This window comes from Cibotium barometz, chromosome 53, assembly GCF_041138505.1.
Source record: "Cibotium barometz isolate CiBa-2024 chromosome 53, ASM4113850v1, whole genome shotgun sequence".
NCBI lineage: Eukaryota > Viridiplantae > Streptophyta > Polypodiopsida > Cyatheales > Cibotiaceae > Cibotium > Cibotium barometz.
In genome coordinates, this window is record NC_141098.1 from 4,761,511 (window position 1) to 4,833,599 (window position 72,089).

At 40.0% G+C, this 72,089-nt stretch overlaps 3 protein-coding genes across 6 annotated transcripts; 2 read left to right on the forward strand and 1 right to left on the reverse strand.

The window, feature by feature from the left end:
- The first annotated feature begins 9,719 nt into the window (after window positions 1-9,719).
- On the forward strand, window positions 9,720-15,945 carry LOC147608213 (uncharacterized). Of its 4 annotated transcripts, none has more exons than XR_015264538.1 (7): window positions 9,720-10,517; window positions 10,678-10,812; window positions 13,112-13,646; window positions 13,731-14,403; window positions 14,548-15,086; window positions 15,311-15,384; window positions 15,560-15,945. XR_015264538.1 is itself a non-coding variant. In XM_086789515.1 (5 exons), exons 1-5 carry the CDS (start codon window positions 9,836-9,838, stop codon window positions 14,824-14,826), a joined length of 2,304 nt encoding a protein of 767 aa, XP_086645641.1. In that variant the 5' UTR covers window positions 9,745-9,835; the 3' UTR covers window positions 14,827-15,174. The 4 variants fall into 4 exon arrangements, 1 of the variants encoding a protein (XP_086645641.1); XR_015264539.1 differs by having other exon boundaries at window positions 9,745-10,517; window positions 15,235-15,384; XR_015264540.1 differs by having other exon boundaries at window positions 9,745-10,517; window positions 15,320-15,384.
- A 10,262-nt stretch (window positions 15,946-26,207) lies between these two features.
- Window positions 26,208-28,330, forward strand: LOC147608214 (B3 domain-containing protein At5g42700-like). Its single transcript, XM_086789516.1, has 7 exons — window positions 26,208-26,424; window positions 26,538-26,612; window positions 26,738-26,830; window positions 27,080-27,111; window positions 27,198-27,357; window positions 27,867-28,073; window positions 28,161-28,330. Exons 1-7 carry the CDS (start codon window positions 26,350-26,352, stop codon window positions 28,275-28,277), a joined length of 759 nt encoding a protein of 252 aa, XP_086645642.1. The 5' UTR covers window positions 26,208-26,349; the 3' UTR covers window positions 28,278-28,330.
- A 24,750-nt stretch (window positions 28,331-53,080) lies between these two features.
- Window positions 53,081-54,538, reverse strand: LOC147608215 (uncharacterized). The gene has a single exon (XM_086789342.1). The coding sequence runs from the start codon at window positions 54,242-54,244 to the stop codon at window positions 53,528-53,530; it is 717 nt and encodes a 238-aa protein (XP_086645468.1). The 5' UTR covers window positions 54,245-54,538; the 3' UTR covers window positions 53,081-53,527.
- Window positions 54,539-72,089: the final 17,551 nt, after the last annotated feature.

Below are 72,089 nucleotides of genomic sequence, written 5' to 3' on the forward strand. Positions count from 1 at the left end.
TCGAAAGGAGGAGTACACCACCTTTTACCCATTGTTCATACATGTGACGTGCAAATTTCATGACATGCATCACAAATTTCTCCCCATCTTATATCTCATGGCACACATAAACACATGCACTTGTAACTACCCTTGTTAATTCCAACCCTTCAGATACATCTCTAGATGGGGGGACCATGTTCCTAGCCCATAGTCCCCCCATCCATGGTATGGCCAATCACCTAGAGAACCCTCGACCTTGTAGGTATCTTCAAAGAGCTTCAATACATGTAACCTCTACTTGTTAACCCATTCCTAGGGTTAAAAAGAGCTACTACCATTATCTTATATGAAGGAGTCAAGGTAGATACACCAAAAGGTTATACATTCAAGATACGAAGCAATGGTGTCCAAATCTACAACTTGGGCGGGCGCCCGTAAATGGTCCTATGGAATATCTATGGCGATTTCTGCTTCAAGAGCGTGTGGTAGTAAGTTAGGATGAAGTCCCACGTGATGTACTTCATGGATATATCATGAGAGTAGCCACTGTAATAGCATTAGGCCTCTTATGAGCCTAAAGTGCCCAGTTGGCAACAATTTAAGTGAGTGTGAACACTTATGGCCATGTATATAAGTGAAAATCTCTCATAATACAAGGGGCTCTCCCATTGTGCAAGAGTCTTGCTCTTGATAATCCTCTTGCTAATCTCTCTCTCTAATGCATGCTAAGGAGTGTGTGCGAGTGAAGTGAGGTGAGAGAAGGGATGAGTACACGTAGTGCAACGCGGTGGTGTGACAATGCTCGCGGGAGGCGTGGTGGAATTGCTTGTCAAGGAGTTGTGGAGCTTGGAGACTTCAAGGGTTACGAGGTTGCCATTGGAAAGATCCTCACAACATTTGCGGTTCACCAGGTAATCTCTTGTTGGTTTCAAGGGGGGTTAGGGTGAGCCATAACACTACTTTGACTCCAATTCAACACTAACACAACCTCGCCCTAGCTAACGTATTCACAAAGAAGCCCAATCTCTAGATATCATGCTGTGAGATTGAGGTATAATATCATGTCTTGCCACAAAGGCCAGGCCTACCATCTACCCATGCAAATCATTCCTTGTTGTGGTGGTGGCACTCAATCCGCTCACAAGAAGCAGGATGCTTCTACCAACCACCTAAATTTAAAGGGCCCATGCCATTCCCACACCAAAAGGAGGCCTCACACGAACTTCTACATCACCTATACCTTCTTCTATGCTACCTTGATAAGCTACCTATCCCTAGGGCTACCCAAAGCTTATCACTAATATGCCCTGCATTCGGTTGTGGATTGGTCTTGAAGCATACCACTTAACCTTGCACGCCAACGTTATGGTCCATCCACACCATTTCACCATGGCAGCAACTTCACCAGCGACTTAGGTGATGCGAGGATGTGGTCACTTAAGTTAACATGGTTTCACTTGCCTAATCTACCATAAGGTGCTTTGCCATCTTACCTGGTGTGGAACGAACACTTATCTTTTGTAAGATGGCGCTCGAACATATAAAATGGACTTAACTTAGGTGATGCGAGGATGTGGTCACTTAAGTTAACATGGTTTCACTTGCCTAATCTACCATAAGGTGCTTTGCCATCTTACCTGGTGTGGAACGAGCACTTATCTTTTGTAAGATGGCGCTCGAACATATAAAATGGACTTAACTTTGAGCTTAATTTCAAATAAGGAGAGCCTATGGACTTCATGTACATACCCAATCATTCCGTTGGCAATAGAATACTTGTGAGCTCTTCTCTTCTCTTTTCTTGTGCTGGCTTGTATGCTATCGAATTCATGCATACCCAATCATTCTGTTGCAATAGAATACTTGTGAGCTCTTCTCTTCTCTTTTCTTGCTGGCTTGTATGCTATCGAATTCATGCATGTTGGATGCTCGCTTGAATAGGTTTTCTTATAGGATTCTCTCTTACATAAGCTTCTTCTTTTTCCCCTGTCTTTTATGAGAGAGAACCATCACAAAGAATAGACTCTGTTTGCCTCCATCTAGATAAAGAGAGCTCTCCCTTCGCCCTATTCGCAAGGAGCATTCCAGTTTGACAATAGAGTAAAAATGTGACGAACAAGCTAGCACACCCACATCAAGAAGTTATAACTATGGTTCTAAAGTAAGGCCCAAGAGCACATGATTTAGCAATCCTAAGGTAATCTCTTTACTTGAATAGTGTTCATGCCTAGGAGTTATGCCTTTTTTAGGGGATAGGCTCACCAGAAAAGTATGCTTTCATTCTCATCGAGCTTTCACCGGGATAGTGAATGGAGTAGGGATGGTGGTGGGTGACTTGTAGATGACTAGCCGGGTCCTCCACACTTCTCCCTCTTGTCTCCACCCAACTCTACCAAATCTTCGTCTTCATCGACTCCATAGCCTTAGTGCTCTCCATTCTCCCTTTGTCCTTTGTCACCATTGGTGCTCTCAACACTCTGAGCTCTTTGGCCATTGTCTCATCATTGTCGGGTGATGCCGTCCGGCTTCTCCAACCCCTCTAGCCACCGCCATCATTGTTAGCACCCTTTGTTATGGCTCACCCTAACCCCTCTTGAAACGCATCCAACAAGAGATTACCTGGTGAACCGTATAACTGTCGTGAGAGGATCTTTCCAATGGCCGAGCTCATAACCCTTGAGGTCTCCAAGCTCTACAACTCCTTGAGAAGTAATTCCACCGTGCCTCCCGCGAGTGTTGTCACACCGCCGCGTTGCACTACGTGTCTTGTCCCTCCTCTTACCTCACATCACTCACACACACTCACTAGCATGCATTAGGGAGAGAGATTAAGCAAGAGCAAGACTCAATTGCACAATGGGAGAGTATCTTGTATTATGAGAGAAATTTACTTATATACATGGCCATAGTGTTTACACTCACTTAAACTATGGGCGACCAGGCACTTTAGGCTCATAAGAGGCCTAATGCTATTACAATGACTACTCTCATAATATATCCATGAAGTACATCACTTGAGACTTCATCCTACATGCTACCACATGCTCTTGAAGCAAGATCTCCATAAATACTCCGTCACACCATTACGGGCGCCTATCCAAGTTGTAACTTTGGACACCATTGCTTCATATCTTGAATGTATGACCCTTTAGTGTATCTACCTTGACTCCTTGATGTAAGATAATGGTGGTAGCTCTTATTAACCCTAGGAATGGGTTAACACCCTCTAACTTCCCCACTCATCACCATCAATGCTCTCCAACTTCCCCAGCCATCATCAGTGCCTGCCCTCCGAGCTCTCCGACTACTGTTAGCTCCAGTGCTCTCCGACCCCTCTCACTGATGTCACTTGTCAATCCCTTTGACCACTACCGTGCCCGTAGTAACCTCTAGGTGTCCTTTGACTTCTCTGACTATCAACTCCACCAATGATTGTGTGCACTCACGATGTGCATGGACACCCTAGGCTGAGTGATACTCATGGCTCGCACCTCTCCCTTTCCCAAGGTGAGTAGAGATCTCTCTTGAGCATCATCTCCCCCTCCTTGATGGACTCTAGATTGGAAGATCTTTCTTGTAACTGATAATATGATGGGTGTGGATATTGAGGTAGCTTGTGACCTATAAGGAGTATGGTGAGCATATTGTGGAGGGGGCGAGAGTATTATGTGGTGTGTGCATCGTGTAAGAGTACCTCTCCTCTTTGAGATGTGAGGAAGATGGTATGTGCATAACACAAACTCATTGTCTATAATATCGTGTTGCTCATCTCTTATCTCTTCTTGCTATGAGGTGTTAGAGAGTAACGTGGTGTGAGTGTGAGCAAGGCTAATTTGAGAGGTTATGTAGTGCAAGGTAGTCGGCTAGCACAATAGCATGGCGGGTATACTTCCTAAAGAGAACTCCCAACTCCCTCCTCCATTCTCTTCTTCTTCCTCTGTCATATATCTATAGGTGAGTAGAGATCAAGCGACTTGACTAGAAAAGCCATCTACAAACATATATACATACATTATATATATATACACACACACACACACACACACACACACACACACACACACAAGCGGTGTGACCAGCAAAGCTATCTACAAACAATATACATACAATATGTATATATATATCAAGTGGTGTGACCAGCAAAACCATCTACAAATAATATACATACAATATGTGTGTGTGTGTGTGTATATATATACACACACACACACACACACACACACACACATATTGTATGTATATTGTTTGTAGATGGTTTTGCTGGTTATATATATATATACACACACACACACACACACACACACACACACACACATATTGTATGTATATTGTTTGTAGATGGTTTTGCTGGTCACACCACTTGATATATATATACATATTGTATGTATATTGTTTGTAGATAGCTTTGCTGGTCACACCGCTTGTGTGTGTGTGTGTGTGTGTGTGTGTATATATATATATATATATATATATAATGTATGTATATATGTTTGTAGATGGCATACAATATGTGTGTGTGTGTGTGTGTGTGTGTGTGTGTGTGTGTGTATATATATATATATATAACATGTGGTAGTAAGCTCCATGCTTGTGTGCTTTGATGAAGGGAGATTCAATGTCTAGAATTGCTTAGAGGAAGTTAGGGTGCAGTAATTTGAAGGTGTGGTCTCTTGAAATAGCTTCCATGGAGTCTCTCTAAATAGCTAGGGTGTGATAATTTAAAGGTGCAATCTCTCTAAATAGCTTCCATAGAGCATGCTTGACTCTAAGAGTCTCTTGTTGACATGGCCAATATATGATCATACTTTTACCAATAATAATAGAAGAGACCTTTGATGAAGGTGTAGCTTTAAGGCTATTCTGACCGAAACCATATGGGCGGTCCTAGATTTAAAAGTCCAAAAACTTCATCTCATCTATGGTGCGTTCCACACAAGCATATACTTTATTCAATAGTATGCTGACCCTTTGTATGCCATCTACAAACCATATGGGATCTTAATAGACCTTGTGTGGACATAAGGATGCTAATTGGCTTGGCTACCCAACCATGGCTACTCCTCATAATGGGAGTCGTACACATACAAGAGCTAGCTAGTGCTAGCATTGTTATCTTTAAGCACTATTGTCTTTAACACTCTGCCCCTCAAAGTTGATTGAAAGGTGAACTAACTATGTGGTTAGATGTTGAATTGATGTGTTGAAGCCTATAGAGTTCCTTATACAACATATACACTCTGCTTTCAAAGAACCACGAACCCTTGTGTCTACTCCATGTATACCTTTGTGTCCATTGATGTAAGCAGATTTGATGTCCATATACATACCACCCCTTGTGGATTGTGTCCATTGAGGCAAGCAAATTTGATATCCATATACATACCACCCTTGGTGGATGGCTACACCATGTATACCTTTGTGTCCATTGAGGCAAGCATATTTGATATCCATATACATACCACCCCTTGTGCATCATGGTCAATTTAGGTATGGGAACAAATGTCTCGGGAATTTGAATCCTTTGACATCTTCATGAATTTGAGTGGCATTTAGAAAAACCCTTATTTGTGAATATTGATACTTTAAATTCTCCCCAAGATGTTACACCTCCCCTTACGTAAATTTTAAAATGTTATAGCTACCCTTTTATGGACTATATATACAAATATACTTTGTTATAGCTACCCTTTTTTTATAGACTATATATACAATTGTACTTTCTCCATTAATAAACACCCAAAAATTTATGCTTTCTCCATTAAAAAATATGTTTGTGTACATATTTTGAAACCCCTTCTAATAAACTCACATATCATTCTACATAGTCCTAGTTGAGACCCCCAAATTTCACATGTGCATAACCTTTGGTGACTACTATGATGGCACTAGGATATCCCCATCATGGGACCTATTAGGTATCACAAGCCAAACATAAGTAGAGAACATATAGCATAAGGTAGAAAGTGAAGGTATGCATGTGAAGTGTCCTAGCCTAATTCTCTCTTCATGTATAAAAGTGGGTTTATCTACATTCGAATGGGCGTTGGGTTGAGTTCACTTCAAGCTATTAGCTTCTTGATCTCTCTTTTAAAAGCTCCATGTTCTTGACTCCACGCATTTCTATACTTCCATCTACACTATGCTACTCATAATTAATCTTCTTTTTATGGTGCTGTAGCCTCTTGGATTCAAGCTTCCATGGATACGGTTTTGCATCAAGCTTTCCCTCTTCTTGTTGCACTCTTCATTGAACTACTACACGTAAAAAAATGGATATTGGAAGCTAAGTGGGTCGTAAGCAAGTAGATTTTTTGCATTTTGAGCCACAAAAGCAATAGACATGATTCTTAGCTAGGCTTTGTGTGATTATAGTAGGAGAGAGAGAGTTGGGAAAAAAGAGAAGGGATTCTAATGGAGGAGAAGGAAGTATGGAGTGCTTGTGGAGTGTGAGGAAATAGTTGAATCAAGTACCCATTTTAATGGAGGAGAAGCTAATGGAGAAGGGATTCTAATGGAGGAGAAAGAAGTGTGGAATGCATGTAGAGAAGGCAGTGTGGAGTGCTCATTGTGGAGTGCTCATGGAGTGTGAGGAAATAGTAGAATCAAGATGTAACATACCTCCGAGTTTAACCAAGTTTTGATTAAAGATAATCTTAAGTTTTAGATGCTACAGATTTCAGTATAATGAATTCCAGTAGGTTTTCAGCAGTAAAAAGCTATGTTAAAATTAAGTAAAAATTCAAGTTTGAGCTTTCTATTAGTTAATATGCTCGAAGGCAACCTTTAAATGTGTACATGGACATTCAAACCGAAATTTGACAAAAAAGTAAAACGTTTCTTATTTTTGGAGCCGAGTTTCATATACAGCTGATTTTCTGTGTAAAATTGTAGACCACGCATGTTCTTGTAATTTTGGATACCCACATGACTAGTTTTTGATAACTGTGCGCGAAGTTATACCTGTTGCAGGTTGTTTGCAGCCCTAAAAGCATATTTGAGAGGTTGGCCAAATCTACAAAATAGCACTTTCACAACTTTTGGAGAGTAGACATGGATTCCAATCACTCAAGACATCATCAAATATATCGGGAAAGCATCCTCTTTTTATTATTTTGCTTTAAATTCTTTGAGACTAAATAAATAAATCGATAAGCATGTATATGAGAGAATCTGAGTCGAGGTATGGCACACTTAACGATGAGTAATTTTTTACTTTATTAACTATACATGATCACCTTAGTGTATGCGACTCTAGAATAAACACTTTTGGAGTTAAGAATTAAAAGATAGAATATTTGTCTAGGTTATGACTAGATTTTAGGTATAATCTTCATTAGGGGCTATTTTGCGAAGAGTTTATCTTTCCGTGTATTTAGAATTAGATGTTGACGTAAACGCGAAAGTTTTAGAGGACAAGAAACTCTACAAGAGTGCATGAGACTCTAGAAAGCCAAATCCCTTTTATTTTTGAGTTATTCGAGTGCAAAGTGGGACACTTGGCTATTTTTGATAGTTTTATACTGAAAACACAACTTTGGCCATTTTAAACACTCTCAAAAAGACCTTAGAACTCTTTTTTAGAGAACCATCACATAGATATGTTTTATAGAGTGTTAGAATTTCTAAAACTTTGTAGTTTTGACTTTCTCTAATTCCAAATAGATTGGAAGATATTACTCTCCCAAAGAGACCAGTTGTTAAGCTTTGCCTTAGAAATTGCTATCAAGATTGACTATCGTATCTATATAGACTGGATGGACTAACACATAAGTATAGTTAAGACTTAGCTATAGCGACTAGAGATAATCTCGCTGGTTAGAATGTGATAATTAATTATGTTAAAAATAAAGACTCATGTATGACTCGAAAGAATTAAAAGACTAAGAGAAGTTAAGAACTGTTTGCATTAAAAGCAAATATATTACATTGTGTAGTTTTTCATATAGGTGATTAAAAATTGATATCACAATTTTAGCTCATACTAACTATGTGTTTTTAATGTGATGTGCGTGTACCATACAACAAGAACACAATTAGAAAAGACAATTAGAATGATAGCTCTCTTCAGAAGGATGACCCTCTTAAGTATTCATCACGTTTGCATGCACATCAACATGTAACTTAATTTCCACATGTACTTATAAAATGATTCAAAGTATTCAAAAGATATATTAGTGCGTTGTGAACTTTTCATAATTGTATTTTATATGACTCTTAATACACTATGATTTGTGAATGTGAGAGTCATTTTGACTTTTGAGCTATGCTCCTTCTTAGTGGGCATTCACTATTTTTTTGGACCTCGAATATATTGTTATAAAAATTAGTCACCAAATGTTCTCAAATATTATGAATATAGAATACCAAACGCATCTCATCACATGCTTAATGGCTTGTCCTGGAACATCCTCCTAATGTTCTTTGTGAATTGACTTAAAATTTGACCCTATTATTAGAAATTTGAAATACACACAAAATACACATACGTAATAGTGGATTTGTTTTTTGTTGTTGCAAGACAATTGAGATTGAAATTACATGCCATCACTTTCCATGATGGGATTGGGTAGATTTGAGCCCAACACCTCCACTTAGTGAGATGAGGGCACTACTCTAGGGCTATAGTTTAAGAGGTTTTTTTCTTGAAGATTATGAAATGTCACTAATAATTTATTGGCACTACTTTCTTTAAAAATTCTTATCTTCGACTAGGCTTCATTGATGAGATTTTTGCGCCCATGAATAAGACCATGATGAAAAATTCTATGGAAAGAAAGTGTAACAACATTTCTATTATATTGTGTAGCCTATAGTTGAGCAAATGACAAAATCTCCTTTGTTGGAGCATGCAAAAATCCCCTACACATTCGACCTCTAAGAGCATCCCTTCCCTTGTGAAGAGAATTGGTCTCCAAGAATTTGGCGAGAGACGGAGACGGAGTCGCTTAACGTCGACTTAGAGGGTTATACACCCAATCGACTTAGAGAGAGAGAGAGAGAGAGAGAGAGAGAGAGAGAGAGAGAGAGAGAGATGGATGAAGAAGAAGCCCTTTTTAACGTCATAGGAACAATCCCAATAAACCAAATATGATCTATTCGATGGGAGTGAGATTCGAACATAAGATGTGTTAAATAACAACTCCATGAGCTAACCAATCTACCACACTTGGGTGATGGAAAGGTTAGCCCATTTTGTTTTATTTACCCATATATATATATATATATATATATATATATATATATATATATATATATATAGAGAGAGAGAGAGAGAGAGAGAGAGAGAGAGAGAGAGAGAGAGGTATTAACGTCGGTAGAATGCAACATGAAGGCATATATGACCAACGATGGGACTTGAACTCGGGTGTATCATGGCCTTTATAAGGGCCCTCGCACTAGCCAATCTGCCCCACTTGTGGGTGGCAGAAAGTTAGTGTGAGGGTCCTCTTTTATTACACACACACACACACACTCTGAGAGAGAGAGAGAGAGAGAGAGAGAGAGCATGCGCGATAGAACGAAAGATAGATGAAAAATGCTCCCTTTATGATGCGGCTTGAGCGAGAGGCCATGCGACGTTTGATATTTTCTTAGTTTAAGTAGTAAGGCTGCTTTAAAAAAAGGCTTCACTAATCAATGTTTTTTATTTTTCCATCAACATCGGTCCCTATCCCTATTGGAATTTTGAAAAATGAAATTAAAAAAAAGAAATTTGCATTTTTTGTTTTTTTTTTGTTTTTTTGAAGCAAGGTATAACAAACTTAAATCTACACTATTATTTGGGGTTCAATTCCATCTTCATCTTCATCTTCATCTTCAGAACTAACGAAACCTTCTCTACGCCATAGCCGCAATGGCCGGCCGAGGCGCCCCCTCCGCCCGCCCCATATGGGTGAAGCAGGCAGAAGAAGCCAAGGTGAAGGAAGAGGAAGAGAAGGCAGCCGCGGCCCGGGCGGCCTTCGATGCCACGTTCAAGGACGTAGACGCTGGGACAGGCGAAACCCTAGCAGAGGAGGACATGGACGATGGGGGCTCCGACAGCGAAAAGGACGAGACTGTGGAGCTGGCAAAAAAGCCGATCGGGCCGGTGGATCCAGGCAAATGCACAGCGGCGGGGACGGGCGTTGCGGGGGGCGCGGCGGGGGCAGCGGCGTCGTTTGTGATAGTGACGAAGGATGCACACGGGCGAAGGGTGCAGGAGGGCGGGGCTCATATTAGGGTAAAAGTGACGCCGGGGGGCGGAGTTGAGCAGGAGGCGGTGGTGAAGGACCACGGCGATGGCACATACACCGTTACCTATGCTGTGGCCAAACGCGGGGACTACATGGTCTTTGTGGAGTGTAACGGCCTGCCCATCAACAACAGCCCCTTCCCCGTCTTCTTCAGCGGAGGGACCGCTCCCATCCCCTTGTCCTCGTCCGGCACTCTCCTCACCGCCTCTCCTTTTGTTAATGGTATCGGCCAGAGCCCCTTCCCTGGCGTCATGCCTGGCATTTTCCCTGCAAATTATGGTGGACTGATACCAGGGGCAGCAGGTGCGTTTTTTTTGTTGTTACCAGATTAGGAATTCTATGGGTCTGATTGAGGGGTTTTGAATGTTAGAATTAGGTTTTTTTTTTTGGTTTTTTTTTTTGGCTTATGTTTTGCAGGTTTAAACACTTATCAGGCTCACCTCACAATTATATTACTTTGCAGGTGCCAATATGGTAGGATACAACCAGATGCCATTGCCCCCATCTGCCGCAGCAATGGCTGCCGCACAGACCATCATGGTTGCTCGGGCCTATGAGGCTGCACAAGCTCGGGCAGCAGCTGCTCAAGAGTCATCTGGTAACCCATCTGAATGGCATTTTATTGCTTGAAATTTGTGAAATCTTTTAAGAGGATTGGATGTGAGGTGAATGGAAATTGGTAGACGTGGGTATTGCCCAGTATGGTTTGTTGCAAGATGTCTCTCACTCACATTATACACCCCCCAGATAGAGGATTGACACCTTTTGGGAGATTGTTGCTATTATTACAGCATGGCAGATCAAGAGATCTAGATGCACGGAGGCGATTGAGGGTGTCCAGATTTTTGAGTTTCAGTGCATTAGTACTATATGGTGTGATATCATCCATACTCTCATGGCTACATGGGCTTGTATTCAAGGGTCCTCTTGTTCCGTGTAGGCAAAGTGCGTTGTATTTATGCGGGAGTGGGACCATGGCATTTTCTTTTCCTCTGGTCCCACAGTTCTTTCATGGCACCTTGATGCTCCTTAGTGGTTGAGATCACCTTACATATTGGGGTGATTGTATTCTGGCTTATAACCGTGATTGTTGTATGCTTTTCTCATACTTAATAGAAGTCTATTCCTTAAATTATTCAGCGGGTGGGTGCTTTTAACCCCTAGTACTTTTTGGTTTACATCACGGGTTTCTTTCACAAGCAGGCCGGGTTGGTCAACACATGAATTTTAGAAAGCAGCAAATGAGCTGGAAAGCTATAGCCTTTCAGTGAAAGGTTATTGATTCAAATTGTGACAAATGTGCGTGGGCACCTTGGCTATGTTGGACACAAGTTTCAACAAAAGGTGGGTGTGACCTGGATTCGAGGTGCGATGGTTACTTGTAGCAAGAAGTTATGCATACTCACATGACAGAAGTTTTGGAGTTTATTTAGGATATTAAAGACTTTTCAAAGCTACCCGATTCTTTTAGAAACCTTGAAGAAAGGCAAATGCCCTAAGCTATTAGCTAGGTATTGTGGTTAGAAAAATAGGCTACTAAAGTTACCTAAAAAATGGAATAGAAATTCTTGTCTGCATTCCTTTGAGGGGTAGCATATCATTCACCATGTGGGGCATGTACCCCCTTTTGAATCCATCCCTTGGCTTGTCAAAAGTGGTAAGCCTTGACCAGATTTTAATTTCTTATACAGTTTAGGCGTGATGGGATATGAAGCCTCAGCTAGGTAATCCACAATGCTGGTGATCTCTTCCCGAGACTGTTGGACTGCCAGTAGAAATTTGGAAAGCAAAGAAAGCAAGGTGCCAATGAAACTGTGTCAGCAGGATGTTGAGGGGGTGGATATTGTGATGCCACCCTCACAAAAGCCTACTTTAGATTTTGCATGTACTACAAACATACTGCACCAAGGCAGCAAAACAACCAGATGATTCGACGGTAGATATACCATCCAACCACAAATGCCATGGACAAAACTAATTGAAAGACAGTCATCACACACAAAACTTTACGGAGAGAGTACCTAGCACACACACACGAGGAGGTTCAGAAAATTGGCCTTTCATGGGATTCTACTCATGAAGACTAGTCTCTAGATTACTTGGGGTGAGGTTGGGAGTTGCCAGCGTTGCATTGCATAAATTGCTTTACCAGACTCGGCACTCCTCAAATCGATGGAGCCTGAAGAGACGAGCAATGTTCTACATGCAGAATGTTACCGGCTTTGGGAGACTCCCTCTAATGACCCACAAATAATCTTGGTCAAAACGGCTAAAGCTCACTGCCACACAGTTTGCATACAGCTAAATATTCATGGTGGCAAGAAGCTTCTCTACCCAGCCATGTTTCGACAACTAAGACCAAAAGAGATTCCTGGCTGCCTTCACAAGAGAAGTATATCTTTGTAATTCAAACACAGATCCTCATGTGTGAGATACAAGGCAAACTGTGCATACAAAAAAAACTTACAATGTCAAAAGGGAGCTTTAAAAATGATACAAAGTAAAGCCATGGAAGAGCAATGTTTGTGAGAAGGTTGAAAGCGCAAGCAGCCCATTGATTGCCTAATCTTTGCAGCCCAAAATCAAATAATGGCCTCTCTTTGCTCAAATTGCCTATGCTTGCAGCTACTGCTGCCTTCGGAGGCTGTCCAATGTCTTAGGGGGCCAAGACAAGCTTTATGTATGTGAAGCCACCACATACAAAAGAGAAAACTGGGAGGCTAATGTGTTCAGTTGTGCCTTATATTTCACATTATATATGTTGCAAAGTCTCTACAACATGTATGGGCAATGTTTCTGCTTGGTGTTTAGAGTATAAAGTATAAATCATGTACATGTGCTTTGTTTCTTATTGGATTTTTGGTTGCAGTACTGATGCCGGTTTTTTTAAACCTCAGCCTTAAAAGAGAGCGAGAAAGACATTGCTCTATCTGAAGAAAAGCAGAAGGAAATTCTTTCCAGAACACTTCAAGTTAGCAACCTTAGTCCATTGCTGAGTGCCGACCAGCTGAAAACACTTTTTGGCTACTGTGGGACAGTTTCTGAGTGCAAAATAAACGAATCTAAACAGCTGGCATATGTAGAGTATGCGAAGCCAGAAGAGGCCACGGCAGCCTTAGCTCTCAATAATATGGAAGTGGGAGGTAGGCCTATCAATGTTGAGATGGCGAAATCATTGCCCTTGAAGAAGCCTCCAGCTGGACCTGCGGCAAATGGTTTACCAGTCATGATGCAACAAGCTGTCGCTATGCAGCAGTACCAGTTTCAGCAGGCACTCTTAGTGCAGCAAGCTGTGGCCTCACAACAGGCGGCCTTACAAGCAGCAACTATCAAATCTGCTTCAGAGATGGCAGCAGCAAGAGCAGCAGAAATTAGTAAAAGTTTGAAAGGCAGTGGAAATGACCAAGAAGAAAAGGACACATTGGTCAAAAGGTTTGGGCCTACTCAATTTCGCAATGCTAGTTTGTACGGGTAATTATTGAAGGTGATTTTCTAAATGTTTTTGCCTGTCGGCAGGACTCCCTCACCACCACGCCGGTCAAGGTCTCATTCTCCTGTACGGTATCGTCGTCATCATCGTTTAAGGTCATTATCAAGGTCTCCTAATCGGTATCGTCGTGGTCATCGGTCAAGGTCACGTTCTAGAGACCGATATCGACATGTAAGCGATGGCAGAGACCGAGTCCGTTTTTACAGAAGTGGAGAGGATTTTTACCGCTCTCAAACTAGGTATTATAGGGAACGGGACCGAGAGATACATTATGAACCTAGAAGCTCTCGAAGAAGTAAGAGTCCGAGCAGAAAGAGGAGGAGGAGTGGCTCAAGATCACCAAGATCAAGAAAGGACCATAGTCATACACCACCGAGGCAGAGAGCTGAGGAACGATCTGAGAATGCTCGGTCGTCCCACACCAGATCTCGTGTCAAGGAGGGCCATAAAAATGAAACAGGTGATGGGGAGCGCGTAGAGAAGACCTCTTTTAGAAGGGACGAGAACATGTCACCTAGCTTGAGTAAAGATAAGAAGAATATCAATGAGCATTGGAGGCTCTCAAAGTCACCCTCTAAAGAGCTAAGTCCAGGACTTGGAGAGATCCCAGAATCTGAAGGAGGAAAAATGGCATTTGAGCATGTTTTTGAAGTAAAGCAGCATGGTAAGGCTTACAATGATGGCAATGAAACTGCAAAGGTAGGACTCTGGGCTACTGTTTTTGAGTGTTTTTGCTCACCTTTCTATAAATTCGGTGCGGATGAGAACATATTAGTGCAATTATGGGTTTTTTGATTGGCATGGCCTTTGAGAACTTACTGTTTCCTCTGTTCTTTTGTGCAGGCTTATGAAGGTGATGACCAAGGTGAAGATGATTCCAAGGAAAAGAGGCGCTTCAAGAAGAAGCATAGAAAAGATGAGGATTGTGAGAAAGGTGACAAAAGGAGGAAAGGGCACAAGCTTCGACGTGGTAGATCTCCATCAGATTTGGCAAATGGACTATCTTCAGTGGATGGTAAAAGCAGAGTTGATAGTGATGATGGTTCCGGGCCCAAAAAGAGTCACAAAAAGAAGAGCCGGCCCTCAAGATCTGTATCTTACAGTAACAGTGGAAGCGACTGAAAGGGAGTTGGCATTTTGAGCTGCATGATCATGAACTGCTTTAGGCCTCTTAAGATTTCTACTAATTCTGTATTCGTAGAGGTTAGTTTGAGAGACCCATTGCCTCATCCCAATTACGAAAGTTTTTTCGTTCCTGTGTCCCGTCGTATGCAGGTTGGAGTATCGAGGACAAGTGTGTAAGGATCTATTCTTTGTTTTGGAGTTGGACTTCCACTAAGAAGGTCTGCTTGCAGCAAACTTGTTCACGGTCAAAGCTTTAGGTAGTTGAGCTGACTACCATGACTTGTGCACTGTAACTGTTTAATGGTTCTTCAACACTATGCGAAAAGTGATTTGATTTGATCTGCATAATGTTAGCCTCTTAGAAAGGTTAATGCCTCCCTCTTTTGCTTCCTCTTTTGCTTTTAGAGGTGGAACTAGGAGGATTTTTAGTTTAACAATGAATGAATATGTGTTGTGGACTGGGACCATGGCTGGGAATAAGGGATGGTAGGAGTTGGGCATGGTCCCAGGACGTGCTAAGCAAGTGAGCACCATGGACTGCCTTTTGCCTCAATGGTAAGCTTCATGACTAGGAACTCATGTTCTTGTGTACGTCTATCATGACTAGGAACTTGTGTTCTTGTGTATGTCTATCATGTGGACTAAAAGAGCATGTATTTTCAGTGGTTGGATGTATGCGCTCATTAAGGAGCCATACAGTTTTATTTTTTTCCCACTGTCTTGATTGCAGAGTTCCCTTACAATTTGGCTACCCTGCACAACAATGTCATGAGTTGAAGGTTACGACCCTATGTGGTGCTTTATGGCAGCAAAAGAAACAGCTTATGTAAGTTGCTTTTTGACAAACCAAGATCTCTGTAGGTGAGAGTGAGGCTGTTCATTGCCATGGTTGTATGCAAAAGGTTGTCAAAGAGATTATTGACTGAAGAGTACGTGCAACAGGCTGTCCAATTTTCAAAACAAGCTAGTTAATTATTCATGACATATACCATGGCATGATGTTAACACAAATTTTAGCATGTTGCATAATGGGATTCTCATGCTGTTTTCAAACTATCTTGCAATGGTTTTGAAAGGCCCAAGGCCACAATGGAATGGTATTTTTTGAGCCTTGAATATTCATCTTCTTTATCAGTCTGTTTGCAGTCCCACCTTGTGCTTCTGGGCCAATGCCATAAGGATAGTTTACTCTTATTCAAGATAGGTAGGTTGGAAAAGTGCCAACAATGATATTTTAGAGTCTCAGGTGACCTGTCCGTTTATAAATGATGAGAAGTGGCCTCTTCAATTATTTCGCACAATAGCTATGGCCACTTTTCTTTCTCCATGACTTCACAAGATCCTGTTACACTTGGTTGCATGCATTTAGTGCATGGAATCATGTGCACATGGTAGCTTTGCACGTTTGAGCTCTACATTCTTGCTGCTCTTTGCCTTAGCTACTACTGCACTGCTTAGTAGGTCAAAAGAGTTTCTCAGTACACGACAGGTCGTCTCCAGATATATAAAGACTGCTAAGCTAGTACTTGCCTTGAAAAAAAATGCCTTTAAGTATCATCTCTTGAGTATTTGTTTCGTTTAAAGGCGTGTACAATCACGAGACAAAATAAAAAGCTCTCACAAGGTAGTCTCTAAAAGTTTCTTGTAGTCGCTCGGTGTTTTCAGTCATGTTTATTGCTGTGCGTTTTCTTTTCTGCAGTTTATTGCTCATCTTGTGCTGATAAGGCTTTTCCTATTGTTTCCTTGCTAATTGCTTCCTAGCAATTCCATCTTCTATGTGTGCACAAGGAGTACAACCTGTTGGATGGCCATGATCAATTTATGTGAGAAGACAGCTGCCAAGAGCTGACTGTAGAAGGTCACAACTCGAAAATTGGGGCATTTGGTGAGGGTGGTAAGGATGAGTAGATTTTTGATCCCTCCTATGATGCAAAATTACAAGTATGATGCACAACATGGTGGCAATGCAAGGATGTGGTCATGTTTCTTGCCCTTTTTTGTATGTGCAATTAGATTTAAGGACATATTACACCTTAGTATTATTATGCTGCTTGTCCTTGGCAATCTCCATCAATCCCCCATGATCCTCAAGATACTCTGCCCATGCCTCCTAAGAAGAAGTCGGTTTGAGCCTTAATGGGATCTAATTTCGGTGAGGGTAGTCCAAGGCGTAACAATGATTCTACCTTAGGATATAATCATGTTGCCGTCACATGTGTGTGGTCTTCCTTATCCCCCATGATCATCAAGGTACATGGTTCCCATGGGCAGTTGTGCAGCTTTAACCTATTTGGTGCATTCTCTAACGCTAGTTATAATAGCTGAAGGCTATACAAGCAGCACCGAGTTCAAGATCAATTTACTGTTTAGGCACATTAAGGTGGAAGCAAGCATGATGGATGCTTGCATGCGATGTGAACACTCTTCAGATAGTAATTAGGCTTGATATGGGCTTGTGAGGAAGTTGGTGACATGTCTTGGATGTGCATGTATTTCTTATCTAAGATCATTTTGTTCTTTCGTCGATAACTCTCTCTCTCTCTCTCTCTCTCTCTCTCTCTCTCTCTCTCGCTTTCGCTCTTGAAAAAGTCTGATTGCATTAGTTTTTGGTTTTGGAAGCTCTTTGCTTGATCTATGAGTTTCCAAACATTACACGATGTTATGATATGTATAGACATGCATTTATTCTTGTGTAGGTATTATCATTCCAAATATGGAGGGTGTATACCTGTTATCTATAGCTCTCACATGAACTCTATGTGATTTGTGATGTGGTAGATTGAAGCACTATGGTATTTGTGGGCAAATTGTGTTTTGGCATTCTTGTGATTGATGTGCAAATCATGTTCTAGTGTTCCCGTGATTGATGTGAAGAGATTTAAACAAAAACCGAAAGGCCTTCTATATATTTCAGTGTGGGATACTTGTATTACCGAGAACCAATTCCTGGTTCACAACAGGGAGTAAGAATCCTTCATTGGTTGTGAAAGTTCATTTATATTGACTGTTCTTGTCTTGAAATACTTCATTGTAGATCTTTACTTTATCTTAAACAAATCTGTATTGTTAATTTTTTTGGGTCATGTTGAAATTATTTTTTTGAGTAGTTTTTCAATTCTTTGATAAATTTGGATTCAGTTATTTACCATTATATGTGTCCACAGCTGTACCAATGAGAACTACATAGGCGAGGCCGTAGATATCTATTGTGTGGATTGTGGTGGTGCAGTGTACTTTCAAGATGATATTAATAAATTTAAATATTTCAGAACTTATTTGAACAACCAAGTTAAGCAATAAGAAATCATCTAAAAGAGATGCAATCTTTCGTTTTTGCATATAGGTGCAGTGTACTCTAAAGATGTTAATTAATAAATTATAAATATTTCAGAACTTATTTGAACAACCAACGATCTTTCGTTTTTTGAATATATTTACAATCTTTCGTTTTTGCATATATTTCATTGTTGCCCATTAACATGGGCAGCAATCAATATATGCAGTTAACCTTAGGGGAAGAGGTGTCCGAAGGTCGTCAAGAACGCAGTTAAAAAATGCAGCTTACTAGAGGGTGTGATGGCCATCATCTCTTGTAAAAAAAGAGATTTTGTACCACATGTTCTAAGATTACCCAAGATGAGTTACTAGACCAAATAGAAGTATATCTCATGAACGAAGATTTTACAAGGGCACCATTTACACACATATCATGTCTGGTTGCACATGCTAGCATTTATTTGTTGCACGTAAGTTTTATTTATTTAGAAGATGGAGCGTACGAGCTAACTACACAAAAGCCTCATCACTTAGATCATGCCGTGGAGGGACGCTTATGAAGTCGTCACCTTCACTCGCCACCCTCAAGAATTTTGCAGCTCTCTCCTCCAATGAGTTTATGTATGGTTCATTGGGATCCACGTCCGGTGGGTTTTTTCAACAAGTATCGAGTTTGTTTGATCACCCATCTGGTTGCTTGCAAGCCCATCGTGTTGCTCTTCTAGTAGTCACTCTTCTTCGTCAACGTCCCGATCTTTCTCTTCAGGATTTTGTAGGAAGTAGTGTTCTGATTTGCCTTCTATGTAGTGATCCCGAAAGAGGACTTCTCTAATGTCGGAGATGTCCGTGAACTCTTGATTCTTCAAGCATTTCCAAACGGCTCGAGCTTTGTCGGAATCCATACCATTATCGGCCTTGGGGATAATCCACTGGGCACTCGGAAAGTTCTTGCCACTTATCTTTTTCAGCAAGGTAACACCAAGTGTCACCGACCACTTGTTTAGAATGTAATTCTCCATGTACACAAAAGCCTACCCCTGGACATCTCTTGCAGAGACGTTATGAGCATGAAAGCGGAAGTGAGCCTTATGCAAATCCTTGAGGTAGCCGACCATGCCCTCAAAGGTGTACATTTTGATTTGACGTAAGGTCCCTGGCACATGACAATCGCCTTGGGTGGTTTGTTGACATTCCACATTAAGTGTTGCTTGACAGACTTACCCATGGTGATGATAGAGGTAGAAACTATACGAGCAACTATCTGGAAGTGCAGATGGTGAAGTGTACCACCTCTTTTGAGGGAGAAAAGCACGTGCGTACAGTTATGGCGCACAAACTTGACAAGGTTATCCCAGAGGGACACATCGACATTGTTGTTGTTGCCGATGTCGACAATTATGGATGTCTCTAGCATCTTCAAATTAGCGCGAGTGGGAAACTTCGGGCATGCACCAACTTTGTCAACTGCCTGGGTAAGAGAAGAAATTGGATGGTCGTCTACATTTCTCCTCTTGGTGGTAGCACACGATGTATTAGAGCTACCTGTAGGGAAAATATTTCGAATCAGCAGAAACAAAAGTAATGAAACCACAAGAAGAGAACGGAAAAGAGGTTGCACGACCTGAAGAATGAGCTCTGTGCTTCACTCCCTTCAAGTTCTCTAAACCAGCAGAATCCTCTGGAGGCGTGACCATGCGAGGAGGTATGTTCTCCTTGTTAGATTCAGATAGAGCTTTCCTCCTACAAGGCAAACGGATAGGATTTACAAGTATCGAACCCACAGGATCGACGGTAGGCATGCGAGCCAAGGGAAGGGGCAATGCAGGCACACATGTAGGAACAGAGTTTGCTCTTCGACGACGGTGCAATGCACTAATGAAAGGAGATGTCTTAGACATGGCAAAGATGGCGTGCAAAACTAGCATCGATAATTGCATATATAGGACATGCAACACCAGAGGGACCAAACATAGCAAGACAACAATTGGGCAGCGAGAACGAAGGGAAAAACAACACATGAGGAACACACGATTTAGCCAAGAGACATCTACACAAACCGGAAGCGCCATGTAAAATAATCAAACCCTTAATTAATTAGCCCAAACAACATTTATACACATATTCCAAGTTATGCTTGTGTATTATGTGGTATGCTATTTTTTACTAAACAAATGCAAAACCTTAGCACTTCCATCAATAGGTACCTTGAATCAATACACCTTGAAATTAAATATAATTTCATAATGCTCTGCCAAAAATTGTAAGCTGTGTGCATAATATTTAAAATATAACAAAATACCACTTTATTTATCTCCATTATAGTTTAGGATCAATAAAGTACCACCTTGTTTGTCTCCATTATACTTTAGGATCAACATTAGTGTGAATAGAATTAAATATTGAATGAGATTGAGTAACAATTGATATCACCAAGTACAGGATTTGTGCAAATAAGAGAATTAGGATTTGATAAACAATATGATATACACAACAAATATTACCAAGATTTCATGTTTTTTTTATCAATTTTGTTAATACAAAACAAACAATTTAGATGATGCTAAATTCTCAATTGAGTTTTTCTTCTTGCCTCAATCTTCAAATCTCGTTTTAGCCAATAATATGGCTACCATGAGCTCCTAATTGGTAAGTATTGGTCAAAAACCTAGCCTTAGGAATTAGCATTAATTTATAAGTGAGTGCGTACACACTTCATTTCATTTGAGAAAACAATAATATTGGAACTTTGAAAAAAAACTTAAAGAAATATACATTGAAAAAAAGAGAGATTAAAAAACATAAACAATTTTGATTCTGTTTTGGTGTAATCCTTGCCTATACATATAACAAGAGAATTCAAATTTATGAATACATCTCTAATTGAGTCAAGATCTTTCCTTTTAGAATATAAATTCTTATTGGAAAATTAGATCGAAATTAAATAATTATAACATGTAAATCAAATTTTGACAAATACTTAGAATGAGCAACATGCTTTTATAGTAAATACTTTGCTAAATATAATTCATATTACACAATAGACAGAAGTAAAGCAAAAAAGAAAAAAGAGACTATCATGTTAATTTTAACAAATATAGACTCAAATTTTTTAAATAGAAAGAATATATTACTTTTTGTGCCATTACTAAAAAGCAAGTAAGAACATTGCATTCTAGATGAAAAGAAGCATATAAAGCCAGTGGAAAGAAGAATACAAAGCCAATGTACAACACATAAAAGAAAACAAAAGAAAATTTGATAATTTAGGTAAATATTTTAAAGGCATTGAACAATTAAACACCATGGATGAAGATAATTTATCATTTTACTTAACAACAGATATATACTTAAAGTGGAACATAGAACAATATGATATAGATATGGATATACTTACAATTGATCAAAGGTTAAAGAGAAACATAAATATTGAAGAGCAATATATATATATATATATATATATATATATATATATATATATATATATATATATATATATATATATATATATATATATATATGGATATACCTAAAAATAATAAAAGGTTAAAAAAGCAGATACAATAAAAATTTTCACTCGTCAAGAAATAAAATACCTTGAACTCATTAGAAAGCTCTTAATGAAAAGAAAACATCCTTGAAAACTAAATGATTTTGATGAAATTTGAGATAAAAAATAGATAATACAAAAATAAATATGTTTATTATAAAGGCATATAGACATCCTAGATACCAATCACACCAATAACTAGAGAAATACAAGTTGTAAATAACACAACCTATGCATTCACTAGAGAAAAAATTCCAATCCAGCCAGTATTAGTAAGAACAATACATAGAGTACAAGGACTAGCACTAGAAACCATGGCATTTGACCTAGATGGAGTAAAGCCACATCAAATTTCCTACACTGCACTGTCTTAGAGTAAGAGAACATCCCTCTTACATACACTAACTATGGAGAATTTCAAAATAGACAACCTTATCATATCAGAAATGCAAAGGTTAACAATAACTACAAATAGGAAAACAGCATACCAAACTATGCAAATATAAACTTAAAATTAATAATACAATAGATGTCCTTAAGCATATTCTCAAATCATTTGAACAAACCATGAACAGGTGAATCTTTATAAACGAAGCCTTCTTGGACCCAAAGCATGCAAGTTGTAGAATCTAGGAGAGTTGCTATTTTTGAGAGACTCTCATGGATATTCCGGTTGCGTTAAAACCTCTTGATTTTCACAAGGATCAAGACTTACTAAAGCACCTCTGTCAAATTCTTTACGAGTTGGGATATTTTTAGCATAGAAGGTCATGGAAGAATCACCTCTTAAATTAAGACATGTGGCATCTAGAATGAGACAAGTGTCCCTGCACCCGTAATGAAATAATAAACCAAAATATCTTATGCAATTAAACTTATAAATACTATAAGAAACAAATGTAAATAATGTATCACATCTAATTTTAGTTGGTAGGCCATGGTACATCCATGCTTTTTAAGAACATAGATATACAAATGAAATACAAGAAATGTATAGTATAGAAGTAACATTTACAACTAATTTTACAAATACAACAAAACAATTATTGTAACATATATACCACCCACAATAAAATATCAAAACATTCTTAGAAGACAAATATCTAAGCAACATTATTCTTGTCCTCAAGCAAGTAGCAACAAGAAGCTTGAAATAATTGAACAAATCACATGGTGAGGTTCTCCTCAATGGTGAGTGGGGAGAATATTTTGAAGAAGCTTGCTATAAGAAAAAAGAATAAATTACCAATGTATATTAGTTGCTTTAAAAAATTGACACATCATACCTTCACGTCATAGTTTAATGTAATGTAAGATTATGACAAACTGAATATTGGCTTGCTAGGGGCTCCCAACCTTCCAAAAATAAGATATTATGCTTTAAGGATCCGTGTGGATAAGACTCAGGAGCTTGCCTTGATTAATGTCTTTCTTGGTGGAAAATCCAAGCACAATCTCAAGTGTGCAATTTTTTCCTAGTCGTTTACATTTTGAGAGAGGGTAGCCAATTGTTAGTGTTGGAGGACTTGTGTTGGTGAAGGAAATAGTTGTGTTCACATGCATGGAGAGATTCTTTAGAGTTAATGTAGAGAATCGTAAGGAGCATTGACATTGGCATAACTATGTGTAAGGAGCATTGACATTGACATAACTATGTGTAAGGAACATCGACATTGACATATAGTTGATGTAGATATGTTAATGTCAATGCTCTTTACGATTCTCTCCATTAACTTCAAAGAACATCGACATTGACATATACTTAATGTAGATATGTTAATGTCAATGCTCCTTACGATTCTCTCTATTAACTTCAAAGAACATCGACATTGACATATACTTAATGTAGATATGTTAATGTCAATGCTCCTTACGATTCTCTCTATTAACTCCAAAGAATCTCTCCATGCATGCATCCAAATATATAATCTACTCCAAACCTTTCGATGAGACCAACTCCATGTTCTCCTCAAGGTACGATCTTTCAGATACCTTGATATGTTCTCAGTCATCATTGGGAATTTTGATTAAATAGACCTTAGAACTAGTAGAAGAAGGGACAAAAAAACATGAGCAGTACATGCTCCAAGATTGTCACATGTTTTCCATGCCAACTCCAACTTTGACCTATCCACATAAAATCAACCACCTAGATTGTGATGAACAAATCTCATCCTTTGAATACCAAAGCTTCAGGAGTGTCACACGTTTTCCATGCTAAAATTTGAGCTATCCACATTAAACCAACCACCTAGGTTGTGATGAACATACCAATGCCATGAATCCATTTCGGTTTGCCTAGAAGAAAGCCATCCCATGATGATCAACCCATGCAAAAACCACATAGCAACTTAAGGAGGTCATCCCCCTCTAGGTGACCGCTCTAGGTGACCTTTGAGAGAATCTTTTAAAGATGCCAAATAGTTCTCATTCTTAGGAGATATTATTGAGTGCATTTGCAATTGTGTTGTGTGATGTTTAATGGATCAAATGATGTATCTCTAGCTCTTGTTCATCGTATATTATATTGCCAATTGGTTGATAAACTTGGTAATAAGTTGTTGCTAGTGCTCTCTTTTTACTTAATCTTACTCTCTGGTTACTTAGTGTTGCTCTTTGGAAAAATCACTTAAGAGATCAAATAATTCAAGATCGAACTAATGAAATATAAATCCTAATGTGCTCTACCTTCTCAGAGCCTTCTCATTAATTGGATATTGTTCATCTAGTCAAGATCTCTCGATAACAACATTCTTATATATAGGGCAGAGCTCCAAGTGTTGAGCCTTTATGAATATTTGTCACACTTGGGTGTGGCTATTTTTTATAGATTTGAACATGGGATAAAGATGGTGTCTTCTAGAAAGTTGTTGAGTGACTCATAAAGATTAATTTGGATCTACTTATTCATCATGGGTCTCCATTTATGGCCTAATTAACTATTTGAGAACATTATATATGTATAATAATCACACGATTTAGCCAATAAGAGATTGAAGTGAATAGAAGTGCTAGTGTAATTAAAGTTCTAGAGTAGAGAGATTAGGTGATTCTTCCATACCATTATGTCAAGATTATACTTCATTGTATGCAATATACAGTCTCCTCCTTTAGTCCATGTCTTCATTGTTATTCCATAATACATTAATTTTTCAAGTATTTGTGAGGTTTGCTACATGATAACCCTACTCCTTTAGACATGATCAAAAGTACCTGCTTGATCAAATGCTTGAATGCCAAACTCAAATAAGATATTTGTACAATATGTGTGATTTCATAATGACAATTTGTTGAATGCAGATGTGAAGGCTTTTCCTCCCATAGTATTAAATTATATTATAAATTTCAAATGTGTCCCCCAACCAATGCTTCTTGATCCTAAATGTGCACAATCCTTGATCTCTTTTACTAGGCCCTAAGAGGAGATTTAGAGAGGGATGTTGGAGGATACTCCAATTTGAGAAGGTGGGTGGAACACTTTGAAGTGGTTGAAGATAGTGCACGTGCAAGAAGGCAACAACGATTGCATTGGATGAAACACAAATACAAAAGGGAGAAACTATGTAGTTTTTGGTTATCTAGCACAACAAGTTCAATAAGTTTAAGGTCACCTTAGGTTTACTGCACAAGGCCCTTGAGGGGATGCTGGCTCCTGCAGGGAGCGGAAGCGCAATGAATGTCAGATGCAAGGCTCCTTAGTAAGGCTTGCTCAACATCGGTGTTGTCGAAGGAATAGTTGCATTCATCCACCATCATCGGAGCTGCAACTAGGATTCTCATGGTCTCCTTTTAAAAGATGCTCACGGTTATTTCAATAAATTGTTTGAGCTTGTTTATGAATCCCCCCCCATTCCCTCCAAGATAAACCATCCTTTGATCTCAAATTCAAAATTACTTTAATTTCTCCCTGTTTGGAATTACAAGGACATAATTTCAAATGTTTTAATAGAGCTTACTAAACAATATGGTCCCACAATCATTCAACGTCTTTCATTAAATAACAAGCAAGGGAACCTCGATTTGATGAAAGGTATCAAAATTTGTTAAGGAGGTGGGGAAAAAGGTTTTTCAACTATCCTAAGGTTAGCTACAGAGTAACTTCAACCTTATGTTGGACGCTCATCAGTTATGGGTAGACTATTTTTCATGTTCAATTCCCTATATGTTCCATATGCATGAAATGTTTTTACCTAAACCTTTAACCCTATCAAGTTGCATGGCACCAGAAGACTGCATTATTCATCACGGAATGGGGGTTATTCTTCTGGAGAAGACCACCTTATTCATCATGGAATGGGGTATCTTTCAATGTTGTGCATAAGCAAGGGTGAGCACTTAAGTGTGCTTAGCCTAGTGTGTGTTGTCATTATGCAATGCTAAGGAGAAGTTCCTTAATTTTTTAAAATTTTTTTTTAATAGAGGGTGTATTTGTACATGCTGTGTGTGTTGTAGTTTGTAGTGTAGTCCCTAGGTATCGAACTCGGGTCCTCATCTCGGAATCCATGTTCTAGTTCTACCAGTTGAGCTAAGGAGAAGTTCTATTCTAATGATTTTATTGTATGTGCTTACAATTCTGACCGTTGGGAACAGGATTCCAAAAACGTAAAGGTCTCCTACATCACAAAACATCCCCTTCTCCTTTCTGTGTGTGAGAATTCCATCGTTTCCGCTTCATCACACAAGCATAAGTCGTGGCTATGGGGGCTCCCAAGCAGCATTCCTACGAGGACGCTCGTCAGCAACGCTTGGAGGAAAACAAGCGAAGGCTGCAGGTCGGTTTGGCTATGGCGTTTTGTCTTTCTTCTTCCCTCTGTAGTTCTGCCAATGAAGAAAACCAATCTTTCTGTCTATGGTGTTCTGCGTTTGCTTCTCTTCTCTTGTGCAGGACCTAGGCCTGGCCAGCCTCTCCAAGACCATCTCCAATGCATTCAAGAAGACCTTCACTGCGAGATCTCCATCAGTAAGAGAACAGCCCTAATATTTTTTTGCATATGGATCTCAAACAGAAACTCTAAATAGCTGTGATTCTTCTCTGCTTTCTTTGTGGTTTTCATCATTTTTCTGTGTCTTTCCTTCTGTCTGCAGAAGCCCCGCGGCAAGCTTGCCGTCCCAACCGAGCTTCTGGACAGTCGCCGTTCACCTCGACTCTCTCAAAAGCCTGCACCCGTCTACAAAGATGTCAGTTTTTCTTCCCGATTTGCACCATTCTTATCCCACATTTTTCTCATCAATCTGCAGAATCTCTTCCTCCTCTTTGCTTTGCACCCCAGATATTTCTAGGGTTTTCATCAGTCTGCTCAAAGATTTTGTTATGGTTTCCTTAAACCACGAAAAACCCTAATTTTTTTGCCCTGTTTCCTCACACTGGAGATCTTATTCTGTTGTCTCACTTGAAACCCTAATTTTGTACCTCTACTGTGGTAGCAGATGGATGGAGATTTCCCTAGGCTGAGAAGGAGGTGATATACCCTTGGTCTACATCTCCTCTCCTCATACATTCAGATTTGCCCACAAATGTCATTCTTTTACTTCTTTTTCTGCACAGTGCAGCACGAGGCAGGGTAAGCGTCAGGAGCCGATATTGCACTTTCGTCTCAGATAAAGCAAGAAACGAAGCCGCTGATGCAGCATTGAGCATCGAGACAAGTCATCCATCATTTGTCAAGAGAATGCTGCCATCTCATGTATCTTATGGCTTTTGGCTGGTAAGTAAAGCAAAAAAAAAGGGAGGACATAATCCAAAGAAGAAATTGCTAAAATTTTCCATGTGCATAGTATGAAAATGGCCACATGTGTGCTTGGGTCATACAATGCATAGTAAGACCATGTGCATAGTATGTTTTGTTAGTGGGGATTTTGTGGGCATAGTATGCCCATGGCTATGTGCAAAGTATGACTATGGCCAAGGCCTTGTGCATAATAGTAACTGTATATTGAGGGCATGGTACGACCATGGCAATGTGCATAGTATAATCACGGCCATGGCTGTGAATGGGGATGGTACGACCATGGCTATGTTCATGGTATATAATCACGGCCATGGCTTGTAAATGGCGACTTTCTGAGTGACCATGGCCATGTGCTGCTGACAAGGGAGAATTAATGCATCTTTTTTATTTACTTGCTGTTAAGGACCTGGAGGGAATGCCAGTGCTGCTGATGTGGGAGAACTAGTGCATGTTTAAGGTGCTGTGTTTTCCTTTGTTCTCAACAGGGGTTGCCTCTATCATTCTGCAAAGCCCATCTGCCAAAGAGTGATCAATTTATGAAGCTAATCAATGAGAATGGTGAGGAGTGGGAGAGTCTCTTCTTGGCAAGAAAGACGGGCCTCAGTGCAGGATGGAAACGATTTGCAGAAGACAACGAGCTCAGGGATGGAGATGCAGTTCTCTTCGAGCTTGTGCAATACAACCAGTTCAATGTGAGCTTTTCTACCTCTTTCTGACATAATCATAGATTTCCACAAACACACAAACTGTTCTTGTCTTATCATGTATGGGCAATGCAGGTCCATGTCATTCGCGCAGCAAGTCGTGAAGCCGAAGATCAGGGAGATGATGAAGAAGAAGAGGATGCAAATGGAGAGATACCACAGAGGGGAAGCAAGAAGCTCAAAACAGCTTGATTGGAAACCTCTCTGGGCTAGATTTTGTGTGGGCTTTAGAAGGTTAATGCCACTATTTGGAATGCAGAACCCTTAATCCTACTGTGCTTGTATTGTACATACAATTTTGTGAGCTATTGCAGAGCTCATGAAGCCCTCTCGTGGGAGCTAGAGGGATTCATTTTAACTAGTCCTCTCAAAGGTAGAATAGATTCTGTTATATATATGAAGGAAAGAATGATGCCGATCTTCTTGTTAAGATAATCCCTATCTTGTTTGCCCAAATTCGGTTCCTTGATTTTGCAAGCACTACTAAAAGGGGAAGGAATTGGGGGCTGTGAACTATGCAGCCAAAAAAAAAATTGGGTCTTTTTTCTGCCTAAATTGGGCCAAACTTTTATTTTAAAAAATTCGAGGAAAGGGGGGCTTGGGGAGAAGGACAAAAGACTTGGAGAGGGCATGCCGTAACGCCCCCTCACCCCCATGTTGGCCAAGAAAAGACTCATAAAGTTTAGAAAAGAAAATGGGGAGGGCCATGACTATGTGACACACAATGTTTTAGGAGGAATCTATGGTTGGAAAGAGGTGTCATGATAGTGGCAATTTTGGATTGTTGATTTGCTGTCGGAAGTGAACTAGGGGAAGCGATCTTGCGGGTGAACTAGGGCTGAACTACGGGTGAAGGGATGAGTTTGGGAGGATTTTTGAGAAAGTTCAAAAGAGGATTTGAACTCAAGACTTGCATGTTGGGAGTGAAATGTCTAACCACTATGCTATACTTTCTATCAAGAATTTTAGATCGCCAGAAAAACTTTAGTCTGCTAAGAAACTAATCTTCTAATCCTCTAGGTCACCCCTAGTTCACTCCCCCTACTCCACCTCAAGTTTATTCCTCTAGTTCACTCCGAGTTCACTCTTAGTTTACTTTTTTATCGGATAATTTTCATCTTAATTCACCCTTAGTTCACTTAACCCTAGTTCACCTTGAGTTGATCCCTTGTAGTTCACTTCAGAATCTAACAGTGTAGATTCAATACTGATCATGATACCTCTTTCCAACCATGGATCCCTCTTGAAACATGGTGTAGATTCAATACTGATCACGATGCCTCTTTCCAACCATGGATCCCTCTTGAAACATAGGCCATAGTCATAGTCATAGTCTTGGATTCATGGAAATAAATTGGGCCGAAAAAACACTTACCCAAATTTCTTTTTTCCCTCCAAAATTTTTATCTAATTTGGATATAAACAAGTCTAAATGCCAAATTTGGATCAAAATTAGGCATTTATATCCATTCCTTCATTTAAAGATTTGGTTTAGTGGCTTGAGGGGAGAAGGGAATTGGGTGAGGAGTTGGAAGAGCTTTTTTCTTGGGTACCTTTTTTCCCTAAATTGAACCAAAAGTTTCACAAACCATGGGGTGGTGTTGTTGTTAGGAGCCATGGTGGTGGAGGAGTTGTTAGTACCCTAGCTTCCCACAACAAATTGTCCCACCCCCTCATTCACCGATTGAGAACAATTGAGCCTTGGAGATTAGAGAGAAGGAGAGGAGAATGCAAGGGTCTTATTGGCTTGCATCTTAAGCCACTCTTGTGGAAAGCTAGGGTCTCATAGGGTCTCAACCTTACCTCCTTCGTTATCACCATAAAGAAAGCTTTGCAGTGGCAAGTAAGTGGGGAGCAAAGAGAGAGAGAGCTGTGAAAAGCTCAAACTCTACTTCTATGCTACAACGAGTGAGCATGAGAGAGTAGACAAGAGAAGGAGAGAGGGAGAGGAGAACATACATCAACACCATCACTCATCTACATAATCCCTAAGCATTCATGCAACAAAGAAGGCTAGAAAGCTACTTTAACCACAAGAGCAAGAAGACTCAAACTCAATTGTGAGAATGGGATTATGTCTTTTCTCATTAGTCAAAATGTCTTGTATACAAGACTCTTTTGTACAATGCTTGACGGCCCAAATAATGACTAGCGACTTAATAAGTTAGTTTAGGCTAATTTTTTAGTCTAAATATATATTATCGGCATTACACAAGTTGTAAGCTCAGTGTTTGACTATCTTTTGACATTACACAAGTTGTAAACTTGGAGATTTTCCATAATCATTTTACATAAAGCATATTGCACGATACAAAAATCTAACTTGAAGATATGTTGAGAATGTAGGCTCATCGCGGGTAGCTGGTGGATATCATTAGATGTGTGGATAATAGCCTAGTAGTGTGCGGTAATAATGATCGTGCCTAACTAACCAAGTGTATGTGGACATTAGTACTAGGTTATGTTATGTGTGAATTTATCACTTTTACAATAATGTGTTGTTTTTGGTGAAGGAGAATGAAGCTAGCTATGGAGCTTCTCTACTTTGTGAGATGGATTAATGAAAACAATTAGGGATTGTGTGTATCTTTTCATGGTATCAAAGCATAGGTTGCTCTCACATTGAATCTATGAATGTTACCATTGAAGGTGTAAAGCACCATCATGGAGTGGAAATCAAAAGTAGATCATAGAGCTTGGCCAAGAGTTGAGTTAAACAAGCCCTTCCCTTATGGATTGCAATATTTGGAAGCCAAAGCAATTGAAGTTGAAGCTCTCCATTTGAAGCTTATAAGTGGAAGTGTACGTAAATGAAATGTGTTAATTTCATACAAGAAAAAAACTACACTTTGCCTAAATAGTGATAACTTTAATCGTCCTGCTCAGAAACCACCTACACCATAATAGACATAAAGCTTGTTTTGTGTAGATGTGTTTAGACTACTCAAACATTGGATTTGGATTTCTATAACTTAAGTTATGAACGAATCAAGAAAAGGGTATAGATTTGGGATGCCTGTTATAACATTTAGTTGAAGTATTGATGTATGTGAAGTTTACCCATAAGCTTGATGTTGTGGGCAGAACTTGATAAATTGGAATGCCTACATTGTGATTGGTAAAAGCATTTGCTATTGCTATATGGTATTAGAAAGCTTTTAAGAAGCCAATTTACAGATTGTTGCAAGAGAGGATTGATTTAGAGCTTATAGAAATTTGGCAATACAATTTTCAAGCTTTTACTTGATGTTTAATGCAATTATTTGTGTATGTATGGAGCAAATGAGCATATGGGAGTGCAATGTGGACATGTACATGGTTTAAGAATGATTGTCACAACGTTTTTTCATTGAGCAAGTGAATGTACAAGTGGTGTTGACACTTAGTGATATTTGGGGTCCAGCACAAACCCTATCCATAAATGGCTGTAGGTATTATGTCACGTTCGTTGATAACTATAGTAGAATGACATGATCTATTTCTTAAGGAAAAAAGAAAAGCATTTGGGAAGTTCAAAAAGTTCAAAGCATATATTGAGAAGCAATGTGGATAGTAGATCAAATGTTTAAGGATAGATGGTGGAGATGAGTTTCTCTCACGTGCACTTGATGATTTCTTGAGAGAGCATGTGATAGGAAGGCAACTTACATGCACGTGCATAAATGGAGTTGTTGAGAGGAAGAACACAATCATTGGTAAGATAGCACGAGCTATGCTTAATGAGAAGAGTATGCCAAATAACTATTGGGTAGAAGCACATGCAATAGTAGTGTACTTTGAGCAAGATACCTACAACAACTATTCATGAGAGTACACTAAAGATGAGGATGACTGGCTATAGACCTGACATTGGGCACTTGGAAGTTTTTGGTTGTGTGGCTTATGTAAGTGTGCTTGATGAGAAGAGAAGGAAACTCGATTCAAAGGCAGAAAAGTGTGTATTCATAGGGTATGAACAAGATAGGAAAGCATACAAGTGTAACAATCCAATGATAAAACAGGTCATCACATTAGTCATGATGTGATACTTGATGAGATGTGAGTCCATGTTTAGGGAGATTGAAAATTATGCTTGGGAGATTCTCAAAGCATTTGGGATGACAAACTGTAACCTTGTGTTTATGCCAATGGAAGTGAACGTGAAGACATGTGAGCACTGAGAGTAGTACATTGGACAAAGGCAAGAAGAAGGTTGAAGGCAATTGCATTGGAAATGTAGGTTATGAATCATCTAGTTCGAAGAGTGTTGATGATAAGTTACGAATCCCAGTGGTGAGGACTCCAGGTGGAAAGCTTGACAGGTATGTGCCGCCACATGCTAAAGCTCATGAAGCTTGTAGTGACCCATAGCCGTTGAGGAGATCACAAAGGGTGAGATATCTAGTACAGAGGTTGACATATAGAAGATATGCTATGAATTATGCATATATGACATCTATGGTGAAGCATGTGGAGCCTACATGATAAGGCTATTGGCAAGGAAGCTTGGGAACAAAGCTATGAATGAAGAGATGGATGTATTGGTACCTAATGACACATGGGATTTGGTTGAGTTACCTCATGGCGTGAAGTATTTACGCAATTTCATGCCTTGATCAAATCTAACTTGCAAACCTGGTATTGTCGGATTAAGGTTAAGGAAGTTCTTGAGACCAATGGAAATCATAACAAGGTAACGTGGATTTTTGAGTCCAAAACAAAAATTTTAAAGTGCATAAAATCGTTCATGGACGTGAACAATTTTTTGACATTTCATGCCGTGAACTGTTCTCTGTAATCTCACGGCCTCAGAAAATAAGTCGACAGTATCTGACCAGAATTTAATTGGGCAAAAATAGCTTATCAAATCATATTCACATGCACTTGAGGTTTGGAAAACTCATCGGAGACGACCTCACTCCTGACAATAGTGCATCAAATCACCCAGGATCTTCCTATCAAAAGAGTGTGGGTTCAAGCCACTCAGTTTGGGGAAGAGGAGAAACCACCCTCCCCTACTAGATCCAGCATATCCATAATGATTACATGCTGCAAGTAGCATGCTGGAAGATGCAACTTGAGTGATTGGTTGGTTTGTGATGGAACATTTAAAGACTCAGTGTTGTCCTTGACAATGATAGCATTGAAGAGGCATTCTCTTGATAGTAGAGTTGTTGATGTCTTAACCTCTTCCTACTTCGGCTAGTTGGTATACTAGTTTGACTCTGCCTCTTGCATCAACTACATAGTAGTTCAGATAAAGCTCTGTGGAGTCCTCAGTACATGTGAGGCACTCTCCAAGTAAACCTCATATTTTGGACACTCAAAGGTTCCTTGAAACCTATTTGATTCAATGGTGTGATCCTTGGGGCTGGAGGTTGAGGTCCCAAAACTGGTGGAGGTAACGACACATTTTGTGCATTGTAAATTCCCCTTGTAATAGGTTGTTGTGTCATTTTCTCAGCATTGAGTTGAGGTGTTGCAGAAGGCATTATGGCTTGTGGATCTGATGGAGCTGGTAAAGCCAACTATTGAGGTCTAGAAGCATTATTAAGGGTTTGTAAATGCATGATGCGACACTGTGAAGCCTCATGACCATAACGTTCATAAAAAGTATAATTTCCATTATAGTGTGCCCTTAGGACTGGACATGAATGTCCTTGTCGGTGCAGATTGAGCACCATTGAAGCTCTTTCCTTGGATACATATGTACATTTTTTGGAGCTCTATTAGTCTTCATCCCCTCTTGGAGTGATTTCATGAAACCTGTGAAATTCATCTCCGTTAAAGTGTTACCATTATAGCAAGGGGTTTAGCTGTAGAAGTGCTATGTCCCGTGACTCCAGAAGTAACATATTTAGAATTGATGCTTTGTCTCCCTTGACCACATCAAATTATCTTCTAGCTGGATGGCATTTATTGTGACTTCATCCCACGTAGTGATCCCTTTAATAATGACTAAGCCATTATAGATTGATTCATGTTTAAGCCCATGGATGAATCTATGAAGCAATTGATTATTCGAATAGTGTTCATGCAGAAGGCAACTAGAGTTCAAATTCTTGAGACGGCTAATGAAATCTCATACCGACTCTTCTTCTCTCTCGGCTTTATGTAGCTGTGAAGCTACACCCCATAAGACAACTCCACGCACAAATTGCTTCAAGAACAATCTCTTAAGAGCAGTGAAGTTTAAGTGTTCCTCGACCTTGAGAGTTCTATATCAATCCCTAGCCTTACCGTCTAATGTTAGACTAAAGGCATTGGTCTTGGAAATCTCATTTCGTTCTCCCAATGCCTCACACACTTGATCAAATACCTCCAAATGTCTCCTAGGATCACCATCTCCAGTGAATTTATGAGTTAGCTTGGCTATCTAGGCAGCCTTTCCATGGCTATGTCAACCCATCTCTCACAACAGGTGCTATGCTCTCCGCTACCGCTCTTCCCAGGGCCTATGCTAGGTTTGTGGGTAGAGCTGGTTCTAGCATAAAAAGAGCAATGACAGGAGCAGGTGGAGGTGCAACATGTGGCACTGCATGATGATGTATTAGTCTAAACCCTGGTGGGGGTAGATGTGCTACATAAGGTATATGTCCTACTAGTGCCCAATAGGTGCTTTAGTCATGTAGGCATTAAGTGCAATCGGTCTCACAGCAGGAGTTGGTAGCACACTCATTGTAGGGAAGGGATGTTTCATGGGTGCACTAGAATGAGATATGACCCCCCTAGGAATGACAATACTAGATATGCCAGGCGTAGAGGGGTCCATGTGTGAAGTGGTGGTAGCTACCCACCGCCGCGGTAATTGTGGGCATGTGACTCAAAGGTAATAATACGTGAGTCATGTGAATGTGTACACCTCTAATCTATTTAACGAGGGAAAACATATGTTAGAGATAGTTCTCGTGAAATTTGAGATATCCAAGTCAACATGATTATGCAAAGATAAGAATCATGGGCGTGATTCTTGGAAGAATCATGGTGATAATATTTCATGTTTACTATAGGGGAGATGACTTTACTAGTTAAGACATGATGAGAGAATGCCAAAACATGATACACTTGAACATTTGGATGAAGATTTGTTGGTGTGATTATTGATCATGGTCGTGTGGCTGCAAATTATGGTGTGATTCTTTTGTGGTGTAAGTGCAAAATCACGATGAGCAAAGTTGATGTTTTAGTGACATTGATGCTCCTTTCTCTATATATGATGCTTGTGCTTCATTGTTGACACCATCCTTTGATGGTTTCTTGAGCTTTGAATGACGTGAATTTTGTTGATGTGGCACACGACATGATTTTTAAACTGTGATCGTGATTTTTAGAGAATCACTGTGGTGAAAAAGAAGGTGAAGCTCATGCTAGTATGCTCTTGAGTCCATGCATGGCCTTCTGGATTAGAAAATGTGGGTTGGTCCATAGTATAATCGGGTGATACTACAAATGTAGGATCCACTGGGCTCACAAGAGGTGTTACCATTTTGCTCATTGTGAGCATTCTTGCTTTGGATGTCCCGACTTGCACTATAGGTCTTTGGATCCTTTCATGTTCAATGATCCTATATATGCCATCGTTGTTGCAATTGTTCCTCCTCTATTGTGGTCCCACAAGTGTCTCTGGTGATGTCATACTCCCAATCATCTATGATGAGAAGATGATCCAAGATTTGCAAGTCTAGCTCTTTCCTCGAGGTAGATGCAATGTTATTGCTTGTGTTGAGACTACTTGTGCAGTCCTGGGCTTGGGACTCGTTTTGGGTGTACTGAGCTATTTGGGCTACTAATCGTTTGCTGTGCCACTTGAAAAGTCTCTTCTTCCTTTGCTCTAGCAGAGCAGCTAGGATTAGTACCTCTACTGCCTACACTTCTTCTAATGTTCTACCATCTAAGCATAAGCACTTGTGTGGGGGGTGGTTCGATGATCACAATTACAGCAGATGCAACTATATGGACAAGGATATAACGTGAATGCTCCCTGCACAGCAGCAGCAGATGCAATTATATGGACAGGGATATAACGTGAATGCTCCCTGCTATAATGATGACACTACCCCAACTGTCTCTCTAGAGTTTACCTCCTCAACTCCTTTATCATGTGGTCGGTATGCAGTAAGACTTGGTTTAGAGGTAGCAGTTAAGGCCAAACCTCTGAGGTAGCTAATTATGCGGTCAAAAAGACTAATAACTGGCGTGACTGGTGAGGCATGGTTAGGGTTCTCACTTCTTGGAACTAGGGATCCTTCCATTAACTTGAAATCAGACGAAGTATTACTGGCCCCTATTGAAAGTCCTTGTATAATGCTAAACTAGGTTCCAACCGAAGAACCTGAGTCTAGTGTAGGTTGGTACGCACTTAGCTCGATAGATGCACTATCATTTAAATAGGCCTCTAGTACAGGCCTCTAATACAGGCCTAGATTGTAGGTGTATGTGAATATGGGATGTTTAAAGGTCCTACGGATGCCCTAGACAGGATTGAGAATTTTTACATTTTCTTTTTTAACTTTTTTTTAAATTTTTTTGGAAAAATATTTTAGGATTGTCCAAAGTTTTCCCAAAACACATCTTTGGTGTTTCTTAACCCGTGTAGCACAAAAAAAATGTTTTTTTCGGGTCAGTCAAGCGCTTCAGGTGATGGCTTCCATAGTTAAGCTCAACTATGGAAAAATGTATTTTTTTTGGGTGTTACACAAGTTACATCAACACGATCGCAAATAGCCTAAAACATATATTAGGCAAACTTGTGCGTGTACTTTTCAAAAAAAATCTATATATTTTTTTCCTATGGACCTTTTACCTTTTCCCTTTCCTTTTTACCTTTTTACCTTTTTTAAAGCTTTTTTACTTTTGATTTTTTTACTTTCACGGTTTTGATTTTTTGTTTTACTAAAAAGGGGTATTTTCATAATTTTTGACTTGTAGGCCTGCTAAAAAGCCTGCACGCATTGAATACGCCCTGCCACTTAAAACTTATCTGAAAATGGATATTGATAGGCTTTTGGAGTGAGCCAATCAAGTCTAACACCTAGTGGCCCAAATTATATGGGAATTAAGCTAACTTAATCTGCATTAATTATACTAATGCAAAATTGTAGAAAACCTGCAAAACACAGAATTTAATGTCCTGTAAATCCTCCCCGAATTTTAATCCTAATTTCTCCATGTAAGGAGTCTAAATTGTGAGAAACCCTATGTGCGAAAACCGATTTTGAGGTATGTCTACCTAGATTAATTCAATTCATGCCCATTACTGTTTTTCATATTTGAAATTGAAAAAATACAAAACAACAAAAATACAAAAATCAACTAAAACATGAAATGTAGAATTAAAAAACATAGTTTTTATAGAAATCGACCAAAACTAAACACAAATTTGCAAATATAACAACAAAATGCAACAAGAAATATAAATAATGCAGCAAAATAGACAAATTTTTGAGATTTTTCTTATGTTCCTTTCTTAACAAAAAATAAAATTTTCACAAAAATGGACCACACAAGCATTCAAGATGCACTGTGGCTATGCGGTGGGGCTATCCTGATAGCGGCATCACTTATGGAAAGCCCTTGTGTCATGGAAAAGACGTAGGAAACAACCACTTTTCATGGGGCTTTGTCCACTCGATAGCATAAAAGGGCCGGCATGGATGCCATAGAAGTCTCCAGCAAGGGTTAACACTCTCATCTAGTTTCAAAACAAAATGTAGCTTTCCTCTGCATTCTCCAATAGATATATCATAAAATATCACCATTACTACCTGCAACTTGCATACATCCAAGACAAAGTTATTGTTTGTTGTATGCAACTCAAAGGACACTTCCTTTGACCCAATCTTATAGACGTGTGTGGCATAAATACATCGGTTTGCCAATTAGATCCAAGACCTTAGCATTTAGATTTTTTGTGCTTGCAATAAATGAATTAGGAAGATGCAACACCCATTTCCTATGCATTGCAACCTTGAAACCTGCATCCAGAGATTGTAGCATGGGATTGGGAGCTCATCCCTACCTTTTCACATATGCCCTCATTTGTAAAGGTATTGCTCACCTGCAAGTGTTCTCTTGCAACAATTTAATCGATTAATTAATTGTGAAATTGGTAAAAATTGTTTTCTTCGCAAAGGGATCATTTATAAAGTATGTTCATTTTAAGCAAGATAAAGGAGTTGACATAGATGTTATGGATGCTTCTTTCTCACGGTATCAGTCTTTCCACGATAAGAACTCAGAGAGAGAAAAATGTGTGGGAGACGGCTTAACCTTAGTAAGAATGTTAAGAGAAAGCTTAAATAGTTGCAATTAAAATTAACTAGAGGTTGCAAATGGAGACACATCCGAGCAGTAAGGTGTTGAAGTCCCATGCATGAGGTGTTGGGTTCAAAACCTACTGTGGCTATTGTGACGGTGGCATGAAAAAGCACACACACACAGATCTTTAAAAAAAAAACTAGAGGCGGGTTGCGAATGGAGACACAACCTAGCGGTAAGGTGTTGAAGTCCCATGCATGAGGTGTTGGGTTCAAAACCTGGTGGCTATTGACGGTGGCATGAAAAAGCACACACACACACACACGAGCACAAAGATCTTTAAAAAAAAACTAGAGGCAGGTTCTACAGCAAAAGGGTGGGGTTCTTAGCCCATGAGAACTTGCACAGTAGAAAAGAGCAGCTTCATAGCAACAATATATGTAATGATGGAGAAAGAAAGAAAGTGCACTCATGATGGAGTACCACATGCACTCAAGGTAGTACCACCATAGCCATAGAAGCATAGAGCTCCAAGAAAATATGATTTAATTAGTCAAAAGTGATTAATGCCCCTAGTTACAATATTCACTTATATACTTGCCCACCTTTTCACACTCATAAATGTTGGGCCTCATTCTTGCCCGCCGGCCATATCCATGCGCATGAGCCTCTCCTTATGTACAAACTCAAGCCCCTTTCATTACAAACCATCCCCACCCAAAGGTTTTGTCCTCGAAACCATGTATGGAGTAATGTATGGGTTGTATGAATTCTTCTTGACTTTCCTTATAAATGCGGAAGTACATTTGTTGCAACTCCAAAAATACCTTACACAAGAAAACTCCACATAGAGCTATCCACTTATTTGATGTACATATGGACTGCCTTCTATGATATCTATAAGCCTGCGGAGTCTTGTTGAACTTGATTAATGAGTAGTGAAGTATACCAATGACCATGGCTATCCATATAGTAAATTTACAGCAATGGCATCCTTTATATCATCATCCAAATCCATGCAAATAGCTGTCCAAAGACACCAAATAGCTGTACCACTTCATCCACTTTGACTCAGTGCTTGTAAAAGCTCCGGATGGTCTTTCATGAAGCCTTTGGACTGCCAAGGAGCTTCTTCATTAGGCAAGCCTCTCCACTTCACAAGGTACTCAACAATAGATCCATTACGAAGGTGTCTTTCCCTCATTCCAATCACCTTCTCCACCACATATAGAATCATTCCCTCTTTATCCATTAGAGGCAATTCATCAAATCACTTCCCATTGAGGCCCCACATATTTCTTCAAATGTGACACATGAAACACATTGTGGATCCTTGTGGGGTAGAAGGTAACAACAATTGATAGGCTACCTCACCAATTCTTCTCAACACCTTGTATGGTCCATAAAAGCGATGAGCAAGCTTTGTATTGGTGTCTCCCTTCAAAGAAGCATACCTTGACTTAGGGATTCTTAAAAATACATAATCCCCTTCCTTTAACTCCACATGCTTCCTCGATTCATCGGCATATTGCTTCATTTGGTTTTGTGCCTTAGCCATGTTATCCTTGCATCTTTGCAATATTGCACACATCTTCTCAATCTCCCCTTTAGCTTGAGGATTAACGTTTTCCTCATTGAATGCAACGGAAGGTACATGCGTCTTATACCCATACATGGCTTCAAATGGAGACATACCAATACTCATGTGATAGGTATTGTTATGGAAAAATTCAGCTAAGTGTAGCCATTTATCCCATGAAGATTGGGTGTCATAACAATAGCGTCTCAAATAGATTTTGAGCCACTTTTCCACACATTTGCGGGGATGATAGGTTGTACTTAGAGTGAGTGTAGTCTCCATGGAATAAAAGACACTCTTCCAAAAATGGCTCATGAATTTGACATCCCTATCACTCACCACTTTCTTTGGCATTCCATGCAACCTAAACACATGCTCCATAAATTGTTGAGCCATCATAGAAGTTGTATATTGCACCTTTGTGGGTATGAAATGAGATGCCTTTGTTAATCTATCTCTTTTGCTTTGGAGAAAGGTTTTGTTCGGTGAGGAAAAATTGGAGTACTTGATGATCGGTCCTTACTTTGAAATGCCCACCATACAAATAGTGATGCCACTTCTTTATGGCATGCAAAATGGCCAACATTTCTTGATCATAAACATAAATCTCCCTCTCGTTCTTGGTTAGCTTTCTACTCTCATAAGCAACTACCCCATGTTCTTGATATAGCATGGTACCAATTCCTCTCCCACTTGCATTAGCCCGTATAGTGAAAGGCTTAGAAAAATTTAGACAAACCAATATTGAAGATGAAATGAGTTCTTGCTTGAGCTCTTGAAAGCTCTTATTAGCCACCATAACATCCTAAAAAAAATCTTCCTTCTTAAGCCTATCGGTAAGTGGGCCTGCCATGTGAGCATAATGGCTTATGAACCTCAAATAAAAGGATGATAATCCCAAAAATCCCCTTAATTTAGTAGTGTTGGATGGTGTAGGCCACTCTTTCACACATTGTACCTTCTTAGGATCCATCTTAATACCATCATTGCTCACAATGTGACCCAAGTATTCCACTTCTTGTGACATAAAGATGTACTTGCTTTGCTTGGCAAACAACATGTGCTCTCTCAATACCTTCAACACTTGCTCCACATGCATCAAGTGCTCTTCCCTTGACTTGCTATACACAAGTATGTCATCAAAGAAGACCAAAATTGATTTGTAGAGGAATGGCTTCAAAACTTTATTCATGAGACCTTGAAATGTGGCCGAGGCATTTGATAATCCAAAAGGCATAACCATGAATTAAAATAGACCTCATTCAGTCCGGAATGCCGTCTTAAACTCATCACCATCTTTCATCCTTATTTGATGATACCCGGAATTGAGATCTATCTTGGAGAATTATTTCTCTCCTTTCAATTCATCAAGTAAATCATCAATCCTTGGAATGGGATATCGATTCTTTAGTGATCTTGTTGAGATCCCTATAATCGATGCACATTCTACAAGATCCATCCTTCTTCTTCACCAACAAAACCGGTTAGGCAAAAGGTGATTGGCTTGGTTATATGAATCCCATTTCCAAAAGCTCTTCCACTTGCTTTGTCACCTCTTCCCACTCAACCTTCGAAAGCCTATAAAGAGGCTTATTGACTGGTTTTGCATCCTTCTCAACCTCTATGGCATGATCAACTTCTCTAGTAGGTGGCAAGCATTTGGGTGCCTCAAACACATCTTTGTACTCTTGCAATAAGGCATCCATCTCTTTATCATGTATTTGCATCCCATTGTCCTCTTGTTGACGAGTGAGTTATAGCATGTAAACAAGGCATAAACTCTTCAACTCTCTCTTCATTTGCTTCATGGACACCAAGGTTAAAGCATGGCTGTAAATTCCATCCAAGCACAGCTCTTTGCCTTCATGCATAAACCACATTTTCATGTGCTTCAAATCCATTGAGAACCTGCCCAAAGTGTGCAACCAATCACATCCAAGCACCACATCAATGGGACCCATATCAAGCACAATCAAACGGGCATCATCGGCATATTTGAAAGACAAAGAAATCCTTGTTGCAACCCAGCTCTTGCTCAACTCATGTTGTCCATTTGCAACCTCCACTTTTAGAGGCTTCATCATCTCTATTGGGCATAATTTCAAAGAATTTATTGATTTAGAGTTCACAAAACTGTGTGCTCCCCGAATCCAACAAGTATATGAATGGATCTGCCCCCAATCTTCCCCACAAGCCTCAAAGTGTTGAAACCTTTGCATCCCACTTTAGCTTCTTGTGAAATGGCACAAAGCATGGCTGTCCTTTCTTTTGTTTCAACTTCTACTCAATCCTCTCTACCCGGATCAAAAGTAAACTCTTGAGAAGGGTCAAGAGTAGGCTCTTCTCTCACCTCATTTACACAATCTTGAAATTCAGCCTCATCCACATAATCCAATGGTGCCTCTTCATCTTCAACCACCTCGAAGATCATGTTAGCTCTCACCTCCTTTGCCTTGCAAACCTTTTTATGCTCGGGACTCCATTTCTCATTGCAAAGGAAGCAAACCCCTTTCTTCCTCTTCTCCTCTATCTCCACTTGTGGATAATTGCTTAATCACTTTAAAGGGATGAAGATTTGGCATCACTCTTGAGAGGAGGTTTAACCATAGAACCACTCCATTTCACATTCCTTGGCTGTCCATACACACTAGGATATTGTTGTATGGGAGTAGAAGTTGGAGTGAAACTTGCACGAGGTACATAAGGTGTGGAAGATGTCGAAGTTGGCCATTTTACTGCATTTAGGCTGAAAGTAGATGGCTTAGTGGATTTCACATGTCCATCTATTTGCAATGCTCCCCTTATACTTAGATTCAAAGACGTCCGCATAATACATGACATCTTGCAAAGTTTGAGGTCTTTGAGCCTTCACATTAGCTCCAAGTGAGGATTGCAATCCATGTATGTACTTCACCATTTTGTTATACTCATTCATTCCTCCAACAAACATGGAAAGGTTCCTGAATTGGTTGCTATATTCCTTGACGAAACTTCCCTTTTGCTCCAAGTCATACCATTGTCCCACCAATTGAGCCCGTTCCAATGGAGATGTGAAGTTTTGAAACATGGCATCTTTGAATGCCTCCCAAGTGTCAAAATGCAAACACTCATCTTGAGTAAACCGCCACCATGAATGGGCATAGTCTTCCAAATGCAACATGGCAAATTGTACTTTGTCTTCTTCCTCACTCACGGGGCGGGGATACAATGCAAAGTACATCTCCATCTTGCTAGTCCATCCCTCCAATTCCTCGGTGGTTGTGTTCACCCCTTTGAACTTGGGAAGTGTAATCTTGTCTTTCATATCTTTGGCTCTTACATTGGTGATTCCAATGTAGAACGACCATGGGTATTGTGCGGTATATCCCATCTCCCACACTAACATTGTAAACACCTCTTGAAGAGCCTTCCATGGGATCCGCTTTCCAAACCTAGAACCCGGAACATGCCCACTTTGATGGTCTCTTGAAGGCATATTTGACTTTCCTTGCATACCACCAAAATTCCCATGTGGATTTAGTGCATGATCAAATATGTCCACACTCCTTTGTACACCTAAAATCCAGTCTTCAAGAGTTGCAAGCCTTTCATCCAACTTGTCCACCATTTGATGCATCAACTTGGCATTCTCATTGCCTTGACGCACAATCTCACCTACTAATGTAGAGCACCTCTTTTTGAGCGTCCCTTTGAGCATCCTTGATTGCATCGGTGAGAGAAATCCTTAACATATCCAAAGTAATGTTACCCAATGAGATTTGGTCATGTCCATTAGTGTGCACTGGCATTCCTTCATTCACTATTTGTCCACTAATGTCATGAAGAGGTACTCTATCTTGTTGCATAGCCTTTGAACTTTGCCCATGTTCAACAATGGAATGTGGATTCTCACCTAATGGAGCATCACCCACATGTACCATGTCATCACGAACCACTTCATTGGCATCATCATGAGCTTGGTTGTCTTCCACGGGCACTTGTGCTTTGAGATCTCGATGGCCTTCCCCAGTTTTCCATGCTACCAAGTGGTTAATATAGCAAACGGTAACCAAATTGGGAGTTCTTTAGTTTGCCGTGTTCTCCTTGATGAGATGAACACGTCTATCACCTTGGATCACCACTTTGAGCACCCCTATACCTCTCTGTTTTGACTTTAGTTGAAAGTCAACTATATGAGGTTGACCATCCAAACAATAACGGAATTGGAAACTTGTTGGCTCATTTGGAAGCTCTTAGGTAGTTCTCTTAGGCTATTTAAACACCTTCAATTCAGTCCGCACTATTTTTGACTGAATTAGGTTGACTTTAGCTAAAAGTCAACTATATGAGGTTGACCATCCAAACAATAACGGAATTGGGAACTTGTTGGCTCATTTGGAAGCTCTTAGGTAGTTCTCTTAGGCTATTTAAACACCTTCAATTCAGCTCGCACTATTTTTGACTGAATTAGGTTTTCACCCTTTGCACCCTGAGATGGTGTCCAAATCAACCACTTGATGGCTTGTTAGGTTTGCCTTAAGAAGCCCTTTTAAAGCTTCCAAATACCCTTGTGAGAGACCTTGAACGGATTGGAATTGAATTACACTTTTGTACACACTGTAGAGTGTAGGAAAATCACAAAAATTTTACCATAGTCTCTCGCAATTCGGTCCAAATCTCAATCAAAATCCATAAGCACTTGCCTAATATCCAATCATGATATAATGCCCCAACAAGTGATCACTATCAAAAGCATATACTTGCTCATGCAACTCTTATACTTTTTCGACCACTATCAAGTATCCATGGCATGCCCAATCAAGTGACAATTGGCTTCCATAGCCTCGGCATGCTTACGATATAGTCGAGTGTGTGTCGAAGGAGCACTTTATGCTTGTTGATCTCCCGGCCAAGCCTTCCCACCCTCGTACCTAGTCCGATTCTAGGCACAAGTTGGGGCCAAGTCTCTTCACATCCAAGTACCTAATCCCCCTCCTTGCCGCTTTTCCAAAAGCACTCACGACAAGGAGAGTTCATGCCATGCTCCCCCCGAGGCCTCTTCTCCACCAATGCCCAAGGTATCCTCACAAGCATACTAGATACTATGAATTGAAGTGAGAATACAAGTGAGGTGTATGTGGATGTAGCTTCAAAAAGATAAGGTAGGAGCACTTATAATGTGTTTAGCACTATTTTCATTTCATCCATTACAAAGAGTATGTACTCATGCTTTCCCCCAATCATCCAAAGTAGCTCCGCCGATACACCAAATCACCACAAAAACAACATCCACATAGCATCCAACATCATGTGAATCATAAGGCAAATGAATTGCAAGTTGGAATCCCCAAGATCAATGCAATCATTGGCCCATGTAGACACATGCATGTGCTTGCATTAGGCTAGTATTTGGCAACAATATGGAACCACACCTCACTGTTTTCATGTAGATCAATTCAGCCCTTTGCCTTTACTCCATAGCCCTCATCAATAAGCAAGCTATCAACCAAATGGCAAGTAGAACTCCGATGGCTCAATGACCACCAAAAGTGTGATGCTTGCTTATTGCTTAAGGTAAGCAAGAGCTCATGTGATGCATTCCAAAATCACCTCGATGGTAGGTATTATGGCCATACAAAGACTTCCAAATAGCACGGGCATACCACCATTACATGTAGCATGCAAAATTTTGTAGCATTGGCAATCATACTTCAATCCTTGGCATTCAAGTAGCTTGAAGAGCAGTTTTTAAACTTGCTTGAAATCTCAGCGATCAATGAGCTTGAAAGGCCATTCTACAATGCTTAAATCCATCACATTCCAAAAGCATAGATGAACCTTACTCCATGTATAGTTGCTTGATAGTGGGTGCTTGAAGAAGATGATCATAATCGTTAAAATTGAAGCTTCTTCATGACCATTTTCCATGTCCCTCATCCTCAATACCCATTCAGCCTGGAAAAACGCAGCCCTTGATGCCTCTTTTTGCCACGCTATGATTAAACCAAGCTTAAGCTTGCTCAATGGCTATGAAAGGCGCAGCCAAATGACGCAACAAACTCCAGCAAAACGCACGAAACGGCATCATAAAAACGCAGACCTCACAGTCACCTAATCGAGAGAAGCCTTCATAGCAGCCCTAATCTAAGGTTAAGCAAGCTTAAGAAAGGCCGTGTAGACCAGAATCATGCAAATCGACTGCTAATGACCTGAGAAATGTGCGCTAATAGGCTGCAAACCTCCATGGAGAAAAAACGTGAACAAATTAAGAAAACGTTTATGATTTTTCCTTCTTCTCTCAGAATCAAGCCTGTGGAAAAGAAGGAAAAATCATAAACGTTTTGATTAAGAAAAGTTAATCAAGATTAGCAAAAATTTTCCCAAATTTAGTCCCTTCTTTCAAATTTTCGAGCGGCTGCTTCTCAGAATTTGGTCCTCTACCAACCCATGACCCCAAAACTTTAATCAATTCAAAATTCAAAGAGAATTCCAGCGTTCCACATGCCCCATTTCTTGATCAAGAAATCAATCAAATCAAGAAAATCACGAAAATTTCAGAAACTCCAATAAAATGTAGAATTTTTGAAAAAATTCAAAAAGTTCGGATCAAAGACAAGGCTTTGATATACCACTGTAATGATGGAGAGAGAAAGAAAGAAAGTGCACTCATGATGGGGTACCACATGCACTCATGAAGGAGTACCACATGCACTCAAGGGAGTACACCATAGCCATAGAAGCAAAGCTCCAAGAAAATATGATTTGATTAGTCAAAAGTGATTAATACCCCTAGTTACAATATTCACTTATATACTTGTCCACCTTTTCACACTCATTAATGTTGGGCCTCATTCTTGCCCCCAGTTATATTCTTCATGACCATTTTCCATGTCCTCATCCTCAATACCCATTCAGCCTGGAAAAATGCAGCCCTTGATGCCTCTTTTTGCCACGCTTAAGCTTGGCTATGATTAAACCAAGCTTAAGCTTGCTCAATGGCTATGAAAGGCGCAGCCAAATGACGCAACAAACTCCAGCAAAACGCACGAAACGGCATCATAAAAACGCAGACCTCACAGTCACCTAATCGAGAGAAGCCTTCATAGCAGCCCTAATCTAAGGTTAAGCAAGCTTAAGAAAGGCCGTGTAGACCAGAATCATGCAAATCGACTGCTAATGACCTGAGAAATGTGCGCTAATAGGCTGCAAACCTCCATGGAGAAAAAACGTGAACAAATTAAGAAAACGTTTATGATTTTTCCTTCTTCTCTCAGAATCAAGCCTGTGGAAAAGAAGGAAAAATCATAAACGTTTTGATTAAGAAAAGTTAATCAAGATTAGCAAAAATTTTCCCAAATTTAGTTCCTTCTTTCAAATTTTCGAGCGGCTGCTTCTCAGAATTTGGTCCTCTACCAACCCATGACCCCAAAACTTTAATCAATTCAAAATTCAAAGAGAATTCCAGCGTTCCACATGCCCCATTTCTTGATCAAGAAATCAATCAAATCAAGAAAATCACGAAAATTTCAGAAACTCCAATAAAATGTAGAATTTTTGAAAAAATTCAAAAAGTTCGGATCAAAGACAAGGCTTTGATATACCACTGTAATGATGGAGAGAGAAAGAAAGAAAGTGCACTCATGATGGGGTACCACATGCACTCATGAAGGAGTACCACATGCACTCAAGGGAGTACACCATAGCCATAGAAGCAAAGCTCCAAGAAAATATGATTTGATTAGTCAAAAGTGATTAATACCCCTAGTTACAATATTCACTTATATACTTGTCCACCTTTTCACACTCATTAATGTTGGGCCTCATTCTTGCCCCCAGTTATATCCATGCCCATGAGCCTCTCTTTATGTACAAACTCAAGCCCCTTTCATTACAATATACATGTGCAATTGGTAGCCAGAGCCGAATCTCTTGCTAACAGAAAGTTGGGTGGCCACCTACATCGTTATTATCTATGTATGCCATTGTCTCCCATTACCAATAATGCCCACTAGCCAGTGCAAGAACGGCCCCCAAAACAAAGGCAATGCACCGCCTAGCAAAAGCCTTCCCCCTCCCTCCTCGATGCCCAACAGCCAATGCAAGAGCGGCCCAGAACAAAGGTGATGCACCTCCTGATCATTGCCCACCCATCATCTTGGTGTAGGGAAAGGCCATGGGGAGGCCTTTCCCTAGAGGAAGATGGTGAACTAGGAAAATGGGAAACTGACGCTAGCTTGTGACTCATTTTCCTGGGGAAAAGCCAACTCATGGCCGGTCTTGGGGAGTGGAACAATTTTTTTTTGTCAAGGCTTTATTGGCCTTCTATTTTTTTAACATTCTCACTACTTATCTATCATAAACTCATTTGCTTTCATTTGAGTAAAATTCCCACTGCTAATGCTTCAATATCCTATTGTACATTCTTTAAAAACAAATCTTGATGATTTGATGGCTGGGATTTATTTTCCCAAGATCCAAGACCATGATGGGAAAATAAATCCCAGCCACCATCAAATCATCAAGCTTTGTTTTAAAGAATGCACCATACGATATTGACACATCAGCACTAGGAGTTTTACTCAGATGAAAGCAAACGAGTTGATGACACATAAGCAATGAGAATGTTTAAAAAAAAGAAGGCCAATAAAACCTTAACACAACAGCACATGGAATGTTCAAAGATAGAGAGCTAATAAAAACTTGCCACAAAATTTAAAAAAATTGTTCCACTCCCCAAGACTATGATGGTTCGGAGGCCATGGGTTGGCCTTTTCCTAAGAAAATGGGTCACTGGCTAGCACCAACTCTCCATTTTCCTCTAGAGAAAGGCCTCCTCATGGTCTTTCTCTACACCGACATGGTCCTTGGTCACAGATATGTTGGGAATAAGCCCAACTTGTAGTCCTTAGCCTTTTCAATTATTTTGCATAGGATATCTTATAGTCTAAGATCAAAGATGACATCCACCACCAAATGCCATAAGCAGTGATGTCATCCCAAAAATGTATCAAAGTTACATTGAGTGTACCTCTCATGGCTATATAAGCACTATGTACAAGCTAATTTGGATCAATGCAATCAAGTGTATTTTCATTATGAATGGCTCACTTTTCTTTCCTTCTTAATTTTAACATGGTATCAAGAGCATAGGAGACTTCTATTTTGGAATCTTTAGCTATTATCCTTTTGGAGTTTTGTATATATTTTTCTTTAACAGCAATAGCTTAGCTACTATTCTTTATATATTTTATTTTTCTTTGCTTTCCTTTGCAACCTTAGCGCATAACTCTTCCACACGGTCAACCAAGCTAATCCAAAATTCGCCATCTATTGCACACTATCGCCTAAGTCTTCTACAGCCCGCACCGCCTGAGCTCCTATCGTCTACTGGTCGAAATTGTATGTGTGTGCATGTGTACGTATATATGTGTGTGTGTGTGTGTGTGTGTGTGTAGCAATTGGTAGCCAGAGCCGAATCTCTTGCTAACAGAAAGTTGAGTACATCGTTATTATCTCTGCATGCCATCATCTTCCGTTATACCCATACTGCCCACTAGCCAATGCAAGAGCGGCCCCCAAAAAAAAGCCTTTCCCTAGGAAAATGAGTCACTGGCTAGTACCAATTCCCCATTTTCCCCTCCCCATGGCCTTTCCCTATACCAAGATGATGGTTGGGCAATGATCAGGAGGTGCATCGCCTTTGTTTCGGGGTTGCTCTTACGCTGGCTGGTGGGCATCGAGGAGAGAGGGGGAAGGCTTTTGCTAGGCGATGATGCAACCATCATGGTCTTGGGGAATAGAACAATTTTCATGTGTCAAGGTTTTATTGGCCTTCTATTTTTTAACATTCTCACTACTTATCTATCATCAGCTCATTTGCTTTCATTTGAGTAAAATTCCCACTGCTAATGTTTCAATATCCTAGGGTACATTCTTTAAAAACAAAGCTTCATGATTTGATAGCTAGGATTTATTTTCTAGCCATCCAATCATCAAGCTTTGTTTTTAAAGAATGGCTTTGTTTTCAAAGAATGCACCATAGGATATTAACACATTAGCATTGGGAATTTTACTCAAATGAAAGCAAATGAGTTGATGACACATAAGCAATGAGAATGTTTTAAAAAAAGAAGGCCAATAGAACCTTAACACATCAGCACATGGAATGTTAAAAAATAGAGAACTAATAAAAATTTGCCACAACATTTAAAAAAAATTGTTCCACTCTAAGACCATGATGGTGGGGAAGCCATGGGTTGACCTTTCCCTAAGAAAATGGCTCACTGACTAGCGCCAGCTCCGCATTTTTCTCTAGGGAAAGGCCTCCTCATGGTCTTTCTCTACACCGACATGGCATTTTTCTCTAGGGAAAGGCCTCCTCATGGTCTTTCTCTACACCGACATGGTCCTTGGTCGCAGCCCTACCTGCAATTTTTAACTAGCAACCTGCATTTATTTTGACTCTGTTGTTAAGCCGTTGTCAGCTGCCCATTCTGATCCTTGCACAGACACTGAGTTTTGTCCATTCTGATAGCTGAGGTGTCATGTACTGAGTTGTTGTCCTTCCTGAGGCAAGTTTCTGCATGTTGATGTGTCGTACACGCATTGGCAAATGAGATCTTCTTTTCCACGTATATATCAAGGTTAGCCTTTACAAGGGATTAATCTTCATCAAGAAAGACGTGTCTTTGTAAGAGACCTTAACCAACCAGGCTACGTATAGGAGGAGAAGCAAGGCCAACGGACGGACACACCCAAGCTCATAGGAGGCTCGAGCAACATGATTGAACACAGGAGTAATCAGAGATGCGCACAAGGTCTAGGCAGGGAGCTTCATCCATGCTGCCAGGGCCACCTCTGCCTTGTAGCCACTGACCATCTCTCTCTCTCTCTCTCTCTCTCTCTGCCCGCTACTGCTGGTTCAAGGCAGACCCTAGACCGTGTTATAGCTCATGGGCATCTCTGATTACCATCACGCTGCTCGAGCCTCCTCTAAGCTTGGGTGCGTCCGTAGAAAAGAAGATCATCAATTGGCCGACTTGCAGTTACATTGGTCGACTGCAAAAAGATGACGGCATCGAGGAAGGCTTTTGCTGGGCGATAATATGGGGAGGCGCGTCGTCTTTGTTCTGGGGGCCGCTCTTGCACTGGTTGGTTGGAACTACTGGTAATAGCATCTCCCTCATAATAGTAATCTCGAGGAGCTCTTTTGGGATGGCTAGGCGGGTGTTTCTACGATGGAAACCTACACGGGTGTTTCTATGATGGAAACCTACGCGGCCCCGCATGTGCGCGTTATCACATGGTACTAGAGCTAGGCACTCCTACCTTAAGCTTCTAAAGAAGGGGAAGTGTTGGAATAGCATGTAGTGCTCTATTAAGGCATGGAAGGCCGGATATTGGGCCTATAGCCCAACAAAAGACTTGGGGACAAGCAGAGCATGAGAGGAGATGGCAGGAGGGAAGAAGAGCTTGGAGGTGGCCTTGAGAGATGACCTCTAGCAGGGCAGTCAAATGGAGGACAAAGGTCAGGTGCCTTTGGAAGTAGACCTGCCGTGTGAAGCAAGGCTTGGAGAAAGATGAGCAAGCACGCGTAGCGAGGTTGGCTACGGTGTAGAGAATGTAGGGTTGGTTGGGACTATGGCAATGGTTGTTCATGGCAACATGATTCTATAAGAGATTCATACACAAGTACCATGCTATGAACTACAATATACTATGAGAACCCAATTTACACACTGTTTACAAGAACACATACTTTTTTCCAAAGACCACATTCCTTGAGCCTTGTAATTTTTGAAGAGAGAGTGTGCCAACCCACATGAAAGCTTGGTTACACACACACACACACACACACACACACACACACACACAAACATTTATACATGAACACACATATATTGATTGTGTGTTTACAAGAAAATGTGTACGCACTTTTGCTATGCATCGATGGAATCCACAAATTACAGAACTCTAAAATCAATTTGCTCAAACAAAACAACACTTGCAAATTGCAACAACTAAGATTATACACTTGCAAATTGCAAATCGATTGAACTCAATTGGCTAACTCCACATTCTTGTTGACCAAAGTAACATTAAAAGTAACTGCACTGAAGCAAGGTTTTAGGATCCCACATCAATCAATGTAACAACAGCTTGTTTCAACAGTATCTTTACGTAAAAACCAGATGCAGCTTGGGAGAGAAACATATGAGAGCCGGACAAAATCGCCCACAAATTGTGGTTGCGATCTCGGCACATGGATTTTTAAGCTGCTGTGTAGTAACTAGTTGCCAACCATGGAAATTGGACCTCACTTCGATCCTAAGGATCCTCCACAAAAGTCCAGCCACCACCGTGTCTTTAGAATCCATGGCTGGCTGTATTGCACCAGATAAGGTAGTCTCTGAGTGCCCGCCTTCAGATATCAATATACAGAAAACTAGCTGGTTCACATGAACACTGCACCTGGCAGCTCTGTGCAAATTTATCACCAAATCGATCATGTATTCCAATTCTCCGAAGCTGTGTCAACCACCGAGCCAATGCCTAGCATGGGATCCAACAGCATCATGATGCCCACTCCAAAATTACATGGACAATGTCTCTGAACACCCCCTAAGGTGAACATATGAGATCTCAAATCCAGAGGGAAGAAAAGAGATCAATCTTTAAACACACCCCCGCAGCCCCCCCGGGCCGTGCCGTGACGCCCCCCGGGCCGTGCCGTGACGCCCCCGCAGCCCCCCCGGGGCCGTGCCGTGACGCCCCCCGGGCCGTGCCGTGACGCCCCCCGCAGCCCCCCCGGGCCGTGCCGTGACGCCCCCGCAGCCCCCCCGGTGCCGTGCCCTGACGCCCCCCGGGCCGTGCCGTGACCCCCCCCGGCCTCCCCCGGGCCGTGCCGTGACGCCCCCCGCAGCCCCCCCGGTGCCGTGCTATCGTGTGTGACAGCATTCATTGCAGATGCAATTGAGTTGGACAACATTGTTCAAAATCCATGAAAGACACTAACATGGGTTGAGTTTCAAAGAAACCAATCTGTCCAGGCAGGCCAGCGGAACACGAAGAGAGCTCATGATTGAAGGGCTCTTAGAAGAGACATTCAGCAACATCCATCAGGCAATGCACAAGCATTTCAATTCAAAGAAATAGCTACGCAAAATACTGCCTCACATCAAAGGCATCATTAGTTAGTCAATGGCCTCAAACCAAAGATGTTAGACTGTGTCATCAACTACAACATGCCATGACTTGAGAGAGTTCTTCATAAGGACAAACTAAGCATTGCTCATTATGAATCTGGGCAAATAAAGTTCACTACTGGGGAGATATTCTGAATACAAAAACCCTTGCCATAGTGTTCCATATAACTATGCATATAATATGCATACACTTGCCTGATATCAATAGCACTCAGAAGTTCTTCATGAGGAAAAACCTACCCACCATTAACTACACGATGAGCAAGATTATAATGGTTTGCAGCTCTAGTCATTCCCAGAGCATGTACCATCATATACTGAATGGTATAAAACCGCGGATAAGAAGAAACCCTATAAATTCCCTGTGCATATATATGTATATATACAACTAACCCAGATCAGAAGGTAAAACCCTTAGAAAATCAATTTCTTTCTCACACTTCCTAGAACAAAGCTCCAAGCAAGACTGCTGCTACAGCTCCACTGACCAGTCCAAACAGGAAGTTATTGTTTCTACGAGGCAATGGGGCTGGGGGGGTAGTATACGGGAGATATGCAGTACGCAGATAAGAAGGTGCAGGGTAAGGGTAAGAATACTTCTCTGATGCATGGTCTGAGGAGGCGGCGTTGCGCATCGCCATCGTGCTTGGCAGTGGCGGCATGAGCGGAATTCCTGTGGCAGGTGTGCCAGCGTCAAATCCCGTGGCCAGATCGTCGCCGAAGAGGCCGTGGAGGCCCGGTAGACCATCGCCGGAGAGCTTGAGGAAGATCCTGACAATGCCGTGGGGGCGGCCGGAAGGCCGGAAGAGCTGGAGGGTGAGAATGTCGCCCTCGTTATTGCCCTTGAGGGCGGCGTGGCGCAGAAGATCCTGGAGGAGCAACTGAGTGGCGCCGACTAGGGCGGTGTTGATGGTGCTGTGATGGAAGACTTGGAGGGTGAGGGAAGCCGTGGGGTCGTAAAGGAGGCGGGGCTCCAAGGGGATCTCCATGCTGTCGTTCCAGACGGGGTCTTTTCCGCCCCTCTGCAGCACTCTGGTGGAGTGCTTGGAGTAGGGGTCGACGAAAGCTACAGCGTATGGGTCCATCTTCTTCCGGAGCAGGCTGACGTTCTTCAAGCCCTCTGCGGCCATGATGGTGAGCTCTATTGTGGGCTGTGGCATGGCGATGGCGTGCAGGGGAAACACAGGATACAGTACCTCAGAAGAAGAGGAGGAGAGAAGACTAAATCCTAAGACGACCAAATGTATAGTGTGAAGACTAAATCCTCGAGAATTCGAAGGCAAAACACAACGTTTATGACCCTCTTGAGGCGTGCCTTGCCAGCCAAGGAAACCTTTTCTTTTATGCACTGCTAACCTGCTCCCCTGTTTTTATGGGGTTTTCCAAGGTGGTTTTGGTGTTTTTTTTTTGTGGTTTTGGTGTTTTCGTGAGTTTTTACTATGGGGAGACATGGGTTGCCTGCCAAGATTTGAGTGTGTCCCATATCCTCGAGTGCATGTCTATTTGTAGGAGAGGAGAGTCGTCTTCTTCAAAAATACTCGGGCAATGCTTGTATATGCACCTACCCACACACGACGTACTTTTTGAAGAGGTGTAAAGAAAGGGCCCCTAGTGGATTGAATGGTCTACTTTACTTGATTCTGTTTTCTTCCCTTATCTTCCTTACAGGGCCCATTTCTCTCTCTCTCTCTCTCTCTCACACACACACACACACACACACACATAATAGTGAATTACTCACTTGTTTATCATCATAGCCAAGCTATATGATCAATATAACAACACTAGCACTAAAGTGCAATGAGTGGGACTTGAACACAAGATCTTTGAATAATAGGCTCATTGCATAAACTACTACACCAACACGAGTGCACGTTCATGCATGCACACGCACACATACGTGTAGAGAGGGAAAGAGTAGTATAGAGAAAAAGGAGAGCTAGATTTAAGTGTGTACACACATGCACGTTGGAAGTTTGGAAAAATAAATTTGTAAATTTGAAAGCTGACAGGAATAAATTAGTGATAGAGATAGAACTAGTAAAGACTGGGAAGGAGATAGGTCCTGTGGACCAGTCACATAGACAATATATCACAAAAAATGAGCTGAGGGTGACTAATACATATGAAATCCAAGGAGAATTCAAAAGGGGAAAAACGAGGAGCCCATGCCTCCAAAGGGCTTATTTGGAAATAAACAATGGAAATCCAAGGAGAGAGGAGACAAAAAGCATATGAAATATTTGCAAGACACAAGCTTATCCACTTTTTGCATGCAACCCAACATGTATTTGGGGCATGGGCACCAATGAAAGACCTCTTGATATCTTGCAAAGAATAAATCAAAAGCTTTAATGTGTGCGGCTCATTATCTTTACATTCTTTATGTTGGCTAAAATAAGTTAAGGCACCTCTTTTCTCGAGGTTGGACCCACAACAAAATGATGGCCAAAAATCAATAATGTCTTCCTAAAAACTAGGTTGGAAATTGAGACCAACCTACATCGAGATCCCCCTCCCTAGCACGCGCGCGCGCGCACACACACACACACATAGAAAACAAAAGGAAATTATTGGACTCTCCAACCCAACCATAGGCCCGTTGACTTCTATAAACAACCACCAAGCATATAAGAGATATGATTCTTGAATTCACCTCATTCTGAGGCCTCCATATCATATACTACCTTATGTGAAGATGACTATTAGTGCACCCCATATTGTACACAATAAGGTTTATTAGTCCTATGTCCTCCTCGTGGGCTAGACTATATTGAGAACCACATAATGTTGGGTTCAACACAGACATAGGTATGTGCTCACACATTCTCTTACATAGGTTCCATGCCCTATTGAAATTATTACTCTTTTAGCTAATTGCTAATCAGTGAGTTGGCTCAAATTTTTGCCCAACCCACTTTTGTCATGAGTTTGTGCCACTTATAGAAGTCACAATCAGTCAACCAAGAGGGAGATGGACATAGTAATGGATGGGGAGGAAGCAAATCCCAACACATAGAAGTAGATACCCTCTCATAGGGAGCTCATAGGGAGCATGTAGGGAATAGGGTCCATGACACCCTCCAATTTATAACCATGATAAAAAGCTGCAATGGAAGCTTAGGGAAAGAGGAGAAGGCATGTAGAATAGGGGTCCATGACACCCTCCAAATTATAATCATGATAAGAAGTTGCAATGGAACCTTAGGGAAAGAGGAGAAGTCATGTAGGGAATAGGGTTCCATGACACCCTCTAAATTATAGCCATGATAAGAAGTTGCAATTGAAGCTTAGAGAAAGAGGAGAAGGCAAAACAAGAAGCATGTTAGAATTAGTCATGGTGGTGGCAATGTCACTACCACCAAGGCACTTAAGTATGACTAGGTTGAAGGTCAACCCTAGATGAGCCAGAACTAGATGGCTAAGATTCCTTTGTGAGTGGACCATTTATGAGGATGGACTATGAAGCATTTGCATGGCACCATGCTACCTACAACATCAATCATCACTACAAGCCAAGCCCTCTCTTGGTTGATCTTATTTTCCAAACTAGGATATTGAACTCAACTGACAAGCACAATGTATCTCTTCATGGGGACCCTATAGGTAAAACTCAAGCAATGGAGGACAAAGGCTTAAGCTTTTCTTGATTGGCATTGGCACCTAAACATCTTGGGAGGCACTGAGTTTTGGTGCAAGCCACACGTGGAGCTTCTTACATAATGCCATGGCCCACTATCCAAAGCCTGTACTAAAAGGCAACTCTACTCATGACTTTATTTTTATCATTATTTTGAATCATTATAAAGAGAAAGAGAATGGCAAAACAGAGAAATCGGTTCTCTCTCTTCTTGATGCAAATATATACCATTAACCTTAACGTTGATGTTTAGGAAGAAAAAGAAACAAAAAAATGGGTTATATCTCTTCTTGGTGCAAATACATACCACCTACAAGAAAACCATTAGCCTTAGTATCTATGTTGCATATTGTGACTCTTTTATCTGAACTAGACATAGATAAATCATAAAGCAAAAACTCAAACCATTGTGTGCTCAATGAAATTGGTGTTCATGATTACATTCTATAAATAAGTACAATATTTGTATTTTTTTAAAAGAGTAACTCTTTATTCATAATGAATTTCATAAAGAAATATGACACAAAGTACTCACTCATTAATGGGTGACCATAACTTAAGGGTTCAACACACTCCATTGCCTCTAGAATTCATAGGGGCTATTAATTATTACAAGTGAAAAGATGCTTTCAACCCTTAACTTTTCACGTGTCAAAAAGTTATAACTTTTCAATGTAAGGGAGATTTCATTTATCACAATGAAATGCCATAAAAATACATAGTTCCTTTGTGAAAATTATTCTTAATATCTTTCTCTTCTAATAGAGTTTTCTATAGGGGCTTTTCATAACACCATGTCCACCAAAGATGATGTCAAAGGCCTTAAGCCTTTAGTAAATTTCATCCTATTCCATCCATTAAGGTTGAAATAAATATTTTATGGTTTCAATCCCTCATTCTTATAGCTACAAAATGTGTGTGTGTGGGGGGGGGTGGGGAAGAGGGGAAGAGGGGCGAGCGAGGGGGGTGGGGGTGGGCATGGGCATGGGCATGTGTATGTGCATGTGTGTGTACATGTGCCACATGCACACGCACATACATGTGTGTGTGTGTGTGCGTCTCTCTCTCTCTCTCTCTCTCTCTCTCTCTCTCTCTCTCTCTCTCTCTCTCTCTCTATATATATATATATACATACATACATATATATATATATATATATATATATATATATATATATATATATATATGTATGTATGTATGTATGTATATGTATGTATGTATGTATGTATGTATGTATGTATGCTTCACACAGTTTGTATATTTAGATAAGTTTTCCAAACAACAAGATAAGGGATACGAGAGTCTACTTTAAGACAAGAGGAGCTTCTTGAAGTATTTGATGCGACCTCTCCCTTAGGATACACCACCAGTTTCCCCGCGACGCCTTCTCCGCTCTATGCCTCGAGGACATAAATAGTATTAGTGGATATGCTCTGGGATGTGGACGTTTTTTTCATTTGTCCTGCATCACCCAGGAGCTATTATGTTTCTCAACATGTCCCTTTTGACCAAGCATAATTCAACCTAGCCACATACAGAGTTCTCAGCATTGACAATCTTCACCCAGGCTTCGCTCGAGTCGATGCTAAGACTGGAAGGCCTCTAGATTTTACATCAACTAGTGACTCAGGACTCAATGCCACCGATGATAGAGTTCAAGAGCCTGATGTGCCTGTAGAGATTGAGTGGAGTGCACACAAGTTTGATGGATATGAAAGAGTCCTTCACAAGAGCCAGCTCATATCACATGAGCCAGCTTATATCACATGAGCCAGCTCACATCACATGAGCATGTGGGTGTGTTAGTAGCATTGCTGCTTCACATGAGCAGCGTGTCCTTACAGTAGAGGAGCTTACACATGCAGAGCGGCAAGCACGGACCATTGTTGATTACAGATTTTGTGTTTATAGACAAAGACATCTTGTAGTACCATGACGTTGAGAGAGGGAGAGGGTTGTAGCAACTTATGGGAATCGTGAGCTCCCGAGTACACCAATACCACCAGCTTATGATCGTGCCTTTGAGGCAGAACTCCTCTCGGCAGATATTCGATGACCCCCCATAAAGCCGGCACACCCTCCTCGACGTGCACAATATCCTCGACCTGCACGTTGACCACTAGTCAGAGATGACGATATTGATTGGTTGCACGTTGATAGTGAATAAACTTAAACTAGGTAGGTTAGCTCACTTACATTGTACTTAGATTTATTGGGGCTGACTAACCTCAGACTAGTTGGGGTAACTCATTTACATTATGCTTTGATTTATTCAATTAGTGGTAAACCCAGAGTACCTGGGTTAGCTCACATTTTGATGTACTAAGTTGATGTTTATATTTTATGATTTATTTCTTTATCGAGGATCATTACATTTTAGTCGATATTCTTGTTTTATGAATTTATTTACCACTTTGGCTATCATATTGTTGGTTGAAAATCCTACTCTTCCCCATCCCATTGCACCCAAACATCGTCTGATATGGTGACTAAACTTTGTGAGCATGTGGGGGGGGTTCCCCCCCTACATGCTCGCAAAGTTTGGTCCGCATGATATTTGGTATATCAATTACTGCCCAGTGTGAAATTTTAAAGTCTCTTAGTGCTCAAGAGGCCATGGATAATCCCGCTCTTCCCCATGCCATTGCACCCAAACATCATCTGATGTTGACCAAACTTTGCAAGCATGTGGGGGGGGTCCCCCCCACATGCTTGCAAAGTTTGGGGTCTCCCCCACATGCTCGCAAAGTTTGGTCACCATCGGCGAACGATGTTTATATATCAATTAGCAACAATGATTCATGAAAAACGACGAGTCATAAGTTGTCATTTGCAACAAGCTGTCCTGATTTTTCACTAGTCCTAAATATTGATCAGTTTTACACTCTTTTAGAGACATTAAAGAGAAATGTATTTAGAAATTTTAGAAAATAAGCATAGTACATATTGCTAATTTAAAGGTGAAATTTTTTTCACTTTTCATGTCAAATAACAAAATGAAAAAAATAATGTCAATACAAGATCTAATATTCTTTAAAACTACTAATAATTCAAGCATGTCTATGTAATGTATAATATATTCTTTACTTAGAATTACAAAAATATACTTTTTCTTCTCCAAAAATTTAACTAACTTCATCCCAATCATTGCACCTCATCTAATCATTAAATTAGAACATATATTTGATGTTAAGATAAGTAGGTATATGGAGTCCTTGGCCATAGAAGAGGCTTATTGAAAGAAACGATTTCTCTAGATTTAGATAGAAAACTAACCATCCAAATAATCAAATTTTAGATGGTAGTGAGTGCTACAATTTATCAATTTACTTTATTTTGATCTAACAGTTCGATTTAGAGTTATCGTCTTTCAAAAACACAGTTTTTAGTTTATAACAGTTAAATTTTGATGCATGAAAATGACATCTCTCATTTTGAAAATTTGGATTCCAGAATCCACTTTGTTGACAAAATAGATTCTAGAATCCAAAATTTCACACACATTGACATTTCTATTATGAGAGTGAAATTTTCATCCAAAAAAGAGAAATTTTGGTCCATAATGAACAAAAATTTCACTTTTATTAGACGAAAAAAAATTTCGTCGACAGAAAAAAATTCCATTAATAAAAATTTAAATACTAGAATCCACTTGGATTCTGGAATCCAAATTTTTGTCTCAACGGATTGAAATTTTCGTCGATGGAAATAAAATTCTGTCGACGAAATTTTTTGACAGAATTTTTTTTACATGGATTTTTTCCATCGATGGAGTTTTTGATGGAAAATTTTTTCATTTACGGAAATTTTTGACGAACTTAATTTTTCATCTAATAAAAGTGAAAATTTTGTTCATTATGGACCAAATTTTCTTTTTTTTAACACGAAAATTTTCGTGTCATGATAGAAACGTTAGTCTCAATGGAAATTTGGATTCCAGAATCCACTTTGTCATCACAAAGTGAAATCCAAATTTCCATCAGTTTTTTTAAAATGACAACTGTTATCATTTTCATGGCTGAAAATCTAATTGTTATAATCTGAAAACTCTATTTTTACAAAGACTATACCTTTAAATCGAACTATTAAATCAAAATAAAGTAAATTGATAAATTATATTACTCACTACCATCTAAAATTTGACCGTTTGGATCGTTGAATTTCTATCTAAATCTAGAGACATCTTTTCTTTCAATAAACCTCTTCTATGGCCAATGGCCATGGACTCCATTAACCTACATGTCTTAATATCAAAATATGCTTAAATTCAACCATTGGATCAACTTTGTATACAAAGAAAATTTATTTTCTTAGACAATGCACTAACCTCATGTAAGAGTTTCATCAAATTATATTGGGTCTAAAAATTACATCAACTTTATCACCTAGTTTGTTGATAATACGCTACGTATAACATGCAGTGTAGAAATGTTTATTAGTACAAAACTTATCCGTGCTCAAGGGAAAGTATGATTTAGAGATGCTTAAACAAAGCAAAAAAGGAAAGAAAAGTGAAATTTGTCGACGTGTGAACATGCTCAATTTGCATGATATAGAAATTGTTGTGTATGGATTTGAGTTAAAAAACTTCTTGACACTTGCACCAGAAAATAATTGATATTTTTAAGCAAAAGGTCCAATGACTCTCGTAGTTGATTAGAAGAGTTTCTTCTCTTTTGTAATACTTTTTTAATTAGACGTTTTTGGGTTTACAGTAAAATGTAAGTAATGTTTTATGCATTTTTTTCACAAAATTAGTGTTTTTTTTAAATGTTTGACATGAAAGTGTGTCTTTTGTCTCCATAAATTTTTGAAAAAGGTATATTTTTTGGTCTTTTTTCAAAAATGGAGTTAAATTGTCGTTTGCATGATTTTGTTGTCATTTTTTTATGACTTGCTGTTTAGTGCCCAATGTGGAATTTTCAAGTGTCTTAGTGCTTGAGAGGCCATGGAAAATCCCGCTCTTCCCCATGCCATCGCACCCAAACATCGTCCAATGGTGACCAAACTTTGTGAACATGTGGGGCCCACATGCTCACAAAGTTTGGTCACCATGGGACGATGTTTGGTATATCAATTAGCGCCTAGTGTGGCATTTTCAAGTCTCTCGGTGCTTGAGAGGCCATGGAAAATCCTTCTTTTCCCCATGCCATCGCACCCAAACATCCTCCGATGACCAAACTTTGCGAGCATGTGGGGGGTGGGAACCCCACATGCTCGCAAAGTTTGGTCTCACCATTAAACGATGTTTGGGTTATCAACTAGCGCCCAGTGTGGAATTTTCAAGTCTCTTAGTGCTAAGAGGCCATTTGAAATCCAGCTCTTTCCCATGCCATCGTACCCAAACATCATCCAATGGTGAGACCAAACTTTGCGAGTTAAATTCCTTGCTTCAAAACATCTCTGATCCTATCAACACCACTTGCTAACTTCCTCCTGAGACCAAACGTGACCTAGCTTATCTAGCTAACTCAGCTAACTCAGATCTTCCTCAGAACTCTTCACCCAGTGTCCTATGAAACCACTACACTCTCAAAAACCTAAGAAACAACACCAAGATCCAACACAACAACCCCAAGACTGATATAATAGGCTGATGGTCTGCTGACCTAGAGACACCTTCAGCCCACAACTCAATCTGACTGACTCCAATTCTGATAGACTTATGACAGTCAGACCAAACCCGAAACCACTTCCCTTCAACCAAAAAAGATCATATCTACCCTTCTAGACCCTTAGCTGATCTCCCTTGATGCACAATTGGCTGTAATTGACACTCTTCTGACCTGAATTAGACCCTTGGACCACCACCGAGTCCCCAAGATTATCTAATTGATGTTAACAGTCTTCTGATTGTTAGACCAAAATTCAGAAGCTTCCCTTCAATCCAAGAAGACAAAATCTACTCTTCTACAGTGTTAGCTGCTTGCTTCTAATACCCAGCCGACCTCTTCTGACACTGACATACCCTGTTGGCTCAAAATTAAAGCTATCCGGCGACACAATTCTGATTCAATATAGTTCAGCTCTTCACTCACTATATTAATTATCCTTCAAGACAACATAGATAACACCAAAAGCATATGAATTCCTCAATCCAACACACAATCAAGCCTTCTGTATATAAAATTGAGCCAGTCTCAATAACCTTGAGATGTGGGATTCCAACAAAGAGAGAAAACACCAGAAACAAAAGAGAATCTCTACAAGAAAAATCCCTACAACTCTTTAATACAACAAAACTCAACACCAATAGCCACTTACAGATCTCAATCTTTAATACAGAGAGGAATGATTGAGCAAAGCTATGGAGAGTTCCAAATTCTTATAGAGCTGCACTTGAGAGATCTTAGGACATAAACCTCCTACAAGATCCTCTGTCACCCTTTCTCCCTTTGCTCTGGACAAATCCAAGCTCTCACACCAATTCTTGCCTCTTCACAAGACAATCACTGTTGTTGCAAAGAGCTTCAATCCCAAACACACCAAACAACAAAAAATCTCCAATAAGCTTCTACAGAGCTTCCCCACAATCTTGGATCTCCTCTCTCTTGGGGCTAATTTGCTCTCTTCTTCCTCTACTCTCTTCTCTTCTCCCAATGTGCCTCTCCTCCTATGTGCTTCCCTGTCGACTACTCTCCATTCCCTATGCATATAGAAGTTCCTCCTTCACCTAACTGGACTGACAACATTTAGTTATTTTTAGAAGGTGGCCATGCAAAGACCACTTATTTCCTAAGGTTCTAACCATACTCTACGGGATTTTTCTCGTTCCTAGGGTTTGGGTAGGCACACGTCTTGGGCATTAGCATCTGGACATAGAAAAACCTATCATTATTTTCCCAACCCCCTTTGTTTAGAGAATTCATGCTCAACCACATCTTGCTCGCAACCCAAAATGGTACTCAAAGAGGAAAAGATCCAAATCTCAAGAAATATTGTTTGAATCAACTGGAACATCTGGATCAATGTGTAAGCTGGTATCCACCATCACCATTGAGTCTTTCTGAATAGTCATGATTCTACACTAGTAGGGCTCGAGGCTGCTGTAACCATTTACCCTCTTGGAATGCAATTGATCATCCAAGTCAACTAGCTGATAGGTAACATTCTCATATGCATGCACCACCTTAAAGGGACCCTCCTATTTTATCTGAAACTTTGTCTAGAAGGTATTGTCCAGCCTGTTATTGTACCTGAGAACTGGGTGGAGACCCAACACTTGCATGGTTTTGAACCACCTAGTCGGCTTCGGATGAGTGGCGACTAATACAATTGTGCTACCCAATGTGATGAGCTAACGCTAGTGCACTGCACCGCTTGTTGATGGGTATGTACACCCCCTAGAATTTTGGTATTAGCTTGGATGTGAACACTCCCTAGCATTAGTAGCATTATCTTAGGCTAATGAGTTGTGGGATTTGATTATTACAAGATGTCATATCAAGAAATGGTTACAAGGGGGCTAGTGGGGAGTTAGGATCTTGTGGAGGTTATGGGAGGCCAATATTCACATGGGTAGCCCAATAGTCACATGGGTATCCCATGAGTCACATGGTTGGATGGCTATATAAAGGCCCTCTTGTATGCAAATTGGACATGATATGACATGACTATTGTATGGACATGATTCTTACACATGATTCTTGTACACACAATATGTGATACATGGATATAGAATACACTATGATGTTATGTTGTTATGTTGTTATGCTTGTGTCTTTTATCTTGTTGTTATGCTTGCATGTTTATCTTGTGTCTTTTATCTTATTGTTGATCCATGTCTCTTACTCCATGATCATGTGTACATGTGTACTCCATGGCTATGTATGTAGGAGCATGTGTGTGCTTTCCCATGTTAGCAAGTTGATGCTAACACTTGGCCATCACGACGGGACAAGAAGCTTCAATATTCTCTTTGCCCACAAGCTCTTGAGTAGTTAAATGCCTAATCCATATGCATTTCTTACAAGAAGAGAGATTAGTAGCATGCATGATTATTTCTTGATTTTATGATGTGTGTTGCTTTTCTCAAAACCCCATGAGAAGGAAGATTAGCATGCTTCTTGGTGATTCTTAATCTTTTCATTATGCATCCTTATGTGTTTCTTGCATCTTGTGTAGCAAAATGATGCCCAACAAACGCATTTCTTCTACGCCCTCTCAGTGCAACATTAGAGCTTCTATTCAATTGCCCTAGCTCAGATACTCTGCCCCTGCTGCCTTCTTCTTATTTTCCGGCTATGGCTGCCCAAGCTGTGTGTGCGACGTCCACCTCATTCGCAACTGTGGCTTTGAATGGAAGGTTGGCGAGGGGCATCGTCTCTATGGCCAAAGCCTTTCTCAAGTTGGTCTTGATACATGGCAGCTCTGGAGCCGAGGGAGGTGGTTTGGGGGAACCTCCCTATACCCTTTGTACACAGAGGCTATTTTGGAAGTTCTCAGTATACGTGGTGGACCAAACGGAGATCAACACAATCCTCCAATATTTCTTACCTCAAGTTGTGCTCATAATATTCCTTATGTTGTTGCTCCACCTCCTCTTGAAGCTCTCCTAGATTGAAGGCATTCTAGCATAAAGCCATCTCGTGAGGGCATCAGTAGGCTGGCAAGTACTTTTACTTCAATATGTTTAATGTTTTCTCAGGCATCACCCTAGTAAGCACCCTCTTTAGTTCCCTCAATGAACTCATTGGATGACCAAAATTCCATCATCACTCTTCTTAGCAAATAACTCCCTCTACAAGCCATTTTTTTCATCTCCTTTGTCGCCGTGAAGTTCTTTGTGGGTTATGGCTTGACACTCTCCCACATTGTCCCCCTCATCATTTACCACTTAAAGAGGAAGTACCTTTGCAAGACCAAGTGTTTATTTGTAATAATGTAGCCATGACCGATGATACACATGGTCTACTAGATGGGTTCCCTGACCTTACTAAGGATGTAAATGTTTTACTTGATGTAGCCATGTCAATGATGCACATGGGCTACTTGATGCTATCCCTCACATAATGGATGATGATAATGTGTTCTTTGATGTAGATGTAGCCATGGTCGATGATGCACATGGGCTAGTCGATGATGACCCTCATGTCAATGAGGATGATACAGTTATTATTACTCCTTGGGCACCTTGGAATAATGTCTTTCCATGCATGGGAAATATAAAAATGTCTTTCCATGCATGGGAAATATAAAAAATCAAGAGGTTTTTTATGACCCTCATGTCAATGAGGATGATACAGTTATTATTACTCCTTGGGCACCTTGGAATAATGTCTTTCCATGCATGGGAAATATAAAAAATCAAGAGGTTTTTTTTTTAATGAACACTAAAGTTAAGATCAAGCAGCCTTGTGTGTGAATGGCAAGAACCTTGGTATTGCACCAAGCTCCACTTGTTGGGAGCACACTTGGTCTTGCACCAAGCTCTACTTGTTGGGAGCACACTTGGTCTTGCACCAATGTGGTGACTAGTTGCGAGGACTTAGATCAAATCAAACACTAAAAATGGCATACAACATGTTGGCTTTGATGATCCAATGCATCTATGCCTACTGCATGGAGTACATGGAATGCAACCTTCACCTCCGTGGGAAACTCGGGGTGGATGACCTGATGAACTTGAATGGTAAGTAACGTGACAATATAATTACATCAATTGTTGGTCTTGAAATATGGTGTCTATGGAAAAATGATAATAATATTGAAAGAATGAAGCATTAGAGGGTCGAGAAGACACTTAGCTAGAATACTACCGAGACGCTTTTGAGACCCAGTGAGAAGGCATGAGGTCCGGAGGAAGCCCAACCACTACTACAAGATGATCCATTTCCGACGCCTAGTTTTGCAGTGTGGCCGTGCCATCGAAATGAACATAAAAATAACTAGCAAAAAATGAATATCGAAACAAGCATTGAAAAGTGCGTCAAAATAAGACTCGGTATAAGGATCGAAAAGTGCATTGAATTTTTTATTTTTTATTTTTTGTGTGGCTTCTTTTAAAAAAAAATCAAGTGTGCAAAAAAAAGAAAACATTAAAAAAACCAAGTATTTCTTGGTAAATAAAATGAAATAAGATGTTATCGCTCATCATCAACTCTCTCATCCTCAGCTAGATCCATGGCTCCCAATACATCTATTCCCAGAAATACATATTCATATGCATCTTCGTCAATGGGTGTAGCCTCTGTATCATCCTCTTCTATTTCAAATAATTTCATAATGCTCTGTCAAAAATTGTAAGCTGTGTGCATAATATTTAAAATATAACAAAATACCACTTCATTTATCTCCATCATAGTTTAGGATCAATAAAGTACCACCTTGTTTGTCTCCATTATACTTTAGGATCAACATTAGTGTGAATAGAATTAAATATTGAATGAGATTGAGTAACAATTGATATCACCAAGTAGAGGATTTGTGCAAATAAGAGAATTAGGATTTGATAAACAATATGATATACACAACAAATATTACCAAGATTTCATGTTTTTTTTTATCAATTTTGTTAATACAAAACAAACAATTTAGATGATGCTAAATTCTCAATTGAGTTTTTCTTCTTGCCTCAATCTTCAAATCTCGTTTTAGCCAATAATATGGCTACCATGAGCTCCTAAGATATTACAAACAACCACCTATGATCTCTCGGGTCCACACCTTGAAGACAACCTGCTTTTATCCATATCCTTGTGGAGATTACTTGAACAAATCTTCTCTTATCTCTGCACATGGTTGCTTGTGGTCCTTGATCACTACCTTGAACCACTTCACATCGAAAATGAACATAGAAAACTTTCTAAACCCAACCTTGATAATGCCTTGTATCGTTCCACAGTAATCAAGCATGCCAACTTCACTACTTAGATCTTCTCTTATCTCTACGCATGGTTGCTTGTGGTCCTTAAGTCACTACCTTAAACCACTTCACATAAAAAATGAACATAGAAAACTTTCTAAACCCAACCTTGATAATGCCTTGTATCATTTTTCCAGAGTAATCAAGCATGCCAACTTCAACACTTGCACTTGAACGACTTTCTTGGATGAAATTTGCTTCGACACCGCAATCAAATGTTGTTCTCTTCTCATCTATTCTCTCCACTTGAAAGTGATGGCCAAAGTGCACCAAATTTGTGATACTGCAAGCAAAAGAAGATCATGAAATTGTATCAAGAACAAAAACTTATACAAGACTATGTCTTATGGTTTCTTGTGTACATATAAAAACTCACTTACATGGTAATCACAACCATATGCAAGCTCCTGCTCCTCGTCGCTTATAATCTCGCCACTCTATTTTGCTTGTTGTATGGCTTTATAAAAAAACATCCATCGGCTATGAACAACACCTGATATAGCAACCTCGTCAACCACATGAACAAGTAGGTGTAATTGAATGGTCAGGAAACTTGTTGGAAAGTATTTCTCTGCCGTTGTAAGTGCTTCAATGGAGTTTAGACAAGTTGCTTCCAGCATATTTCTTCTAATCTCCTTCTTTGATATCCACTGCACCACTGCACTAATCTTGTATATTATCGCTCTTATGTCTTCACTGAGGCAATCCTTAATGGCTATTGGCAGCATAAACTGTAAGATTTTGTGCCAGTCACATGAGACTTAAAGCCACTAAGATCTTCATCCTTTGTGAATACTCCCTTCAAAGCAATGCATACAACTAGTGGGAGTATGAAACTCACTGATACACTTCTTTACACACCACTAGTCTTCTTTGGTTAAGACCCAAGGTGCTCTAGGGAGAATCACATTCCCATCAAGTCTGCTATGTGCCCATAAGTGTTGCATGCAATCCACCTCTTATAGATTATTCCTTTGTGCCTTGCTCTCTTTAGCACCTATGATGGTTTTCCAAAGCATATCGGCTATGTTCTTAAAAATGTGCATAGGGTCAAGAAGATGATTGACTAGAAGATCACTCCAATATGGGAGTATATGGAAGATGGATAGCCGCTTCATTCCCGTGCCGAGGGGGGGGGGTTGAACAACTTGGATCCACTTACCATGCCCTCCTCCAATCACTTGGATTTAGCACACAAGGAGGCCTCCCTAGAAATATCTTTCGCAACTCATGGTTGTCTAGGAGATAATTTATGTGGCCCTCATAGACAACCTTCCTCAAAGTTGTTGAGTATCGAGCCTCTAATCCAGGCCCACATATAGGGCATGCATTATAACCAAATATTGAAAGCCTTGCCAAACATGCTAATCATTTTCATGAGATATGCAAAAGTATTCCTCACACTGTTGCAACCCTTTCTCCAAACTACTTAGACACATCATAAGCTTGGATACCATCCGATAACATGCATAGCTTGTCAACTAATGGAGCCAAGTAGACGTCCATGTTCTTGTACTTCCCTAGAACTATCAAGGAAAGTAAAAGGTGCCCCTTTTTTATTGCTAACCATGGTGACAGACTATAATTCACTAGGCAAATGGGCCATGTACTCCATGATGAACTTCGTAGCCAAACGAATTGACTCCATCCATTGCTAGTTCGAGATGAATATGATGAGGCTCTTCCCTAAAGTCCACCCACTTCTCTTCGATATGCCTCCATGATGTTGGACAGTATATGCATAATATCATTTGTGGATCTAGTGTTTTGATGCCAAGTCATAAAAAATGCAATGGATTTGCATCTGAACATTGTTTGAATACGTGAAATGATTGGGAAATGTCATAAGACTTTAGCAGGGACAATTTGTCCTTGGACATATTACCTATATCTCAATGAACCACACTATGGACACTTGTGAAAAGTGGCGTACTCGTTGCCCAAAGAGAATACAATTATGTGGACAAGCATGGTGTGTGTTATAGTCCATCCCTAGGAGTGCAACATTTCTTTTTTTCGTGCATGGTCCGAAGGCATCTTATTGTCTTCTGGTAGAATTTGATCCTTCAATAACCTGTTACATATAACAAAACAAATAGTAAAGGAGAAAGACAAGACATTTATGCAAGCAAGTACATAGAGATGGGAAGGGACACATACCCCATATGTTTTGAAATGCTCGTATCAGACCACCCATATATTGATTGCAAGTTAAATATGGAGAGGCAAGTGCAAAGAACTAAAACACATGCTCCACGATAAAGTGGTAGACAGGCAAGCCTAAGTAGCTCTTTCTCCTCTCAAAAGAAGCATGCTCCACATGTCGCCTGCTGTCTTCTACTTCTTGGGTCATTGCTGCATGCTCCGAATCATGATCGTCTACTCTGTGGCTTGTGTCGTGTAGGGCATCTATCATGTCGGCCATGTCATGTTCTAGAACTTTATCTGAGTCTGTAAAAGCTTGCTCGGATTCTAGTCCCATCAAGGTTACCTCTGTTGCTCTTTTTCTCCGCTCAGGTTGGATATCCATCGGTTCATTGTTGTCTGGGCAAACATTGCTTAAGGCCAGTAAGTAGATGTTGTAAGTGCTCTATTGGAAATACGTTAGGTGACTTGGTACTTGCAACAACGACTACATGGGAACAACGTTTTCTCTTGTAAATTGACAAAATTTGAAAAGTTCATAGCATTGACGAGCTCCATGTATGTTGAATACGCATGTGAATTTAGGTCCAAATGAGGGGGAGGTGAAGCTTCTTTTATACTTCATGCATGGCCTAGTTGGTATATTCTTGTTTTTTACGGAAAGGTGTCAGGCTACCAAAAAAAATAAAATTTGAATGTGAATTTGAAAAAAAAAGTGAACAGAAGCGGGCGTCAAAATAACCGTTGTAAATCACCATCGAAACAAGAGTTGAAAATAGGTTTTATCTCGACGCGTATTTTGATGCTTTTATCGACGCCAGTATCGACGGTTATTTCAACGTCTATTTTGACTTTGGGAATTATTAATAGAACCACGACACCTCACTATTAGCATTTTTAAACCTGGATTTGCTTCAAAATCTCCCCAAAAATTTATAGGTTCTCTCCTCTCCCTTAACCCATCCCTTTCTTGTTTCAATTTTTTTGTATGTGTGTGTCTCTAATATGCTGTGTTTTTTATTTGTTTTGCAGGTTCTATTCTCTTCCCCAAATTTGTGTAAGTTTTGTCCTCTCACCTCCCCCCATCCCTAAACCCTAAATCTAAGCTTTTCCCATTCTTTTCTTACTTCTAATTTTTTGTATATGTGTGAGCTAACATGCTGTGGTTTTTGTTTGTTTTACAGCTAAGATTCCAGGTAGCCCTTCACCTTTCTCTTGTTTTTGTTTGTTTATTTGCCTTGTTTTTTATAATTGCACGCTTGGGTGCCGGGGTTTAGGATTAACTTAGGTTTAAGCATGCATGCATCTAGCTTAATCTTAATGCATAAATTAAGCTCTATGCATAGAGCTTACTGCATGCATTAAACTCTATGCATTAAGCTCTATGCATTAAGCTCTATGCATAGATCTTAATCTATTCATAGAGCTTAATTCATGCATTAATCTCTATGCATAGAGTTTAATCTATGCATATAGCTCTATGCGCATAGATCTTAATCTATGCATAGAGCTTAATCTATGCATAAAGCTTAATGCATAGATTAAGCTCTACGCATAGAGCTTACTCTATGAATTAAGCTTAATCTATGCATAAAGCTTATGCATAAGTGTAAGCTTCAAGCTTATGCAAAGAGTTCATTATTTTTTTATGTGGAGTGCTATGCATGCATGGAGTTTAAATGTTCTATGTTTCGATGCTATGAATGGATGGAGAGTATTAGTTTTTTGAATGTTTATACTCTCTTATGCATATAGCATATATTTTTATGCTCTCTTTTCTATGCATAAGGTTTTCTCTCTATTCATACAGTTTACGTGTGTATAGACATAGTCATCACACACAAGTATTGTGAAGTGGGATACTATCACAATTTAGAGCATACATTGGTACCATGCATGTATGCATATAGATCATGCATAGATGTTTTCTCATAAATGTGTTACTAATCACTTTTTCTCATATTATGTTTTGTAGGTCTTGCATTGTTGTCCTCTCCTTCGGCTTGACATTGCCAAGGTAAGCTCTCTTATTCATGTAATCGTTTAGGGTTAACCATATTACATTCATCTTAAGCTTTAAGGAAGCTTATACATAAGCCTTATGGATTAATATCTATGCATAGGGCTTATGCATAAAGATATGGGACATTATTGTAGGCCATCTACAATGCTGGTTAAGTCAAGTTACTCGTGGTTATCCCCACGAGTAGGTGGTTATAGTGGAGGGGGAGCACTCAATCTTTTCACTATCATTATCTTGTAAAAGAGAAGTGCCTTCGGCTTTAATGGTGGGGAGCATGTGAAAAGTCCTTAGAAGCTATCATCCAAAAGGGACACTGTCCACCCTGCTTGTCTA

What these genes read in the sequence shown, in the direction of transcription:
- LOC147608213 (XM_086789515.1), top strand. Translation starts at nt 9,836, where the DNA reads ATGGCCGGCCGAGGCGCCCCCTCCGCCCGCCCCATATGGGTGAAGCAG. An exon ending in AGCTGCTCAAGAGTCATCTG is followed by an intron (nt 10,813 to 13,111) that starts GTAACCCATCTG and finishes TTTAAACCTCAG; the next exon opens with CCTTAAAAGAGAGCGAGAAA. An exon ending in AAGGACACATTGGTCAAAAG is followed by an intron (nt 13,647 to 13,730) that starts GTTTGGGCCTAC and finishes GCCTGTCGGCAG; the next exon opens with GACTCCCTCACCACCACGCC.
- LOC147608214 (XM_086789516.1), top strand. Translation starts at nt 26,350, where the DNA reads ATGGGGGCTCCCAAGCAGCATTCCTACGAGGACGCTCGTCAGCAACGC. An exon ending in TCACTGCGAGATCTCCATCA is followed by an intron (nt 26,613 to 26,737) that starts GTAAGAGAACAG and finishes TTCTGTCTGCAG; the next exon opens with AAGCCCCGCGGCAAGCTTGC. An exon ending in TGCAATACAACCAGTTCAAT is followed by an intron (nt 28,074 to 28,160) that starts GTGAGCTTTTCT and finishes TGGGCAATGCAG; the next exon opens with GTCCATGTCATTCGCGCAGC.
- LOC147608215 (XM_086789342.1), bottom strand. Translation starts at nt 54,244, where the DNA reads ATGCCACAGCCCACAATAGAGCTCACCATCATGGCCGCAGAGGGCTTG.